This window comes from Cololabis saira, chromosome 5, assembly GCF_033807715.1.
Source record: "Cololabis saira isolate AMF1-May2022 chromosome 5, fColSai1.1, whole genome shotgun sequence".
Taxonomy (NCBI): Eukaryota; Metazoa; Chordata; class Actinopteri; order Beloniformes; family Belonidae; genus Cololabis; species Cololabis saira.
In genome coordinates this window covers 811,073-883,161 of record NC_084591.1, presented here as the reverse complement: position 1 = coordinate 883,161, position 72,089 = coordinate 811,073, and the positions used below count along the sequence as shown (strand labels likewise).

The following is a 72,089-nucleotide window of genomic DNA, read 5'->3' as shown; positions in this document are numbered from 1 at the left end:
TCGCCTTTAACGCAAACGCAGTTTTGATTTTCTTTTGCATAAAGGTGTCATTCAAATGGGATTTATGAATAAAGATGTTACTGCTGTTTCACTCATGGCTGTGCAGGTACCATCACATGCACATGCTACGCTAGCCCTGGCAGCTGTGCAGGTACCACCACATGCACATGCTACGCTAGCCCTGGCAGCTGTGCATTTACCACCGCATGCACATGCTACGCTAGCCCTGGCAGCTGTGCAGGTACCACCGCATGCACATGCTACGCTAGCCCTGGCAGCTGTGCAGGTACCACCGCATGCACATGCTACGCTAGCCCTGGCAGCTGTGCAGGTACCACCACATGCACATGCTACGCTAGCCCTGGCAGCTGTGCAGGTACCACCGCATGCACATGCTACGCTAGCCCTGGCAGCTGTGCAGGTACCACCGCATGCACATGCTACGCTAGCCCTGGCAGCTGTGCAGGTACCACCGCATGCACATGCTACGCTAGCCCTGGCAGCTGTGCAGGTACCACCGCATGCACATGCTACGCTAGCCCTGGCAGCTGTGCATTTACCACCGCATGCACATGCTACGCTAGCCCTGGCAGCTGTGCAGGTACCACCGCATGCACATGCTACGCTAGCCCTGGCAGCTGTGCAGGTACCACCGCATGCACATGCTACGCTAGCCCTGGCAGCTGTGCAGGTACCACCACATGAACATGCTACGCTAGCCCTGGCAGCTGTGCAGGTACCACCACATGCACATGCTACGCTAGCCCTGGCAGCTGTGCATTTACCACCACATGCACATGCTACGCTAGCCCTGGCAGCTGTGCAGGTACCACCACATGCACATGCTACGCTAGCCCTGGCAGCTGTGCAGGTACCACCACATGCACATGCTACGCTAGCCCTGGCAGCTGTGCAGGTACCACCACATGCACATGCTACGCTAGCCCTGTCAGCTGTGCAGGTACCACCACATGCACATGCTACGCTAGCCCTGGCAGCTGTGCAGGTACCACCACACGCACATGCTACGCTAGCCCTGGCAGCTGTGCAGGTACCACCACATGAACATGCTACGCTAGCCCTGGCAGCTGTGCAGGTACCACCACATGCACATGCTACGCTAGCCCTGGCAGCTTTGCATTTACCACCACATGCACATGCTACGCTAGCCCTGGCAGCTGTGCAGGTACCACCACATGCACATGCTACGCTAGCCCTGGCAGCTGTGCAGGTACCACCACATGCACATGCTACGCTAGCCCTGGCAGCTGTGCAGGTACCACCACATGCACATGCTACGCTAGCCCTGTCAGCTGTGCAGGTACCACCACATGCACATGCTACGCTAGCCCTGGCAGCTGTGCAGGTACCACCACATGCACATGCTACGCTAGCCCTGGCGGAGCCGTCTCCAGCAGACTGAGCAGCAGCAGGACACTTGAACCTCCAGACAGACCAGAATGCCCCAGCGCCACCAACATGGGAGGTTTCCAGATAGGAACATGATGTTTTGGATCAGGTGTCTACAAACATCCCTGCCGTCGTACGGAGCTGTGTAGCAACCTATAATGTAATAACGCCTGAAAATGTAATAAAATTTGCACTTAACTCAATCGAAAATGTAATAAAATCCAATAATGTTATACCTTATTACATTATTGGGAATTTATTACATGGAACTCAAAGTCTGCAATTTAAGCCAATAGTCATTCTGGTGTTTCAAATCCAGCGTATAAAACATTCTTAGATTCTTAAAACACAAAATGTAGAACTCCGGACTGAAAATGAACATATATAACATTATTTGTCAAGTGTTACATTATTAGTTTTGGAGAAAAAAAAAGACCCACTTGAAAATAAATTCCCAATAATGTAATAAGGTACTACATTATTGGTAAAAATGTTATTACAACATCATTCAGGATATTTTATTACATTATTGGTGAAGTTATTACATTATTGGATTTTATTACATTTTTGATTGAGTTAAGTGCAAATTTTATTACATTTTCAGGAAATTATTACATTATAGGGTGAAATTATTACATTATAGGAAATTATTACATTATAGGGTGAAATTATTACATTATAGGGTGAAATTATTACATTATAGGGTGCTACAAGCTGCTCCATCTGAGGATTCCTCCATCCTGCAGACCTCTAATCCCCAACACACTCAGTCAAAACTGTCCACGTCTGAAATGAAGAAGCAACTTCACTAATACGTGAAGCTGGGAGGAGCTCGCCGGCTCGGCTGTAGCCTCCGACTCTCCCTCACTCAACGGATGATTACTCCTCTTCCTCATTCTGTCCACAGCTGGATTCCACAGCTGGATTCCACAGCTGGATTCCACAGCTGGATCCACAGCTCCACTAGCAACATCTACAGCCACAAGGCGTCACCAGGGGCGTCAGTCGGGTATGAAGGTCCGGCAGCCGCCACACCTCGTAAATGTAAATGTTTGTTTTTTTAAATACATTTATGGAATTACTCCATTGTGTCCATTTGTATTGATTGTTCTATTACTTAATACATAACATAACTACAAATGCAAATCATAAACAACATGATCGATTTCACTAGTTATTTTACACTGCAAAAACTCAAAATCTTAACAAGAATATTTGTCTTATTTCTAGTTAAAATGTCAAATTTTTAGTCAGAAAAAATCTCATTACATTTAAGACAATACTCAAAAACAACCATTTTTGCAGCTAGAGGGCCACACTAGCTTAGCAGTGTGAACTCCAAGGAACTTCCTCTCTCCACTCTCTCCACCTCCTCTCCTCTGATGGCGAGGGTGGGGAGCACGGACTTAGATCTTCTGTAATCCACAATCAGTTCCTTGGTTTTGGATGTGTTGAGGTCCAGGTTGTTCTGAGAGAACCAGTCAGTCAAGTGCTTGACTCCTCCCTGTAGGCTGTTGAGGAATTTATCAAACCATTTCAGAAGTCCGCTTTGTGGTTTATGAGTTTTATTCAGCCGGCGGTGGGCGGATCTACACAGACCAAAGTCTGGTTGATATGCCGACCCCGAGAGATTTTACAACAGTTTTTATACAAGAAGCCTGTGATCTTCCAATTCGGGACTACCCCCTGGGTCAGGAAGTCCATATATGGTCTCGAGTCCTCGTCTCTGCAGGAGCTGGAAGTGGAAGCCACTCCCCCGGTGCCTGTCTCGGCAGGGATGCAAGACGCCGGAACTTGCGTGACAATGTCTAGAGCATTGAATGAGACTGGCGCTGCCTGCAAGTCCTCGTCCCGGCAGGGGTCCTCAGGAGCTGGAACTTGCATGTCAATGTCTTGAGGGGGTATGAGGCTGGAGCAATCTGCAAGGCGTCGTTGTCCCTGCAGGAACCACGTGCTGTTGGAATGCTTCATCAAGGCCGACTCATCGTTGATCTTAATCAGTCCTACAATGGTGGTGTCGTCGGAAAACTTGATGATGGTGTTTGTGGGATGGATGGGGGAGTAGAGTAGAGGGCTGAGGACACACCCCTGTGGAGCTCCAGTGTTCAGGGCTGAGGACACTCCCCTGTGGAGCTCCAGTGTTCAGGAGGACACACCCCTGTGGAGCTCCAGTGTTCAGGGCTGAGGACACTCCCCTGTGGAGCTCCAGTGTTCAGGAGGACACACCCCTGTGGAGCTCCAGTGTTCAGGGCTGAGGACACTCCCCTGTGGAGCTCCAGTGTTCAGGGCTGAGGACACACCCCTGTGGAGCTCCAGTGTTCAGGGCTGAGGACACACCCCTGTGGAGCTCCAGTGTTCAGGGTGGAGGACACACCCCTGTGGAGCTCCAGTGTTCAGGGTGAGTGTGGAGGAGGTGCGGTCTCCCATCCTGACGCACTGGGGTCTGTTCCTGAGAAGTCATAGATCCATGCACACATTGACCTGCCTAAACCTAAACCTGCCTAACCCCAGGTCGCCCAGCTGCTGGATCAGTCTGTGGTAGATGCTGAGCTAAAATCCACAAACAGCTTCCTCACATAGGTGTCTCTTTGGTCCAGGAGGGTGAGGACTGTGTGGATCCATCATTGGTCCAGGTGAGGACTGTGTGGATCCATCATTGGTCCAGGTGAGGACTGTGTGGATCCATCATTGATCCAGGAGGGTGAGGACTGTGTGGATCCATCATTGGTCCAGGTGAGGACTGTGTGGATCCATCATTGGTCCAGGTGAGGACTGTGTGGATCCATCATTGATCCAGGAGGGTGAGGACTGTGTGGATCCATCATTGGTCCAGGTGAGGACTGTGTGGATCCATCATTGGTCCAGGTGAGGACTGTGTGGATCCATATTGTTTCATCTTTGTAATGTTCATTATTTGATCTGAGTTACATTTTCTTGTGTTTTTTTTGTTTTTTTGTTCGTTTTTTTTACTCTCCCTTGTGTAGCTTTGTTTTGTTTTTCATTCATATAAGTAAAGGATTCTATAGAAGCCACCAGGATTCTTCCTTTCCTTCATGTTATTTCCTTGTTTTTCATTTTTTATTCATATTTGTCTTATATTGCGAAATAAATAAACTAAAACTAAACTAAAAAGTATGATTTTTGAGAATTTGTACTTTTATTGATACTTTCATTTTTCTGTACTTTTACTTCGTTACATTTTCAAGGAAAAAATCGTACTTTAAATCCGCTATATTTAAAATTGGACACGTCGTTACTCGCTACAAATTAAAGTCTTACATTAAATGAAAATGTAGGCTATTGCCGACTACACCGACGCAGAGCTACGCTGTAGCCTACGGCGTAGGGTGTGCGTTGATTTAACGCGGAACCATAAGGCAGACGTAATTGAGGCCACCATGAGAAATTAAGCGGGAAGGAAGGGGGGCGCGGGAATTGTCCGTGATTGCCCGGCGGCGGCTCCGTGACGAGACACCTGGGGCGGTCGGGGAGACTCGGCCTCCCCGAGAAGGAGACGCATCTCCCGGGGAGCTGCACCGCAGAGGCGTCCGTCCACCGTCGCGTCCAGGACCGACGAGGACGGAGCGGCAGCCGACGCGTGTCCATGGGCAGATTCTTTCATTCCACCCCTTCTAAGGTGGTTTTGGTGTTTAAGAGTTCAATCAGTTCAAGAGTCTCCTTCATCCTCCTCCAGCTGAGGTTGCTTAAATTTGTGACTTAATTTCTTTGCAATCCTTTTGAAAATAATTTTGTACTTTTTACTTTGTACTTTTTTACTTTTTACTTTTGTACTTAAGTACATTTTACACCATGTACTTTTGGTACTTTATTATATTTAATTTGAGGTACTTTTATACTTTTACTTAAGTAATGTTCTTAATGGGTACTTTTTACTTTTACTTAACGTAATTTTCAAGCATAAAGTCTGTACTTTTACTTAAGTACAATATTTTTGTACTTTTTCCACCTCTGGACAGTGATGTCTGATTTGAGGCAGGTGGGATTCGTGGGCACCACGGACCGCTGGAGGGAGAGGTTGAAGACGGTTGTGAGGAACTCAGGTCTGCACATTCCCTGAGTACCCGAGTAGTAAAGATGTAAAAGATATAATATCATTTTGTAAAGAATTTAGTGCAAGAGAGGGATCAGGAATTCCAAAAATAGCAATCAACGAGCTGCAGATTTACTAGATCAGGGGGGTCCAAAGTCCTCGAGGGCCGGTGTCCTGCAGGTTTTAGTTGTTTCCTGCATGTTTTAGTTGTTTCCTGCATGTTTTAGTTGTTTCCTGCAAGTTTTACTTGTTTCCTGCATGTTTTAGTTGTTTCTCTGCATGTTTTACTTGTTTCCTGCATGCTTTAGTTGTTTCCTGCATGTTTTAGATGTTTCCTGCATGTTTCAGTTGTTTCCTGCATGTTTTACTTGTTTCCTGCATGTTTCAGTTGTTTCCTGCAGGTTTTACTTGTTTCCTGCAGGTTTTACTTGTTTCCTGCATGTTTTAGATGTTTCCTGCATGTTTCAGTTGTTTCCTGCATGTTTTACTTGTTTCCTGCAGGTTTTAGTTGTTTCCTGCAGGTTTTAGTTGTTTCCTGCATGTTTTAGTTGTTTCCTGCATGTTTCAGTTGTTTCCCTGCATGTTTTAGTTGTTTCCCTGCATGTTTCAGTTGTTTCCTGCATGTTTTAGTTGTTTCCTGCATGTTTTAGTTGTTTCCTGCACGTTTCAGTTGTTTTCTGCATGTTTTAGTTGTTTCCTGCATGTTTTAGTTGTTTCCTGCATGTTTTAGTTGTTTCCTGCATGTTTTAGTTGTTTCCTGCATGTTTTAGTTGTTTCCTGCATGTTTTAGTTGTTTTCTGCATGTTTTAGTTGTTTCCTGCATGTTTCAGTTGTTTTCTGCATGTTTTAGTTGTTTCCTGCATGTTTTAGTTGTTTCCTGCATGTTTTAGTTGTTTCCCTGCATGTTTCAGTTGTTTTCTGCATGTTTTAGATGTTTCCTGCATGTTTTAGTTGTTTCCTGCATGTTTCAGTTGTTTCCTGCATGTTTCAGTTGTTTCCTGCATGTTTTAGTTGTTTCCCTGCATGTTTTAGTTGTTTCCTGCATGTTTTACTTGTTTCCTGCATGTTTTAGATGTTTCCTGCATGTTTTAGTTGTTTCCCTGCATGTTTCAGTTGTTTTCTGCAGGTTTTAGTTGTTTCCTGCAGGTTTTAGTTGTTTCCTGCATGTTTTAGTTGTTTCCTGCATGTTTCAGTTGTTTCCTGCATGTTTTAGTTGTTTCCTGCATGTTTTAGTTGTTTCCCTGCATGTTTCAGTTGTTTCCTGCATGTTTCAGTTGTTTCCTGCATGTTTTAGTTGTTTCCTGCATGTTTTAGTTGTTTCCCTGCATGTTTCAGTTGTTTCCTGCATGTTTCAGTTGTTTCCTGCATGTTTTAGTTGTTTCCCTGCAGGTTTCAGTTATTTCCTGCAGGTTTTAGTTGTTTCCTGCAGGTTTTAGTTGTTTCCTGCATGTTTTAGTTGTTTCCTGCATGTTTCAGTTGTTCCCTGCATCAACACACCTGATTCAAATTAACGGACTGTGGCAGGGTGGAGGAGCTGCAGCCACTCAGGCTGACGGGACACAGGTGTGGCCCGTCAGCCTCTCCACCCTGCCAGCCTTATAAGGGGGACTGGGAAGCTGCTGCTGGTCGTGGTGCTTGTGCACGTGTGTCCTGGGTGTGAGGTGACCAATAAAGGGTTCTGCACAAAACTCCGTGAGTGGCTGCAGCTCCTCCACCCTGCCACACTAAGGTTTAATTTCATCTTTATTCCATCTGGAAACGTCAGCAGGACTAACGGCTGACGTGAGACGCAGTTTCATAACCGGTAAGTTTCCTCCAGCGGGGGGGGGGGTTACTGGGCGTTACTGGCTCCACTGGTCCCGGCTGCACGTGTTCAGCAGCACCTGCAGGTTCTGGTCGGCTCATGCTGGTCCTGGTCCGGTCCCCGGGGCCGACCCGGCCCAGACAGGGCCGTCAGTCGGGTATGAATGTCCGGCAGCCGTCACCTCGGCTTCAGGGGGAAATGTAAATGTTAGTTTTTTTTAAATACATTTATGGAATTACTCTGTGTCTATTTGTATTGATTATTCTATTACTTAATACATATAGAATAACTACAAATGCAAATCAGAACAACATGATTCTGCCGTCCCCTTTTCAAACAGTGTTTTTGTTTTGTTCTAGTGTCTGTTGTTGGTATTGTTGTTTGTTCTGTTCAATGGTTCCTGTAACTTTCTGTTCTTGTTTTGTAGTACGAGAGTTGTGGTTTTGTTGGTTTGAAATAAATAAAATGATTGATTGATGTTAATCGATTTCACTAGTTATTATTCACTGCAAAAACTCAAAATCTTAACAAGAATATTTGTCTTATTTCTAGTTAAAATCTCATTACATTTAAGACAAGACTCAAAAACAACAATTTTCACCTGTTTCAAGTAGATTTTCACTTAAAATAAGTAGAAAAATCTGCCAGTGGAACAAGATTTTTTTTGCTTGTAATAAGAAGATAAATCTTGTTCCACTGGCAGATTTTTCTACTTATTTCAAGTGAAAATCTACTTGAAACAGGTGAAAATTGTCAAATAACAAGTTATTTTTCTGGTGATGACTCTTGTTTTAAGTGAAAAAAGAATAGAAAGAAAGAAAGAGAAGAAAGAAAAAAATGTCTTGTTTTAAGTGTAATGAGATTTTTGGACTAAAAATGAGACATTTTAAGTAGAAATAAGACAAATATTCCTGGTAAGATGTTGAGCTTTTGCAGTGAGCGAGACTGCATTTGAAAATGTTCCAGTTTTCTTGACCACACAGATAAACTACATAAACTTCTGTGATGAGTATTTGCTGGACGTGTTGGTTGATACTCTAGTAGAATTCTGTGACTCGTAACCTTGCCGTACCTTAGTAGGACTGAACTGACGCCACCGGGCCCAGACCCGGTCCAGACCCGGTCCAGACCCGGTCCAGGTCCGCTGCTGCGTAGCGTACGCAGGAACCCGGGGCTGTTGGGAAACGATGGGGGCGTGGCCAGATCAACCGTCAGCAGGACTGGATCAGGGTGTGACGTCATCAAGCCCGGCTGGGAGGGGGTTCTGACCCGGTTTTGGATCCACTGCCTTGAGAAAGGCCTATGACCGAAACGTTGGCCCAATAAAACAGTAGTTTGATGAGAAGAACGTGTGCGGGAGTTTTCTTTCTAAAATCGGCTGCAGCTTTCCTCCTCCTACGCACCTTTCTGCAGAACTGGTGTGCAAAAGGTTTCTACTTTGGATCAACCGGCCCTAAAATGTTAATAAAATGTCACGTAACCTTGATCCCCGCCGACCTTTGACCCCGGTGGACGCGTGAGTGGTTCTGGGGGCGGTTCTGTTCCCCGTAAGTCCCGGTTCCCCCAGAGTTCACGGCCCGGCCGGGTCCAGGAACAGATCCGCCATTGTTGCTCAATCCAGATCAGCGGTTCTGCAAAGAGGTTTACTGAACTTTACTGAGCCGCTGGTCCGATTAGCAGCTTAGTGGACCGGGGGGGGGGGACCCGGGGGGGGGGGGCAAGCTGGTTTCTGCTTTTCTTTTGTTCAGACTAGGAATGGGAGATATTTTACCGTTCACGATGTAAGAATTTGTATCTCACGGTAAAAATGATAAATTCCTGTTGATGAAGTTTTTGTGTAGAAGGAAGGAAGGAAGGAAGGAAGGAAGGAAGGAAGGAAGGAAGGAAGGAAGGAAGGAAGGAAGGAAGGAAGGAAGGAAGGAAGGAAGGAAGGAAGGAAGGAAGGAAGGAAGGAAGGAAGGAAGGAAGTATAAATTCCCGTTGATACGTGTTTGTGTAACAAACATGGCGAATCATTCCAGTTTTGCAGTACAGGTGTTACTAATTTAATTGGTTTTTATTAATTCAATGTAATTGGTGTAGTTTAGTATTTAGTATCTTTTACAGCAGTGATTTGGCTCCAAAGACTGAATGTGGTGATAGATTTATAGTTACAAAGATGGAGTTGAATTGGTATTTTTTTTATCCTAATTTTTATCGTAATTGGGATAAATGCCAGAAATTATCGTGATACATTTTTTAGTCCGTACCGCCCATCCCTAGTTCTGACCAGAGGTGTCAAGTAACTAAGTACAAATACTTTGTTACCTTACTTAAGTAGAAATTTTGGTTATCTATACTTCACTGGAGTAATTATTTTTCAGACGACTTTTTACTTTTACTCCTTACATTTTCACACAATTATCTGTACTTTTTACTCCTACCTTCCTTCCTTCCTTCCTTCCTTCCTTCCTTCCTTCCTTCCTTCCTTCCTTCCTTCCTTCCTTCCTTCCTTCCTTCCTTCCTTCCTTCCTTCCTCCCTAGCTATTTATGTATTATCAATGGATTGGTGCATGTTCCCCCGAGGGTGTAAATGACTCTATTGACCTGGTAATTAACCTGATTTAACAACACACGCTTTCTTTTACAGTCCAGTTTCACTTTAATTAATGGGTAAATATCAGGTAATTATTTCTGTACTTAATGAGGAAGTACCAGGTAATATTATGGAAACAACACACGCTTTCTTTTACAGTCCAGTTTCACTTTAATTAATGGGTAAATATCAGGTAATTATTTCTGTACTTAATGAGGAAGTACCAGGTAATATTATGGAAACAACACACGCTTTCTTTTACAGTCCAGTTTCACTTTAATTAATGGGTAAATATCAGGTAATTATTTCTGTACTTAATGAGGAAGTACCAGGTAATATTATGGAAACAACACACACTTTCTTTTACAGTCCAGTTTCACTTGAATTACTGAGTAAAACCAGGTAAAAATGTCTGTACTTATTGGGTAAATACTTAGCAAATAGAATTACTGGGCAAGTAACTACAAGGTAAGTACCTGGATAACCAGGTAAAACATGGTAACTATCAGGTTAATTAAGGTCAGTAGAGTCATTTACTCCCTCGGGGGTGTCTGGTCTGGATCTGGACCCTAGTGGTCTTTAAACGTCCAACTGTCCCTCAGAAATAAACATATCTGGTCCAGGAGACAGTTTTGGTCTCCATGGTTACGTTTCACATCCGGGACATTTTGAGTGACAGCTGCTCCGTCCGCCGTCTTTTAAGCGACCAGTTGTCGTCACTTTAACAACTTAAACTAACTTAAACATTCAGATTTTATACACGTCAAGTCTCATCGTGTTCCGGGTCGTTGCGGCTGCAGCTTCACGTCCTCCAGAAGCTTCTGATTCTGTTACAGAATAATAATATTACTGAATGAATGAATGAATGAATGAATGAATGAATGAATGAATGAATGAATGAATGAATGAATGAATGAATTGTCTTTATTTCGGTCTTGTACAAGTTATTTTACAAAACAAAATGAAAAAAGTTAAATAAACATTGCTTTTGCCGTAAAGCTGCAGCTGAAGCTTCTGCAATTTTTATCTTGTGATCAACTTAAATCTGAAACATTAGCATTAATCCATTAATCCGTGAAAACAAACTGCATAAAGAAGATAAAAAATAAATAAGACAAAATATAAAATTGATGTTTCACATTCTAGAACGTTTTTGATAATATAGTTTATAATTATAGTGTTTTATATTTATTTACAGTATTTTCTTGACACATTTTCTTGAACTTGTAGATAGAACTGCACATTTTTAGGTCGTTGTTACAACTATTCCATATTTCTCTAGCCTTAACTGACGTCCATCTCTTTTTAATATTAGTTCTTACCAGCGGCGTAGCTATGGACGGTGCAGGCAGTGCAGCCGCACTGGGGCCCGGCACGCCAGGGGGCCCGGCACGGGCCCATGATGAGTGCGAGCGGGCCCCGTAAATAACTTGTGACTAGAGTGACTAGAGTCCTCTGTCCTGAAACACTGAACGCGTTATCGGCCCCACGTTCTACCACGTTGTTTTGATTGACAGCGGAGACTCGCTTTTTAAAAGGCTGATTTATGGTTCAGCGTTACACCAACGCAGACCTACGGCGTAGGGTACGCGGCGCACTCACCGAACGGTGCGCGTCGCCGCGTACCCTACGCCGTAGGCTACGCCGTTGATTTTACGCGGAACCATAAATCTCCCTTTATTCACCCGCCCGAGACTCGCCTTTTATTCGCCCCACCAACCGCCCGTGCGCTCCCTTTGCAGCTCCCTGTCCATCTCCCTCCAGCAGCTGAACTTTATTGAGGTTTTTGTAGTGAAATGAGGAGGAATCATAGAGATAACTTCTCATTTCAACTAACTGGATCAGCCGTTCCTCATCATGACTGTTTCCTACAGCGCTTTCAACCGGCTTTCAATGCAGGCGGCAGGAAGAAAATAGAAGCAGGTCTACCGTCCGACCAAAGTGGGGAAAAAAACGAACAAAATAACGGCGTGTGGTGACGCAATCACACAGCGAACAGCTGGAGTGACCGGCGTGTTCGTGTTAAAGCAGCAAACATGTCAGCATGTCAGATCATTACTGGGATGTGGGAAAAGCAGAGGACACGAGAAATGATCAAATAGGTTCCAGATCTTGTTGGATCCGGCACAAATGAAGCCCTAGTAAGATTAAGATAAGATTCTTATTATATCTTATTATCTTATCAGAACCTTCCAGCTGCCTGATCTCCCTCCAGCAGCTGAACTTTATTGAGGTTCTTGTATTGAAATGACTGTTTCCTACAGCGCTTTACACTTTGTTTTTCAACTTTCAACCGGCTTTTAAAGCGAGCGACAGGAAGAAAATAGAAGCAGGTCATGCGACAAAAGTCCAGCTCAAAACGGCGCCGCGTCGCTGCAACCAGTATAGACAGTGCAATAAAAAATAAAGCAATGGAACTGTTTTTGACGCTGACGCTCGCTCGCGCCGCATGCAGTTAGGACACGGTGAGAGAGAGAGATGCTATTGTTTGTCTCTCTGTCTCATCATGCCATTCAAACATAAAAGCGGATCCAAAAAAAGACAGGAGAAAAGACAATATGTAAGAATCACTTCTTACAGCAGCAGAGACGCTGGTCAATACAGCACAGCTGGAGCCTATAATGTATTGAAGGTGGAGAGCCGGAGCTCCCAGCATGCAACGGGTAATTGAATGAGGTTTTATTTTATATTACTTTTTGTTTTCTACTGATTGTAAAGTGAATGTGCAGCGATGTATTAATGTTGATATAAACTTTTACTCAGCAAGGGAAGGTTTCAGTGGATAAGAGTCACTGCACGCTTATGATATTAAAGTCTAGCCACCGTGAGTGAGTAGGTCTATTCAGTTAAAGACGTTGTCCTGCAGTCAGTGCGACATACTAAAGGGCCCGTACATCGGTCTTGCACTGGGGCCCGTAGACATAACGTTCCGCCACTGGTTCTTACTGTTTGTTCTTAACGTCGTCTCAAACATGAGTTTCAGGTCAGAGTTTCTTTTATCTGGAATAAATCCTGAATGCAGTTTGGAAGCAGTTTCTGCTTTAAAGGCAAATAAAACAGTTTTCTGCTCTACTATGTCATGGAATTTCAGATTGGATGGAAACACCAAAATTAAATGTTTGTTTTGATACTCAGGTCTAGCTGCCCCCCCCCCCCCCCCCCCCCCCCGGCTCCACATTGCATCATCCATCACTTCCATCACATGACCCCCCCGTGTCACCACCGCTAACCGCTAACCCCCCGTGTCACCACCGCTAACCGCTAACCCCCCATACTTTCAGCTGATTGAATAGAAACATAAATCTGGTGTGACGCCGCTAATCCGGCCCTACAAATCCCCGGGTCCCTGCAGCGCCGCTGCACTTGGAGCCTCGGCCAGCTGCTGCTGCACACCTGCTGCTGCACACCTGCTGCACACCTGCTATACACCTGCCTCACACCTGCTGCACACCTGCTGCACACTCAGGTAGGACCTCACACCTGCTGCACACCTGCTGCACACCTGGCTCAGGTAGGACCTCAGAGCCATCTGGGAGATTTGCGAGGCCCTGTGCGAAACGGCCGGCGGGGGCCCTCGCGTGCACGAGCGGGCGCAAGCGAAATTTTTGGGTATTTTTTTTTATTTTTTTAATTTCCCTTAGAGTCCCACAATGGGGAAATTCTTTCTCTGCATTTGACCCATTTTCTAGTTGAACTAGTAGCAGTGGTCGCCATGCAAAGGGCACGGCGCCCGGGGAGCAGTATTTGAGGTCGGATCGGGTGTCTATATGCGCAATTGTAACTCTCCAATGATCAAAATACTGGATACTTCCCCTGCCTCATCATCATCTCTTGCCTGGACGGGGGGCCCCACGGCTGCTGGAGACCCGGTCGGATCGGTGATTTTTGTAACAAATGTATCAAACAAACCTTTCAGAGAGGCATTAAACTCTTCCATTTTCTTTAGTTCTTTTCTTTTTTCATCCCCTGATGGAAATTTCCTGATTCTATCTCGTTCTGGGGGAGGACCAGGTTCAAGCCCCTGGATTGCAACCAAAAGTCAACCACCTTGGGCCCCTGAGCAAGGCCCTTAACCCTTACTGCTCCCCGGGCGCCGTGCCCTTTGCATGGCGACCACTGATACTAGTTCAACTAGAAAATGGGTCAAATGCAGAGAAAAAGAATTTCCCCATTGTGGGACTCTAAGTGAAAAAATTATTATTATTATTATTCTCTCGACATTGTGTGACAGTTTGTTCTAACTCCACCGTCTGGATCAGATCTGGATCAGAGCAGCTTGTGTCTGCGCTTGGTCTGATCAGTTGTATTGAACAACAGACACATATATTTATTGATATGCACAGACTAGTACACATTTAGGTCTGGAATGGAACGTGACTGTTGATATTTATAAGGGAAAAAACGAAAAAAAAATTGAGAAAAACCCCCCAAAAAAACGGCCCTTAGCGCGAACCCCCGTGCGGTCGCACGGTTCGCACACCCCTTGCGGCGGCCCTGCTCACACCTGCCTCACACCTGCCTCAGGTAGGACCTCACTGCAGCTCTCTCAGGAGGTGGAACGGGACCTTATTCACCTCTGACACCAGGGGAACCATCGTTTATTTATTTATTTTTTAAATATTTTTATCCCGGTTTTTTCCCCCATTTTATCACCCAGTGCTCCTACCTAACAGTCCTGGGCATTGCTCCCTCTGCCAACCCCGGGAGTTCCTGCACTGAGCTCAGGTCTCCTCCTTATCCTGAGGAGTGAGCAGCAGCATCTTTCACTAGATCCTCCCCACCCCATCTGTTCCCCGGTTGGCCAGAGGGGGCAGTAGAGCCCAGGACTGTGTGTATGTTTTTGTGAGGGTAGCTCCCATTAGCTACCCAGGGGAACACGGGGAGAACATGCAAACTCCACACAGAAAGATCCTTTCACCAACCCCACCCAGGGTGTGGGTGCTGAAGTCATGGGGGAACTAACACGCACTTCAGCACCCACAGCGTCCCTTCCTTCTTGCTGTGAAGACGGCTGCACTACCTGCTGCGCCACCGTGTCCCTGTGGTAACATTTATGATGTCCTATTGATCCATTAGCTGCAGTTAATTTCATTAAAACTGTCCGACCATCGCGGAGACGCAGACGGGGAATGCGCTCTCCAAAGCATCGTTGATAATTATACTAGGCAAGTTTATTTGTGTAGCACAATTCAACACAAGGTAAATCAAAGTGCTTTGAATCAACATTCAGTTAAACAGTAAATAACTAATAAAATGATAAGAAAAGAGGTAAAATAATAAAAAGCACAAATTGTTAGAAAGTAAGGGCAGTAGAGTACAGCAGGTACATCTCATTTTTACAATGGCAAAAATTACGTTACGCTCAAAACGTACAAAGAACCTCAGGGGTCTGGGAGCTTCATAGGAACTAACAGATCCAGATGAAGCTCAGGGGTCTGAGGTCCAGAACATCATTATATATATATATATATATATATATATATATATATATATATATATATATATATATTCAAGTAGCCTCATAGTTGTATCAACATCTGCATCTGACTGTTATATTAAAAAAGTACATATTTGCCACTTAACATGTGTAACTTCAATTAAACATATTTTTTCTCTTAAAAATAAAATAGATTTTATTTTATTTTTCAAATGCTATCTTATTTTATTTCTCTACCAGCAGTTTGAATTTCCCCTTTTCTTTGTTAATTGTCTCAGCACATTTTTATAATAAATGAATATAAACATTGGTGAGCCTGAAACGATATTTAGTTTTAATTATGTTCATTGTGGAGAAAGCTGCTTCACAGCTGTATCTGGACCCAAACATGTTTAAGATGGTCAGTTTATTTTCTGTGACTTCAGTTCAGACTTGAGTGAATATGTTTGATGAAAAACTTTGTGTTTTGTTTCAGTGGCGTTTCACTTTTGCACTTTGAACGCCACGGTCTCTGAACGTATGAGACACTGGTTTTGTCCCAGTGGGAAGACTGAACAGGATGAATCTGTCCATTCCGGGTTGAACTTCCCTTTCCACCTGTTAGGCTTCTCATCTCTGTATATACAGTCAAGCTAATTACCGTATTTTTATTTTATTTTTTTAATTTTATTTATTAACATACAGTGCAAACGATGACAAAAGACAGCATCAGTATGTGTGTGTGTGTGTGTGTGTGTGTGTGTGTGTGTGTGTGTGTGTGTGTGTGTGTGTGTGTGTGTGTGTGTGTGTGTGTGTGTGTGTGTGTGTGTGTGTGTGTGTGTGTGTGTGTGTGTGTGTGTGTGTGTGTGTGTGTGTGTGTGTGTGTGTGTGTGTGTGTGTGTGTGTGTGTGTGCCGTGTTTGAGTGTAAATAAGGTGATGAAAGTAGATACATAAATTGAGAATATTGATTCGAGAGTGAACAAATAAATAATTAGCATATAGAGTGGTGTAGCATGATATCATATAAATATAGCATAATAAATATGGTAATATCCTAATATAACATAATTTGTATAAAATATTATAACATATAACCAAATTATATCACCATACTATTATATATAACAATATAATACTATAGTTTAACATCCCAAGAGATTTCATAACTTAATATAATAATATGAAACAATATATCATGATAATGCCAGAAATAATTATTAGAGTTAGAATTGGTCATTTATGTTTTGCAATGAGGGGAATTGAATGAACTACCGTATTTTGACGATCATACGGGCGCCGTGTGGAAAGACGCACCCTCAGTTTTGTGTCATTTCTGTATTTAAAACACACACACAGCGCACCGTGTGGAGAGGTCCCGTCTACACACACGGAGCACCGCCTTACAACACACACAAGCACACAAGTGTGCATATTTAAAAATAGAGCGGGAACAAAACTTAGTTTGATTGTACTTTATTTAAGATATTACATTAATCAGTTGTCAGGACTCAGCGCGTCAGGTTTCATCCGAGCCTGATCAGCTGAGACGGGCAGGAGCCCGCAGCTCTCTGGTCGCGCTGCAGCCGAGTCTTTCCGATGCTTTTGAGAAAGCCCGACCAGTCCAGTCCAGCAGACACGACAGCCCTGCATCTACATGTACAATCCTGCAGCAGTAACGACGGAGCCGCCCGAGCGGCACCGACCTCCCCGGCCGCGGGGACCATGGATGTATTATATAGAACTGGATGGTACATTGAAAATGGCCGCCCATTCATTTCAATGCATTTTGCTCAGCCAGCACATACGCCGAAAACATTTCAGACTTCCGGTGGTCCAGGACCATTCAGGTCTCTGTAGACCAGCAGTAGGATTTTAAACTCCAGTGTAGAGATTTCATGAGCGGTGGAATGTGGTCCAGTTTCCTGGTGTTTGTTTGACTCAAAGCTGCTGCTAATCAACCAAAACACTGAGCAGGTAAACCTGCTGACCCGGAACAGCCGATGCCAAATATAGAAGCTCGGGGCGGAGGGAGGATGGAGGGAGGATGGAGGGAGGATAATAATAATAATAAACTTTATTTATATAGCACCTTTCCTGTCATAGAATGCAACTCAAAGTGCTTTACATGTCAAGAGAAGATAAGCAAAGCAAGCAAATAAAAACAAAGCAGCTTTAAGACAGTGAAAAAAACAATATAGCAAACAGAATAAAACCAACAATAAAAGCAATAGCAAAGAGTAGAACAGGCATGGCAGTAAGCATAAATACGGTCACACACAGGTAAGAACAAACCTTTAAAATTCAACTAAAAGCAAAAGTAAAAAGGTGGGTCTTGAGCTTTAAATACCTGTCTAAGGTGCACTGGAAGTTTATTCCAGGCTGTCGGGCCGTAGAAGCAGAAAGCTGCCTCGCCATGTCTTTTAGTTCCATCCTCTTAGGCACTTGGAGCAAACCAGCGGTTGTGGACCTGAGACGGCCTGGGACATATCTAGGTAGGCAGTCGAGGAGGTAGGAAGGTGCTAGTCCATTTAAGGCTTTATAAACCAGTAAGAGAATTTTAAAATCAATCCTAAAAACTACTGGAAGCCAATGTAGTGAGGCTAAAACAGGGGTAATGTGTTCTCTCATTTTGGTTCTGGTTAAAATTCTTGCTGCTGCATTCTGGACTATTTGAAGCCGGTCTGACGTTTTTTTTTGGTAACCCACAAAATAGTGCATTGCAATAATCGATGCGGGAGAAAACAAATGCATGGACCAGTGTTTTTGCATCAACCAGAGACAGATATGATCTAATGCGTGCAATATTTCTAAGGTGAAAGAATGCGGTTTTGGTAATGACATTCATATGCGCATTGAAATTTAGGTCAGAGTCAATGATAACCCCCAGGTTCCTTACTGTATGGTTATTTGCTACAGTTAGGTTACCAACTCTGTTTTTAATTAATTATTTCTGCTCATTGGAGCCAACTATGAGAACTTCAGTTTTGTCCTCGTTTAATTTGAGGAAATTTTCACTCATCCAGCATGTAATGGTAGAGAGACAGGTCAACAATGGATCAAGGGCAGAGGGGTCGTCCGGAGCTACGGAGAGATAAAGCTGAGTATCGTCAGCATAAAAATGAAAGTGGAAATGGATGGAGGGATGATTAATGTGCCGTCAGTCGCTGTTTTATCAACTCAGAATAACAAGTTTCCTCTTTTGTTTCCAGACTGAAGAAAGTTGATCTGCAGAAGAGATGGCTGTAGTGGTGAGTACACACACACACACACACACACACACACACACCCCAGGTCAGATTTAGCTGCAGATCAACATTTTCTCCCGAAGCTCTTTGACGCCGTCAGCAGCTAATATCTGGCCCCCTGATCTCTGGCCCCGCCCCCTAATACATGGCCCCGCCCCTTAATTTCTGGTCCCGCCCCCTAATATCTGGCCCCGCCCCCAGGAATCTGCTTTTCCTGGACTCATGTGACGGAGATTACCGAACACTGAGGTCCATTGATCCGCCGGTGCAGCTGGTTCTGGGTCAGGCGGGTCGTAAACGGGTCATGGGACGGAATCAGGCTGGAACGGGACATTCCGATTCAGAGAAACTTTATTCATCCCCGAGGGTTAATTCAGGACAACTAAGCAGCAATACAAGACAGTAAATCTGCTCAGCTGCCGGCCGGTCGACAACGAGCAGCGAACCGAAACCGGAACAAGCAGAGAAAGGATGACATTGGGGGTGGGAGGAGGGGAAAAAAGGCATCTTCACACTAGTGTATATACACAGTGAGAAAGTGCAAAAACCACCTCAGCACAGAAAACACATGACAAATTTAACATCACCATCACAGACTTATAGCCGGGAAGGCGTTGAGATGGGGGAGGTGGTTATCGGTAAGTGTGTGTAGCGATGAGTCCATGAACTTCGCTCAGAGCTGCTCTCAGCCAATGTCCTTGATGTTATCAGACGGCTCGGTCAGTTCTGAAACAGGTCCACAGATGTTCCTGAGAGGGGAGGGTTAGTGGGGGCAGAGTCACCTTGTTTACATTCCACCAGGGAGATTGTGACCAGAGCGATCGGCCAAACCGCCCTGTCAAGGTCAGATTATAGAATCAACAATTATATTGAAAACAGGAGGAGCAGTAATTTTCCGTCTGCCTTCCCATGTTTATGATGTTTACGATGTTTCCGATGTTGCCTATGTTTATGACGTTTCCGATGCTTCCGACGTTTATGACGTTTCCGATGTTTCCGATGTTTACGACATTTCCGATGTTTCCTATGTTCATGACGTTTCCGATGCTTCCGATGTTTCCGATATTTACGACGTTTCTGATGTTTCCGATATTTACGACGTTTCTGATGTTTCTGATGTTTCCGACGTTTCCGATGTTTTACATGTCCGACGTTTCCGATGTTTCCAACGTTTCCGATGTTTACGACCTTTCCGACATGTCCGACGTTTTACGACGTTTCCGATGTTTCCGATGTTTCCGACGTTTACAACGTTTCCGATGTTTTACGACGTTTCCTATGTTTATGACATTTACGATGTTTATGATGTTTCCTACATTTCCAATGTTTCCTACATTTCCTTTTTTTTGGGCTCTAGTGGCCCTTTATTGGAGATGCAGACTGGAAAGGGGTAGAGAGAGAGAACGGGGAAGACACGCAGCAAAGGTGCGCGGGCTGGATTCGAACCCGCGACCGCTGCAGGAGGAGGACTGTAGCCTCAGTATATGAGCCGCCGCTTAACCCACCGCGCCACCGAGCGGCCCGCAATGTTTCCTACATTTCCAATGTTTCCGATGTTTCCGACATTTCCGACGTTTCCAATGTTTCCGATGTTTCTGACGTTTCCGATGTTTCTCGTCCCCAGAGTGGAACGTACCGCATGGTGTCGGAGGAGGAGCAGGCTCTCCGGGCCAAACTGGAGCGTCTGACCGTCAAGGACCACGGGCCCGTGTTCGGACCCTGCGCTAGCGTCCCGGACCACACCCTGCAGAAGGTGCTCACCGGGTTACTGTTGCATTATGGGTAGTCAGTACCGGACCACACCCTGCAGAAGGTGCTCACCGGGTTACTGGTGCATTATGGGTAGTCGGTACCGGACCACACCCTGCAGAAGGTGCTGACCGGGCTTACTGGTGCATTATGGGTAGTCAGTACCGGACCACACCCTGCAGAACGTGCTCACCGGGTTACTGGTGCATTATGGGTAGTCAGTACCGGACCACACCCTGCAGAAGGTGCTCACCGGCTTACTGGTGCATTATGGGTAGTCAGTACCGGAGCACACCCTGCAGAAGGTGCTCACCGGGTTACTGGTGCATTATGGGTAGTTAGTACCGGACCACACGCTGCAGAAGGTGCTGACCGGGCTTACTGGTGCATTATGGGTAGTCAGTACCGGACCACACCCTGCAGAACGTGCTCACCGGGTTACTGGTGCATTATGGGTAGTCAGTACCGGACCACACCCTGCAGAAGGTGCTCACCCGGCTTACTGGTGCATTATGGGTAGTCAGTACCGGACCACACCCTGCAGAAGGTGCTCATTTACTGGTGCATTATGGGTAGTCAGTACCGGACCACACCCTGCAGAAGGTGCTCACCCGGCTTACTGGTGCATTATGGGTAGTCAGTACCGGACCACACCCTGCAGAAGGTTCATCCAAATTTCAACTTTTTTCTCTAAATTTCAACTTTTTCATAAAAAATTCAACTTTTTCATCAAAATTTCAACTTTTCTCTCAAATTTTCAACTTTTTCATCAAAATTTCAACTTTTTTCTCTAAATTTCAACTTTTTCATCAAAATTTCACCTTTATCTCAAAATTTCAACTTTTTCATCAAAATTTCAACTTTTCTCTCAACTTTTTTCTCAAAATTTCACCATTTTCTCAAAATTTCAACTTTTTGATCAAAATTTCAACTTTTCTCTCAACTTTTTTCTCAAAATTTCACTTTTTTCTCTAAATTTCTACTTTTTCATCAAAATTTCAACTTTTTTCTCAAAATTTCTACTTTTTCATCAAAATTTCAACTTTTCTCTCAACTTTTTTCTCAAAATTTCACCTTTTTCTCAAAATTTCAACTTTTTCATCAAAATTTCAACTTTTTTCTCGACTTTTTTATCAAAATTTCCACTTTTTCATCAAAATTTCAACTTTTCTCTCGACTTTCTTCCACCCTTCAAGGCACCCAGAGCTTTACATAGATCATTATTCACATCATTCACCACTCACTGGTGGTGGTAGCTACGTTTGTAGCCACAGCTGCTACGTTTGTAGCCACAGCTGCTACGTTTGTAGCCACAGCTGCTACGTTTGTAGCCACAGCTGCTACGTTTGTAGCCACAGCTGCTACGTTTGTAGCCACAGCTGCTACGTCTGTAGCCACAGCTGCTACGTTTGTAGCCAAAGCTGCTACGTTTGTAGCCACGGCTGCTACGTTTGTAGCCACGGCTGCTACGTTTGCAGCCACAGCTGCTACGTTTGTAGCCACGGCTGCTACGTTTGTAGCCACGGCTGCTACGTTTGTAGCCACGGCTGCTACGTTGGTAGCCACGGCTGCTACTTTGTAGCCACGGCTGCTACGTTTGCAGCCACAGCTGCTACGTTTGTAGCCACGGCTGCTACGTTTGTAGCCACGGCTGCTACGTTGGTAGCCACAGCTGCTACGTTTGTAGCCACAGCTGCTACGTTTGTAGCCACAGCTGCTACGTTTGTAGCCACAGCTGCTACGTTTGTAGCCACAGCTGCTACGTTTGTAGCCACAGCTGCTACGTTTGTAGCCGCAGCTGCTACGTTTGTAGCCGCAGCTGCTACGTTTGTAGCCCCGGCTGCTACGTTAGTAGCCCCGGCTGCTACGTTAGTAGCCCCGGCTGCTACGTTAGTAGCCACGGCTGCTACGTTAGTAGCCGCGGCTGCTACGTTTGTAGCCGCGGCTGCTACGTTTGTAGCCGCGGCTGCTACGTTAGTAGCCCCGGCTGCTACGTTAGTAGCCACGGCTGCTACGTTAGTAGCCACGGCTGCTACGTTTGTAGCCGCGGCTGCTACGTTTGTAGCCGCGGCTGCTACGTTAGTAGCCACGGCTGCTACGTTTGTAGCCACGGCAGCTACGTTTGTAGCCACGGCAGCTACGTTTGTAGCCACGGCTGCTACGTTTGTAGCCACGGCTGCTACGTTTGTAGCCACGGCTGCTACGTTTGTAGCCACGGCAGCTACGTTTGTAGCCACGGCTGCTACGTTTGTAGCCACGGCTGCTACATTTGTAGCCACGGCTGCTACGTTTGTAGCCACGGCTGCTACGTTTGTAGCCACGGCTGCTACGTTTTGCTTCTTGGGTTAACTATAGTCAACTCACATTAACTACAGTCAACTCTGGTTAACTTGAGTCAACTTTACGAGGGCCAAACGCACGGCTACGGCCTCAGTTGAAGAAAACGGCTTCAAGTTCAGAAACGATTCAAATTCACAAACTCAAAACGAGGAACAAAAAGAGGAACGTGGTGCAAATGAAAAAACCTGCTGCAAAAGACAAAGACAGATGCAGCTTCATCAAACGCTGCAAATAGAGAAACGATGCAAAGCACAAAACGATATAAAACCAGAAACATCTTCAAAAGAAAAACGCTTCATAACCGGTTCCCAAACCTGCAGGGGGCGCTCTGGGCCGAGACGAACCGCTGACTGGACCTCCGTGTTTACGTCCATGGTTTTTTTTCTTTTTAATTTTCTTTATTATTATTATCCTCACATCTTACATTACACAGCTGATGTACAATTGGTTTACAATTTAGTCAGGGAGAAAGAAAAACGTCAGCATGTCAAAACATAGCTGTTGCCCTATAGTTGTAATGTTGAAAGAAACAAAACCTGCGTATATTTATATTTTTTAAGGTAAAACGAACAAACAGAACTAACTAAAGACAAACAAACACACACAAAAAAAAAAAAGGGGAACAATGATGAATCAAAACGGGATGTATGGGCTTGTAACAGCGACTTAATTCAGTTGCAGGGAGACCAAACTACGATATTATAAGGGTTTGGATACACACACTTAAAATGATGTACGTATAAAACACATGAAACCTGGCAGTCCATCAAACCAACAGAGAAATGACCGAGAAAGTAAGTGAGTGGAGACAAGTAATTCAGTTTCTAGATAATTGTGACTTTTGTATATAGGAAACCCATTTTGACCATGACCTTGTGAATTTATCCATTTGTAGCCGAAGTGAGAAAGTAATCCTTTCCATTTTATATATTTCATTGACAATCAGTCCATTCCTCCATTGTGGGGGGGTCAGGACGAGCCAGTGACGTGTGATGGTTTTCCTTCCAGCAGAAATCAGTGCACCAAATAGATATTTGTTGAGATGCCCTGTGAGAAAATTAGTTTCTCCCAGAATAAAAGTTTTGAAATGATATGGTATTTTCATATGAAACATGTTTTCTAATATTTTGTGCATCTCTAACCAAAAACTTACAATTACTGGACATTCCCAAAATATATGCCAATGGTATGGGGGTATTATTGTTCCAATATTATTTGTGTGTGCGTATCTCAATCTGTGTGTGCGTAAAAAGATTTGTGTGTCTGTATTCAGATTTGTGTGTGCGTAAAAAAAGATTTGTGTGTCCGTATTCACATTTGTGTGTGTGTATAAAGATTTGTGTGTCTGTATTAAGATCTGTGTGTGCGTAAAAAGATTTGTGTGTCTGTATTCAGATTTGTGTGTGCGTAAAAAGATTCGTGTGTCTGTATTCAGATTTGTGTGTGCGCAAAAATCAGCCGGGAGCTCTCGATTGGTTGTCTTTGCACACGTGGATTTTGACACACTTCTGCCGCGGCAAATCTGTAAAAAGATCCGTGTGTAAAACGATTTGTCCGTATCTTTTGCTTTGCCCTGAGCTCGGACTCACAGGCTCACGCCAGGCTACAGTAGCAATGCAGCCTTCACACCACTAGCGTTTTAATTATAAAACTTTTATAATAGATCCATGACCACTAGTCGGCGCGTAGCTGTCAGTCAGTACTTTACCTGCAGCAGTTCTATCGGGTTTCTGAACATATTATTAGACATCGTTTGGACTTTTATACTGCATGCAAACACCTGAACCCCATCTACTTCGGACCTATGTCGGACACTTAGTAATCGGGTTGCATATGGAGTAAGATAACTTCCAAAAAGATGTGTTCATGTTATAACTATTCGTATTCATAATGATAAACATTTGTATGTAAATAAAAAAGTGGTACTCAAAATGCTGCTGTCACACACATGAGTCTGATAAATTATTAGGGTAAGAGTAAGAAATTAGGTAAGAAATTGACCTTTTACGTCTCATTTATTCATTCACACACGCACTAATATATTTGGGAAACAGTTAGGCACCAAATATAATATATTTAATTTTCTCAGATGGCAAAAATAAGAACTTTATTGATCCCACATACTGTAGGAGTAATTCATGTCATATTAGAGAACAAGGTAGTGCCGAAAAACAATATATAGCCTATCCCCCCTCACAAAAATAAGAAAAATATATATTTTCTCATCAACAAAGCATATTTTACATAAACATATTAAAACATTTTCAAGTAACAAAATAACATATTTGAACAATTCTTCAATTTTTTCAGTTCTTTTATTGTCTGAAAAATGGTTCAAATGTGTTATTTTGTTATTTGAAAAAATTTAAATTTGTTTTGTTGATGAGAAAATATGTTTCTCTATTCTTATTTTTGTGAGGGAGGATAGATTATTGTTTTTTTTTCAGCACTACCTTGTTCTTTATAGCTGATATAAAATGAATTACTCCTATGTGGGCAATAAAGTTCTTATTTTTGCCCTCGGAGAAAATTAAATATATTATATTTGGTGCCTAACTGTTTCCCAAATATATTAGTGCGTGTGTGAATGAATAAATGAGACGTAAAACGTACATTTCTTACTTAATTTCTTACTCTTAACCTAATAATTTGTCAGACTCATGTGCGTGACAGCAGAATTTTGAGTACAACGTTTTTATTTACATACAAATGTTTATCATTACGAATACGAATAGTTATAACATGAACACATCTTTTTGGAAGTTATCTTACTCCATATGCAACCCGATTACTAAGTGTCCGACATAGGTCCGAAGTAGATGGGGTTCAGGTGTTTGCATGCAGTATAAAAGTCCAAACGATGTCTAATAATATGTTCAGAAACCCGATAGAACTGCTGCAGGTAAAGTACTGACTGACAGCTACGCGCCGACTAGTGGTGTGAAGGCTGTATTGCTACTGTAGCCTGGCGTGAGCCTGTGAGTCCGAGCTCAGGGCAAAGCAAAAGATACGGACAAATCGTTTTACACACAGATCTTTTTACAGATTTGCCGCGGCAGAAGTGTGTCAAAATCCACGTGTGCAAAGACAACCAATCGAGAGCTCCCGGCTGATTTTTGCGCACACACAAATCTGAATACAGACACACGAATCTTTTTACGCACACACAAATCTGAATACAGACACACAAATCTTTTTACGCACACACAGATTGAGATACGCACACACAAATAATATTGGAACAATAATACCCCCATACAATGGTTTGCATCCCGGCTCCCACACATTCTCCAACATTGTGAATCCCCTCCTGCAAAGTGAGCTTTCTGTTTAGGGGTTACAAAAAATCTGATTAAACATTTCCATGCAAATTCTCTCCATGTGTGCGAGTTGGTGCATTTCCACTGAAACTCACAACAACTTTACCACTCTTCCTTGGGAATTTCAAAATTACCTTCCTTCTCCCAGTTATCTTTAATGTAGTCTGTGGAGTAGGTCTTTTTAATTTACATCCATGGTTTAAACACAGCGGGAACGGTAATGTGATGTTTATCTGACTGTATTTATATACGACCCGGTTCTGACCCGGTTCTGACCCGGTTCTGACCCGGTTCTGATCCGGTTCTCTCCAGGCCAAGGACGAGCTGCAGGAGACGGATGAGAAGCGCGTGTCGGCGGTGAAGGAGCTGCGCGGGCTGATGAAGGAGAAGGCCGACGGGGGGGACGAGCTGGCCCAGGGGGTGAAGGACGCCTTCGGGGACAAACCCGACGCCCTGCTGGTCCGCTTCATCCGGGCCCGGAAGTACGACGTGCCCCGGGCCTTCGACCTCATGAAGGGTGAGTCCCAGCGCTCCCCCGACCCGCTCTGACCCCCCTGGTGCATCTCTGAATGCACAACACCGGATCCTGCAGCGTGGGAGTGAGAGGGGCAGGGTAACGGCCCGGACAGACGGGGGAGAGGTGCCACTGTTTGGCTTAAGGTTTTTCTCCCACTAGGGGAGTTTTTACCTCCATTGTTTATGTAATAACTGCTCGGAGGTTTATGTTTATGTTCATGTTCTGGATCTCTGGAAAGCCTCTAGTCCAGAGGTCGGCAACCCAACATGTTTTAGAGCCATATTGGACCAAAAACACAAAAGAACAAATATGTCTGGAGCCGCAAAAAATGAAAAGTCTTAGAATGAAGGGAAATGGCGAAATGGCGAGAAAAAAGTCGAATGTCGAGAAAAAAGTCAAACTTTAGAGAAAAAAATTGCAATGTTGAGATTAATGTTGAAGTACAATCTCAAGAAAAAAGTTGCAATGTCGAGAAAAAAGTCAAAATATCGAGATTAAAAAGGGAAGGAAAAGGAGGAGCCACTAGGGCGGCGCTAAAGAGCCACATGCGGCTCTAGAGCCGCGGGTTGCTGATCCCTGTTCTAGAGACAACTTTTGTTGTATTAGACGCTATATAAATAGAATTGAATTGAATTCCCCCCCCCCCCCCCCCCCCCTCCCTGCAGGGTACGTGCGGTTCCGGAGAGACTACCCGGAGCTGTTTGAGAACCTGACCCCGGAGGCGGTACGCAGCACCATCGAGGCCGGATACCCGGGAATCCTACACAGCCGGGACAAGTACGGCCGCGTGGTGCTGCTGTTCAACATCGAGAACTGGGACTACGAGGAGATCACCTTCGACGAGGTGGGGGGGCCGCCGGGGCCGCCGGGGAGGCCGGGGGGGCCGGGGGGGCCGGTCTGGAGCCCCAGAACTGGTCCCTGTGGGACTACGGTTGTCCTGGAGCCCCAGAACTGGTCCCTGTGGGACTACGGTTGTCCTGGAGCCCCAGAACTGGTCCCTGTGGGACTACGGTTGTCCTGGAGCCCCAGAGCTGGTCCCTGTGGGACTACGGTTGTCCTGGAGCCCCAGAACTGGTCCCTGTGGGACTACGGTTGTCCTGGAGCCCCAGAACTGGTCCCTGTGGATTCCAAATATTATAAAATGGTCATTGGACCCTCTTAATAATAATAATAACTAGAAAATTTCATGAAATTTTGATATGGGCATGCCCTACCGCCCATTCGTCCCCTCTCGCTGCTTTGGTTTGGGGCTGTAGTGGTTGTGTTTAGGGCGGTTCTATGTCAGTTTGAGGTGTTTACGGTTGTATTGCATTCATTCCTGTGCTCCCAATAGCTATTAATGGGGCGCGCTTTTTGGTATCCAGCATCGCCACGGTAACGCTTTTGACTGAGAAAAGTAATGCCCATCGAGGCACGATGGAGACGCATCCAACGATATGTGCCATGCATGGGTGCACGTTCCGGTTCAGGCTACGTTAACGGATAGGTTTTTTTTCACCATGGTAAAAAACCCCATCCGAATGAATGGGGCCATTTGGCCTGGATTTTGACAAAAAAATTCCTTAAATCCCAGCTTCATGAAATTTGAATATGTTGAAGTCCACAGCGTGCTGAGTCGGGGAACATTTGTACGATGTCTCTACAAGAAAGCAACAAGAAAGTTCTTAAGTGAAATTCCTCAATATTTTCTTAAGAACCGTCTTAAGAACTGTCATTTCTTACGAATTTCTTATTTTTCCTACTTAAGAACTTCTTAAAATATGTCTGTATCCGAAATGGCATTAAGTACTACATGCTACATACTGCATCAGTATGTACTGTATACTGCATACTGCATACTACATACTGCATCAGTATGTACTGTATACTGCATACTGCATACTACATACTACATGCTGCATCAGTATGTACTACATACTGCATACTACATGCTACATACTGCACCAGTATGTACTGCATACTACATACTACATGCTGCATACTGCCTCAGTATGTACTGTATACTGCATCAGTATGTACTACATACTGCATACTACATGCTACATACTGCACCAGTATGTACTGCATACTACATGCTACATACTGCATACTGCACCAGTATGTACTGCATACTGCATACTACATGCTGCATACTGCCTCAGTATGTACTGTATACTGCATCAGTATGTACTACATACTGCATACTACATGCTACATACTGCACCAGTATGTACTGCATACTACATGCTACATACTGCATACTGCACCAGTATGTACTGTATACTGCATACTACATGCTACATACTACATGCTACATACTGCATCAGTATGTACTGTATACTGCATCAGTATGTACTGCATACTGCATCAGTATGTACTGCATACTGCACCAGTATGTACTGTATACTGCATACTACATACTGCATACTGCATCAGTATGTACTGTATACTGCATACTAAGTACTACATGCTACATACTGCATCAGTATGTACTGTATACTGCATCAGTATGTACTGTATACTGCATACTACATGCTGCATACTGCACCAGTATGTACTGCATACTACATGCTACATACTGCATCAGTATGTACTGCATACTGCACCAGTATGTACTGTATACTGCATACTACATGCTACATACTACATGCTACATACTGCATCAGTATGTACTGTATACTGCATCAGTATGTACTGCATACTGCACCAGTATGTACTGCATACTGCATACTACATACTGCATACTGCATCAGTATGTACTGTATACTGCATCAGTATATACTGCATACTGCATACTACATACTGTATACTGCATCAGTATATACTGCATACTGCATACTACATACTGTATACTGCATCAGTATGTACTGCATACTGCATACTACATACTACATACTGCATCAGTATGTACTGCATACTGCATACTACATGCTACATACTGCATCAGTATGTACTGTATACTGCATACTACATGCTACATACTGCATCAGTATGTACTGCATACTGCATACTACATACTACATACTGCATCAGTATGTACTGCATACTGCATCAGTATATACTGCATACTGCATACTACATACTACATACTGCATCAGTATGTACTGTATACTGCATCAGTATATACTGCATACTGCATACTACATACTACATACTGCATCAGTATGTACTGCATACTGCATCAGTATATACTGCATACTGCATACTACATGCTACATACTGCATCAGTATGTACTGTATACTGCATACTGCATACTACATACTGCATCAGTATGTACTGTATACTGCATACTACATGCTACATACTGCATCAGTATATACTGTATACTACATACTACATGAAGGATTCAGTAGCCGCTCCAGCAGACCGTTCACACAGCTGTAGCAGCCAAGTATCCCAGAATTATATTATATTATATTTATATTATTATTATTATTCATTTCATTCTATTCAGTCATGCACCTGCAGCGAGACTTCACTACACCAATGCTCCACAATACTGCCGGTCTTTGTTTGTTCAAATGTGTTGAAAAAGGTGATATTAGAGTTTTACCTTTTCACAGAAGAAACTTTAAGACAGGTCAAGTTGGTCTTAAAGTTAAGAAAAAAGTTAATAACAAATTTGAGAACTTTTATTTCAAGAATACCATTTATTCTTGAGTTTTTTCTTAAGAAGAAACCTAAGAAGAAAGTTGAGAAAATACTTAAGAACTTTTTTGGAGAATACGACTTCTTGTCTTTTTTCTTCTTAAGACTGAACTTAAGAAAAAAATGACACTTTTTTATTAAGAATGTTTTGTGACTCCGGCCCAGATCCTGAGGGCGTACTGCGTGATCCTGGAGAAGCTGCTGGAGAACGAGGAGACGCAGATCAACGGCTTCTGCATCATCGAGAACTTCAAGGGCTTCACCATGCAGCAGGCGTCGGGAATCAAACCCACGGAGCTGAAGAAGATGGTGGACATGCTGCAGGTGGGGGGGGGTTTCTGGTGGGTGGGGTGGGTGGGGTTACCAGGACCACTCAGGACATACACATATATAAAGGCTAGATGACTCATCCGCGCTGCTGCCAATGGAGAGCGACGTCGTCACACGGCGGCCATCTTGCCACAGGAGAGCTCGCTCACTTTAACATCGTGTTTAATGGAGCATGTACTGCAAAACAACCATAACTTACTCAATTCTCAACAGATTTTCAAACAGTTTGGTTTATTGTGTATATATTATGACATTATAACATGTGTGTATATAAATACACACGTTATAATGTCATGATATAAATACATCATAATGTAATAATATATAAACATGTTATAATGTCATATGAATACATGTTATAATGTATATATATATATATATATATATATATATATATATATATATATATATATATATATATATATATATACATACATACATACATGTTATATGGTAATAATATATATATGTATATATGTTATAATGTAAATATAAGTATTACTAAGAATACTATAGAAATATTCATTTAATATTTAATATAAATACCATGTCATGGCTATCTGTTTCTTGTTATTTTCATATAAAAGTAGGTTGTTCAATGTTTATAATTATTCACAAGTATGCAGTATCATAACTACATCTCTGACGTTCATAACAAACCAAACTGTTTGAAAATCTGTTGAGAATTGAGCAAGTTAAGGTTGTTTAAGCAGAACAGGCTCCATTAAACACAATGTTATGAGTGAGCGAGCTCTCCTGTGGCAAGATGGCCGCCGTGTGACGACGTCGCTCTGCATCATGGATCTATTATAAAACTGGATGGGACGTCAAAAATGGCCGCCCATTCATTTCAATGCATTCTGCTCAGCCAGCGCATCCGCTGAAAAAATCTCTGACTTCCGGGTTTACTTCCGCCTTATGCGGCCCAAAGAGCATGCTCAGTTGAGTCACCTCCCATGATGCTCTGGGGCCTCCCATCATGCCCCGGGGCAATGACGCGAATATTAATATAATATGTATTAATATAATATCTTAATTAATGTATATTATTACATGTATAGTATTACATATATTATTAATGTATTAATATAATATAATTACATAATATATATTAATATAATACATGTATAGTATTACATATATTATTAATGTATTATATAATATAATTACATAATATATATCAATATAATACATGTATAGTATTACATATATTATTAATGTATTAATATAATATAATTACATAATATGTATTAATATAATATCTTAATTAATGTATATTATTACATGTATAGTATTACATATATTATTAATGTATTAATATAATATAATTACATAATATATATTAATATAAAACATCCGTGGAATGCACGGACACGGCTGTGACGTCAGCCGTGACGTCACGCCCAGAAAGAGACTTTTCTTTGACTTTTCTGGCCGTTATAAAACATTTTTGACGGATATAAAGTCCATGACTTAAAAATATAGAATACAAAGATTAGTAATGTGCGGTGATTACAGCTGGAGGTTCCTGTGAACAGTTTTAGAGGACGATCTTTTACTATTGCGGTCTATGGGAAAAAAGCTTTCTGGGCCCCATGGGATTTTTGGTTGCAGTACCGCGGCTGGACACTGGGGGGAACCGGCGCTGCTGAGTGGGAGACCCGGGGGCTGCTCTGCAATGGCAGCAGCGCGGACGAGTCATCTAGCCTTTATATATGTCTATGGTCAGAACCACTCAGGACCTGCTCTCTCTCTGTCCCCCCAGGACTCGTTCCCGGCCCGGTTCAAGGCGGTCCACTTCATCCACCAGCCCTGGTACTTCACCACCACCTACAACGTGGTGAAACCCCTGATGAAGGGCAAGCTGCTGGAGAGGGTGAGACCTCCCTCTCCCCTTTATAGACCTCCCTCTCCCCACTCTAGACCTTCCTCTCCCCACTCTAGACCTCCCTCTCCCCACTCTAGACCTCCCTCTCCTCACTCTAGACCTCCCTCTCCCCACTCTAGACCTCCCTCTCCTCACTCTAGACCTCCCTCTCACTCTAGACCTCTCTCTCCCCACTCTAGACCTCCCTCTCCCCTTTATAGACCTCCCTCTCCCCACTCTAGACCTCCCTCTCCCCTTTATAGACCTCCCTCTCCCCACTCTAGACCTCCCTCTCCCCTTTATAGACCTCCCTCTCCCCACTCTAGACCTCCCTCTCCCCACTCTAGACCTCCCTCTCCTCACTCTAGACCTCCCTCTCCCCACTCTAGACCTCCCTCTCCCCACTCTAGACCTCCCTCTCCCCTTTATAGACCTCCCTCTCCCCACTCTAGACCTCCCTCTCTCCACCCTAGACCTCCCTCTCCCCACTCTAGACCTCCCTCTCCCCACTCTAGACCTCCCTCTCCTCACTCTAGACCTCCCTCTCCCCACTCTAGACCTCCCTCTCCCCACTCTAGACCTCCCTCTCCCCACTCTAGACCTCCCTCTCACTCTAGACCTCCCTCTCCCCACTCTAGACATCCCTCTCCCCACTCTAGACCTCCCTCTCCCCTTTATAGACCTCCCTCTCCCCACTCTAGACCTCCCTCTCCCCACTCTAGACCTCCCTCTCACTCTAGACCTCCCTCTCCCCACTCTAGACCTCCCTCTCTCCCTCTAGACCTCCCTCTCACTCTAGACCTCCCTCTCACTCTAGACCTCCCTCTCCCCACTCTAGACCTCCCTCTCCTCACTCTAGACCTCCCTCTCCTCACTCTAGACCTCCCTCTCCTCACTCTAGACCTCTCTCTCCCCTTTATAGACCTCCCTCTCCCCACTCTAGACCTCCCTCTCCCCACTCTAGACCTCCCTCTCCCCTTTATAGACCTCCCTCTCCCCACTCTAGACCTCCCTCTCCCCACTCTAGACCTCCCTCTCCCCACTCTAGACCTCCCTCTCCCCACTCTAGACCTCCCTCTCCTCACTCTAGACCTCCCTCTCCCCACTCTAGACCTCCCTCTCCCCACTCTAGACCTCCCTCTCACTCTAGACCTCCCTCTCCCCACTCTAGACCTCCTTCTCCCCACTCTAGACCTCCCTCTCTCCCTCTAGACCTCCCTCTCACTCTAGACCTCCCTCTCACTCTAGACCTCCCTCTCCCCACTCTAGACCTCCCTCTCCTCACTCTAGACCTCCCTCTCCCCACTCTAGACCTCCCTCTCCCCTTTATAGACCTCCCTCTCCCCACTCTAGACCTCCCTCTCCCCACTCTAGACCTCCCTCTCCCCACTCTAGACCTCCCTCTCCCCACTCTAGACCTCCCTCTCCTCACTCTAGACCTCCCTCTCCCCACTCTAGACCTCCCTCTCCCCACTCTAGACCTCCCTCTCACTCTAGACCTCCCTCTCCCCACTCTAGACCTCCCTCTCCCCACTCTAGACCTCCCTCTCCCCACTCTAGACCTCCCTCTCCCCACTCTAGACCTCCCTCTCACTCTAGACCTCCCTCTCCCCACTCTAGACCTCCCTCTCCTCACTCTAGACCTCCCTCTCACTCTAGACCTCTCTCTCCCCACTCTAGACCTCCCTCTCCCCACTCTAGACCTCCCTCTCCCCACTCTAGACCTCCCTCTCCCCACTCTAGACCTCCCTCTCTCCACTCTAGACCTCCCTCTCCCCACTCTAGACCTCCCTCTCCCCACTCTAGACCTCCCTCTCTCTCTAGACCTCTCTCTCCCCACTCTAGACCTCCCTCTCCCCACTCTAGACATCCCTCTCTCTCTAGACCTCTCTCTCCCCACTCTAGACCTCCCTCTCCCCACTCTAGACATCCCTCTCTCTCTAGACCTCTCTCTCCCCACTCTAGACATCCCTCTCCCCACTCTAGACCTCCCTCTCCCCTTTATAGACCTCCCTCTCCCCACTCTAGACCTCCCTCTCCCCACTCTAGACCTCCCTCTCCCCTTTATAGACCTCCCTCTCCCCACTCTAGACCTCCCTCTCCCCACTCTAGACCTCCCTCTCCCCACTCTAGACCTCCCTCTCCCCACTCTAGACCTCCCTCTCCCCACTCTAGACCTCCCTCTCCCCACTCTAGACCTCCCTCTCCCCACTCTAGACCTCCCTCTCCCCACTCTAGACCTCCCTCTCCCCACTCTAGACCTCCCTCTCCCCACTCTAGACCTCCCTCTCCCTCTAGACCTCCCTCTCCCCACTCTAGACCTCCCTCTCCCCACTCTAGACCTCCCTCTCCCCACTCTAGACCTCCCTCTCCCCACTCTAGACCTCCCTCTCCCCACTCTAGACCTCCCTCTCCCCACTCTAGACCTCCCTCTCCCCACTCTAGACCTCCCTCTCTCCACTCTAGACCTCCCTCTCCCCACTCTAGACCTCCCTCTCCCCACTCTAGACCTCCCTCTCCCCACTCTAGACCTCCCTCTCCCCACTCTAGACCTCCCTCTCCCCACTCTAGACCTCCCTCTCCCCACTCTAGACCTCCCTCTCCCCACTCTAGACCTCCCTCTCCCCACTCTAGACCTCCCTCTCCCCACTCTAGACCTCCCTCTCCCCACTCTAGACCTCCCTCTCCCCACTCTAGACCTCCCTCTCCCCACTCTAGACCTCTCTCTCCCCACTCTAGACCTCCCTCTCCCCACTCTAGACCTCCCTCTCCCCACTCTAGACCTCCCTCTCCCCACTCTAGACCTCCCTCTCCTCACTCTAGACCTCCCTCTCCTCACTCTAGACCTCCCTCTCCCCACTCTAGACCTCCCTCTCCTCACTCTAGACCTCTCTCTCCCCACTCTAGACCTCCCTCTCCCCACTCTAGACCTCCCTCTCCCCACTCTAGACCTCCCTCTCCCCACTCTAGACCTCTCTCTCCCCACTCTAGACCTCCCTCTCCCCACTCTAGACCTCCCTCTCCCCACTCTAGACCTCCCTCTCCCCACTCTAGACCTCCCTCTCCCCACTCTAGACCTCCCTCTCCCCACTCTAGACCTCCCTCTCCCCACTCTAGACCTCCATCTCCCCACCCTTCTCAAAATCTGGACTTTTTTCTCGACTTTTTCTCAAAATTCCGACTTTGTTTTCAAAATTTCGACTTTTTTCTCAAAATTTTGACTTTTTTCTCGACTTTTTCTTAAAATTTTGACTTTTTTCTCAAAATTTTGACCTTTTTCTCGACTTTTTCTCAAAATTTTGACTTTTTTCTCGACTTTTTCTCAAAATGTTGACTTTTTCTCAAAATGTTGACTTTTTTCTCAAAATTTTGACTTTTTTCTCGACTTTCTCTCAAACTTTTTTACTTTTATCTCAAAATTTTGACTTTTTTCTCGACTTTTTCTCAAAATTTTGACTTTTTTCTCAAAATTTTGACTTTTTTTCGACTGTTTCTCAAAATTCGGACTTTTTTCTCAAAATTTAGACTTTTTTCTCAAAGTTTTGACTTTTTTCTCGACTTTCTCTCAAACTTTTTTACTTTTATCTCAAAATTTTGACTTTTTTCTCGACTTTTTCTCAAAATTCCGACTTTTTTCTCAAAATTTTGACTTTTTTCTCAAAATTTTGACTTTCGCCACTCTAGACCTCCCTCTCCCCACTCTAGACCTCCCTCTCCCCACTCTAGACCTCCCTCTCCCCACTCTAGACCTCCCTCTCCCCACTCTAGACCTCCCTCTCCCCACTCTAGACCTCCCTCTCCCCACTCTAGACCTCCCTCTCCCCACCCTTCTCAAAATCTGGACTTTTTTCTCGACTTTTTCTCAAAATTCCGACTTTGTTTTCAAAATTTCGACTTTTTTCTCAAAATTTTGACTTTTTTCTCGACTTTTTCTTAAAATTTTGACTTTTTTCTCAAAATTTTGACCTTTTTCTCGACTTTTTCTCAAAATTTTGACTTTTTTCTCGACTTTTTCTCAAAATGTTGACTTTTTCTCAAAATGTTGACTTTTTTCTCAAAATTTTGACTTTTTTCTCGACTTTCTCTCAAACTTTTTTACTTTTATCTCAAAATTTTGACTTTTTTCTCGACTTTTTCTCAAAATTTTGACTTTTTTCTCAAAATTTTGACTTTTTTTCGACTGTTTCTCAAAATTCGGACTTTTTTCTCAAAATTTAGACTTTTTTCTCAAAGTTTTGACTTTTTTCTCGACTTTCTCTCAAACTTTTTTACTTTTATCTCAAAATTTTGACTTTTTTCTCGACTTTTTCTCAAAATTCCGACTTTTTTCTCAAAATTTTGACTTTTTTCTCAAAATTTTGACTTTCCCCACTCTAGACCTCCCTCTCCCCACTCTAGACCTCCCTCTCCCCACTCTAGACCTCCCTCTCCCCACTCTAGACCTCCCTCTCCCCACTCTAGACCTCCCTCTCCCCACTCTAGACCTCCCTCTCTCCACTCTAGACCTCCCTCTCCCCACTCTAGACCTCCCTCTCCCCACTCTAGACCTCCCTCTCCCCACTCTAGACCTCCCTCTCCCCACTCTAGACCTCTCTCTCCCCACTCTAGACCTCCCTCTCCCCACTCTAGACCTCCCTCTCCCCACTCTAGACCTCCCTCTCCCCACTCTAGACCTCCCTCTCCCCACTCTAGACCTCCCTCTCCCCACTCTAGACCTCCCTCTCACTCTAGACCTCCCTCTCCTCACTCTAGACATCCCTCTCCCCTTTATAGACCTCCCTCTCCCCTTTATAGACCTCCCTCTCCCCACTCTAGACCTCCCTCTCCCCACTCTAGACCTCCCTCTCACTCTAGACCTCCCTCTCACTCTAGACCTCCCTCTCCCCACTCTAGACCTCCCTCTCACTCTAGACCTCCCTCTCCCCACTCTAGACCTCCCTCTCCCCACTCTAGACCTCCCTCTCCCCACTCTAGACCTCCCTCTCACTCTAGACCTCCCTCTCCCCACTCTAGACCTCCCTCTCACTCTAGACCTCCCTCTCCCCACTCTAGACCTCCCTCTCCCACTCTAGACCTCCCTCTCCCCACTCTAGACCTCCCTCTCCCCACTCTAGACCTCCCTCTCCCCACTCTAGACCTCCCTCTCCCCACTCTAGACCTCCCTCTCCCCTTTATAGACCTCCCTCTCCCCACTCTAGACCTCCCTCTCCCCACTCTAGACCTCTCTCTCCCCACTCTAGACCTCCCTCTCCCCACTCTAGACCTCCCTCTCCCCTTTATAGACCTCCCTTTCCCCACTCTAGACCTCCCTCTCACTCTAGACCTCCCTCTCCCCACTCTAGACCTCCCTCTCCCCACTCTAGACCTCCCTCTCCCCTTTATAGACCTCCCTTTCCCCACTCTAGACCTCCCTCTCACTCTAGACCTCCCTCTCCTCACTCTAGACCTCCCTCTCACTCTAGACCTCCCTCTCCTCACTCTAGACCTCCCTCTCCCCACTCTAGACCTCCCTCTCCCCACTCTAGACCTCCCTCTCCCCACTCTAGACCTGCCTCTCACTCTAGACCTCCCTCTCCCCACTCTAGACCTCCCTCTCCCCACTCTAGACCTCCCTCTCACTCTAGACCTCCCTCTCCCCACTCTAGACCTCCCTCTCCCCACTCTAGACCTCCCTCTCACTCTAGACCTCTCTCTACCCACTCTAGACCTCCCTCTCCCCACTCTAGACCTCCCTCTCCCCACTCTAGACCTCCCTCTCCCCACTCTAGACCTCCCTCTCCCCACTCTAGACCTCCCTCTCCCCACTCTAGACCTCCCTCTCCCCACTCTAGACCTCCCTCTCCCCACTCTAGACCTCCCTCTCCTCACTCTAGACCTCCCTCTCCCCACTCTAGACCTCCCTCTCCTCACTCTAGACCTCCCTCTCTCCACTCTAGACCTCCCTCTCCCCACTCTAGACCTCCCTCTCCTCACTCTAGACCTCCCTCTCCCCACTCTAGACCTCCCTCTCCCCACTCTAGACCTCCCTCTCCTCACTCTAGACCTCCCTCTCCCCACTCTAGACCTCCCTCTCCCCACTCTAGACCTCCCTCTCACTCTAGACCTCCCTCTCCCCACTCTAGACCTCCCTCTCTCCACTCTAGACCTCCCTCTCCCCACTCTAGACCTCCCTCTCCTCACTCTAGACCTCCCTCTCCCCACTCTAGACCTCCCTCTCCCCACTCTAGACCTCCCTCTCACTCTAGACCTCCCTCTCCCCACTCTAGACCTCCCTCTCCTCACTCTAGACCTCCCTCTCCCCACTCTAGACCTCCCTCTCCTCACTCTAGACCTCCCTCTCCCCACTCTAGACCTCCCTCTCCCCACTCTAGACCTCCCTCTCACTCTAGACCTCCCTCTCCCCACTCTAGACCTCCCTCTCCCCACTCTAGACCTCCCTCTCCCCACTCTAGACCTCCCTCTCTCCACTCTAGACCTCCCTCTCACTCTAGACCTCCCTCTCCCCACTCTAGACCTCCCTCTCCCCACTCTAGACCTCCCTCTCCCCACTCTAGACCTCCCTCTCCACTCTAGACCTCCCTCTCCCCACTCTAGACCTCCCTCTCCCCACTCTAGACCTCCCTCTCCCCACTCTAGACCTCCCTCTCTCCACTCTAGACCTCCCTCTCCCCACTCTAGACCTCCCTCTCACTCTAGACCTCCCTCTCCCCACTCTAGACCTCTCTCTCCTCACTCTAGACCTCCCTCTCCCCACTCTAGACCTCCCTCTCCCCTTTATAGACCTCCCTCTCCCCACTCTAGACCTCCCTCTCCCCACTCTAGACCTCCCTCTCCCCACTCTAGACCTCTCTCTCCTCACTCTAGACCTCCCTCTCCCCACTCTAGACCTCCCTCTCCCCACTCTAGACCTCCCTCTCCCCACTCTAGACCTCCCTCTCCCCACTCTAGACCTCCCTCTCCCCACTCTAGACCTCCCTCTCCCCACTCTAGACCTCCCTCTCCCCACTCTAGACCTCCCTCTCACTCTAGACCTCCCTCTCCCCACTCTAGACCTCCCTCTCCCACTCTAGACCTCCCTCTCCCCACTCTAGACCTCCCTCTCCCCTTTATAGACCTCCCTCTCCCCACTCTAGACCTCCCTCTCACTCTAGACCTCCCTCTCCCCACTCTAGACCTCCCTCTCCCCACTCTAGACCTCCCTCTCCTCACTCTAGACCTCCCTCTCCCCACTCTAGACCTCCCTCTCACCACTCTAGACCTCCCTCTCCCCACTCTAGACCTCCCTCTCCCCACTCTAGACCTCCCTCTCCCCACTCTAGACCTCCCTCTCCCCACTCTAGACCTCCCTCTCCCCACTCTAGACCTCCCTCTCCCCACTCTAGACCTCCCTCTCCCCACTCTAGACCTCCCTCTCCCCACTCTAGACCTCCCTCTCCCCACTCTAGACCTCCCTCTCCCCACTCTTTGACTCGAAAATTTTGACTTTTTTCTCGACTTTTTCTCAAAATTTTGACTTTTTCCTCAAAATTTTGACTTTTTCTCGACTTTTTCTCAAAATTCCGACTTTTTTCTCAAAATTTTGACTTATTTCTCGACTTTTTCTCAAAATCTTGACTTTTTTCTCAAAATTTGGACTTTTTTCTCAAATTTCCGTCTTTTTTCTCGACTTTATTCTCAAAATTCCGACTTTTTTCTCAAAATTTCGACTTTTTTCTCAAATTTCCGACTTTTTTCTCGACTTTTTCTCAAAATTTCAACTTTTTTTTTCAAAATTTCAACTTTTTTCTCGACTTTTTCGCAAAATTTTGACTTCTTTCTCAAAATTTTGACCTTTTTCTCGACTTTTCTCAAAATTTTGACTTTCTCCTCAAAATTTTGACTTTTTTTCGACTTTTTCTCAAAATTCCGACTTTTTTCTCAAAATTTTGACTTTTTTCTCGACTTTTTCTCAAAATCTTGACTTTTTTTCTCATAATTTTGACTTTTTTCTCGACTTTTTCTCAAAATTTTGACTTTTTTCTCAATATTTTGACTTTTTTCTCAACTTTTTCTCAAAATTCCGACTTTTTTCTCAAAATTTTGACTTTTCTCTCAAAATTTTGACTTTTTTCTCAAATTTCCGTCTTTTTTCTCGACCTTTTCTCAAAATTGCAACTTTTTTTTCAAAATTTTGACTTTCTTCTCAACTTTTTCGCAAATGTTTTACTTTTTCTCAGAATTTTGACTTTTTTCTCTACTTTTTCTCAAAATTGTGACTTTTTTCTCAAAATTTCGACTTTTTTCTCGACTTTTTCTCAAAATTCCGACTTTTTTTCAAAATTTTGACTTTTTTTCTCAAAATTTTTACTTTCCCCACTCTAGACCTCCCTCTCCCTCTCGCAGGATGATTGACAGCCGCTGTCTTTGCTTTTCAGGTGTTTGTTCACGGAGACGAGATGGAAAGTTATTACAAGGAGTTCGACGCTGAAATCCTTCCCTCCGAGTTCGACGGAAAAGGTTCCAAGTACGACGGCAAAGCCACGGCGGCCAAGCTGTTCGATTAGACGTCCTGTTTCCCTGGCAACGAGGCTACACCTCCGTGTAATCAGACCCTTTAGAGCGGTGTAGCTGTGTGGGTGTAGCTGTGTGGGTGTAGGTTTGAATGAACGAGTGTGTGAGGAGTTCACAGATGACGCGTCATCAATAATAATGTCCAGAATGTACGATAAATGTACAATAAACTGTAAATAAACACAAGTTCTGGTCGTGTTCTTGATCTACATCCTACAAGAGCTTTACCTTCATCACTCAGTTCCGTTTTTAATTTATTTGAATGGAAATTCACAGCAAAGTCATCTCAGACTCCACATAAATGTAGTCCAGTTATAATCCAGTCATAGTCCAGTTATATTCCAGTTATAATCTTGTTATATTCCAGTTATAATCTGGTTATATTCCTATAATGTAATAATTTCACCCTATAATGTAATAATTTCCTATAATGTAATAATTTCACCCTATAATGTAATCATTTCCTATAATGTAATCATTTCCTATAATGTAATAATTTCACCCTATAATGTAATAATTTCCTATAAAGTAATAATTTCACCCTATAATGTAATAATTTCACCCTATAATGTAATAATTTCACCCTATAATGTAATAATTTCCTATAATGTAATAATTTCACCCTATAATGTAATAATTTCACCCTATAATGTAATAATTTCCTATAATGTAATAGTTTCACCCTATAATGTAATAATTTCCTATAATGTAATAATTTCACCCTATAATGTAATAATTTCCTATAATGTAATAATTTCACCCTATAATGTAATAATTTCACCCTATAATGTAATAATTTCACCCTATAATGTAATAATTTCCTATAATGTAATAATTTCACCCTATAATGTAATAATTTCACCCTATAATGTAATAATTTCCTATAATTTCACCCTATAATGTAATAATTTCCTATAATGTTATAATTTCACCCTATAATGTAATAATTTCCTATAATGTAATGATTTCACCCTATAATGTAATAATTTCCTATAATGTAATAATTTCACCCTATAATGTAATAATTTCCTATAATGTAATAATTTCACCCTATAATGTAATAATTTCCTATAATGTAATAATTTCACCCTATAATGTAATCATTTCCTATAATGTAATAATTTCACCCTATAATGTAATAATTTCACCCTATAATGTAATCATTTCCTATAATGTAACAATTTCACCCTATAATGTAATAATTTCACCCTATAATGTAATAATTTCCTATAATGTAATAATTTCACCCTATAATGTAATAATTTCACCCTATAATGTAATAATTTCATATAATGTAATAATTTCACCCTATAATGAAATAATTTCCTATAATGTAATAATTTCACCCTATAATGTAATAATTTCACCCTATAATGTAATAATTTTCTATAATGTAATAATTTCACCGTATAATGTAATAATTTCCTATAATGTAATAATTTCACCCTATAATGTAATAATTTCACCCTATAATGTAATAATTTCACCCTATAATGTAATAATTTCCTATAATGTAATAATCTCCTATAATGTAATAATTTCACCCTATAATGTAATAATTTCCTATAATGTAATAAGTTCACCCTATAATGTAATAATTTCCTATAATGTAATAGTTTCACCCTATAATGTAATAATTTCCTATAATGTAATAATTTCACCCTATAATGTAATAATTTCCTATAATGTAATAATTTCACCCTATAATGTAATAATTTCACCCTATAATGTAATAATTTCCTATAATGTAATAATTTCACCCTATAATGTAATAATTTCCTATAATGTAATAATTTCACCCTATAATGTAATAATTTCCTATAATGTAATAATTTCACCCTATAATGTAATAATTTCACCCTATAATGTAATAATTTCCTATAATGTAATAATTTCACCCTATAATGTAATAATTTCCTATAATGTAATAATTTCACCCTATAATGTAATAATTTCACCCTATAATGTAATAATTTCCTATAATGAAATAATTTCACCCTATAATGTAATAATTTCCTATAATGTAATAATTTCACCCTACAATGTAATAATTTCCTATAATGTAATAATTTCACCCTATAATGTAATAATTTCCTATAATGTAATAATTTCACCCTACAATGTAATAATTTCCTATAATGTAATAATTTCACCCTATAATGTAATAATTTCCTATAATGTAATAATTTCACCCTATAATGTAATAATTTCCTATAATGTAATAATTTCACCCTATAATGTAATAATTTCCTATAATGTAATAATTTCACCCTATAATGTAATAATTTCACCCTATAATGTAATAATTTTCTATAATGTAATAATTTCACCGTATAATGTAATAATTTCCTATAATGTAATAATTTCCTATAATGTAATAATTTCACCCTATAATGTAATAATTTCACCCTATAATGTAATAATTTCCTATAATGTAATAATTTCACCCTATAATGTAATAATTTCCTATAATGTAATATTTTCACCCTATAATGTAATAATTTCACCCTATAATGTAATAATTTCACCCTATAATGTAATAATTTCCTATAATGTAATAATTTCCTATAATGTAATAATTTCACCCTATAATGTAATAATTTCACCCTATAATGTAATAATTTCCTATAATGTAATAATTTCACCCTATAATGTAATAATTTCACCCTATAATATAATAATTTCCTATAATGTAATAATTTCACCCTATAATGTAATAATTTCCTATAATGTAATAATTTCACCCTATAATGTAATAATTTCCTATAATGTAATAATTTCACCCTATAATGTAATAATTTCACCCTATAATGTAATAATTTCCTATAATGTAATAATTTCACCCTATAATGTAATAATTTCACCCTATAATGTAATAATTTCCTATAATGTAATAATTTCACCCTATAATGTAATAATTTCCTATAATGTAATAATTTCCTATAATGTAATAATTTCCTGAAAATGTAATAACGCCTGAAAATGTAATAAGATTTGCACTTAACTCAATCAAAAATGTAATAAAATCCAATGATGTAATAACTTCACCAATAATTAATAAAATATCCTGAATGATGTTGTAATAACAATTTTACCAATAATGTAATACCTTATTACATTATTGCAAATGTATTTTCAAGTGGGTCTTTTTTTTCTCCAAAACTAATAATGTAACACTTGACAAATAATGTTATATATGTTCATTTTCAGTCCAGAGTTCTACATTTTGTGTTTTAAGAATCTAAGAATGTTATATACACTGGATTTGAAACATCAGAATGACTATTGGCTTAAATTGCAGACTTTGAGTACCATGTAATAAATTCCCAATAATGTAATAAGGTATTACATTATTGGGTTTTATTACATTTTCGATTGAGTTAAGTGCAAATTTTATTACTTTTTCAGGCGTAATTACATTTTCAGGACATTATTACATTATAGGACATTATTACATTATTGGGTTTTATTACATTTGTAATAAATCTGCCGTCGTACGGAGCTACACAGCTCCGTACGACGGCAGGGATGTTTGTAGACACCTGATCCAAAACATCATGTTCCTATCTGGAAACCTCCCATGTTGGTGGCGCTGGGGCATCATGGTCTGTCTGGAGGTTCAAGTGTCCTGCTGCTGCTCAGTCTGCTGGAGACGGCTCTTCCAGGGCTAGCGTAGCATGTGCATGTGGGGGTACCTGCACAGCTGCCTGGGCTAACGTAGCATGTGCATGTGGTGGTACCTGCACAGCTGCCAGGGCTAGCGTAGCATGTGCATGTGGTGGTACCTGCACAGCTACCAGGGCTAGCGTAGCATGTGCATGTGGTGGTACCTGCACAGCTGCCAGGGCTAGCGTAGCATATGCATGTGGTGGTACCTGCACAGCTGCCAGGGCTAGCGTAGCATATGCATGTGGTGGTACCTGCACAGCTGCCAGGGCTAGCGTAGCATGTGTGTGTGGTGGTACCTGCACAGCTGTGAGTGAAACAGCAGTAACGTTCGACAGCAATCTTTATTCATAAATCCCATTTGAATGACACCTTTACGCAAAAGAAAATCAAAACTGAGTTTGCGGTAAAGGCGGTTGTTGGAATAATTCTGTAGATAAATGTTGATAAATGTTATCATTTGTCATGATTGTGCCATAACTTTGAATATTGATCAGAATCAGCTTTAATGACTGTTAGGTTCATACACTTAACATTTGTATCATCAAACTTTCTGGAGACAAAAAGAGACACAACACGGTTAATTACTTGCAGCAAGGAGAGCAGTCGGGGACGTGTAAGATCTTCAACATACTCTGATTTGTCTCTGCTGCTTCCTTGGCTTTTATTCACTCTGTATGTGTACCCTAGGTCACAGAGCTGACTGCTAACCCTAACCCTAAACCTAACCCTAACCCACTCTGGGTGTTCCCTAGTTTACAGAGCTGACTGCTAACCCTAACCCTAAACCTAACCCTAACCCACTCTGGGTGTTCCCTAGTTTACAGAGCTGACTGCTAACCCTAACCCTAAACCTAACCCTAACCCACTCTGGGTGTTCCCTAGGTTACAGAGCTGACTGCGCCCTAAAGGGAGGGGGAAAGGGAGTGGTCGCAGTCAGTGGACAGGTATAGATTGTTCTTGTTTAGCAACAAGAAGTTTCCTCTTCTCTGCAGATTTCTGCTTTATGCTGACAATCAGGAAACTTCTTGTGCAGCACTTTTTAATCACTTAACACAGCATTGTTTTATCAGTGTCTCACAGGCGTAAGCAAATTATCATACGTTCTGTTAATAGCGAGCATGATAACTTACTACAATAATTCCAACAATGACGACGTTTGAACATATAAAACAGGGAATTTGCCTTTGGCTAACACAGTTGGAGCCATAGTTGGTATAAGGCGCAATTTTTTCCAAAAGAGGACGACACTGGGATGGAGGAGGAAAAAAAGGCACCTTGACTCTGTATATAAATACACAGAGTCTTTTTATCATTTTTCAGGATGTCTGGGTTGTTCCATATGGGTGTACGGTCACATGGAAAAAGTGAAATTTTAGCTACTTTAAGGAATTCCCACAGGCTGTCAGAGTTGTGCTAATATTAATGCTTTTGAAACATTTATGCTGTTTGATGCTTTGACTAATAAATGGTAACTCTGAGATTTCTAGCTCATTGCAAAACACTTGCTCTGAGTCCATTGACTATCTAAAGGATGATCTTTTGACCATTTTACAATATACTGTAGTTTATTGGCTATGAAGTAATACTGAAAATTAGGTAACTCTAAACCTCCATATTCTTTGGATTTCTGCAATGTCTTTAAACTAATACGTGGTGATTTATTTTTCCACAGAAATTTTGATACATATGAGTCCAACGATTTAAACCAGGAAAGAGGGGGTTTGGATGGTATCATTGAGAAAAAATAATTTACTTTTGGTAAAACCATCATTTTAATGGTGGCTATTCTACCCATGAGTGAAATGGGAGAGAGCTCCATCTGGAAAGATCATCTTCTATTTTCTTTATAAGCTGAACATGATTTAATTTTATTAACTCTGACAGCCTAGGGGAGATGTTTATACCTAAATATCTAAAGTTCCCTGATAGTAATTGAGTATTGGTTATATTCCTAAAATTGCAGTTAACACACAAAACAGTGGATTTAGACCAATTAATAGAATTAATAGAATAATTAATCAGACAGAGATGAAAATCCCTCTATAAGTGCAATTGTCTGTGATAGTGAAGATCGTGAGTTCTGGAGGAAGAGGAGTACGTCATCCGCATAAAGACTTATTTTGTGCTCTAATATTTTGCATTGTATACCTTTAATATTTTGATTTTGTCTAATAGCTGCTGCTAAAGGTTCAATAAATATAGCAAATAATGAGGGAGAGAGAGGGCAACCCTGTCTAGTGCCTCTTTGCAAGTTAAAACTTGTAGAGATTTGCTCATTTGTCCTTACACGTGCCTTGGGAGAGCTGTATAATATGTTTATCCAGTCAATGAAAGATTCGCCAAATCCAAATTTATGTAAGGTTGCCAATAGAAACTTCCACTTTACCCGATCTAATGCTTTTTCAGCATCTAAAGATATAATAGTAGTTTCCTGTTTGTTGATATTTGAATAATCTATAATATTAAGTAATCTACAAATATTAGTAGAGGAATGTCTACCTTTAATGAAGCCTGTTTGATCCGGATGTATAATAGAAGGGGTGACTCTTTTCAGACGTTCAGTAAGGGCCTTGCTGATTATTTTAAGGTCCACATTTATCAATGAAATTGGGCGGTAGCTCGATGGGAGCAAGGGATCTTTGTCCGGTTTTAATAAAAGACTAATATTAGCAGAGTTCATATTTAAGGGTAAGCTTTTATTCTCCCCAGCATTTAGGATCATTTTATAAAATGTTGGTGCTAATATGCTCCAGAATTCCTTATAAAATTCAGCTGGGAAGCCATCTGGGCCCGGAGCTTTATTATTGGGCATATGTTGAAGAGCTTCATGAAGTTCTCCTATTGAGAGTGGTGAGTCTAAGTTCAACTGCTAGTATTCTTCTACTATTGTGAGCTAATGATTTCCCACTGAGCATGAGCAGCCTTAACCCCCACCCTGATGCTGCTGGTGCTCGTGTAACCAGGGCCTTCCCAAAGTAATAAAAAGAGGAGACGAAGCAGAGACGGACAGAGACGTTTGCAGGATTGGGACTGCTCGTCCTCTGACTTCTCTCCTCGCCAGTATTTAACCCGAACCGATGTCTCTGTCTCTTGTTAATATCCAGCAGACAGCGGAGCTGCCGGGGGTCGGAGTGGAAATGTGTGTTTGGAATAAGAGGAATTCTTGTAATTCTCCGTAACTCCTCATATCTCTACAAAACAACAAAAAAGAAGATCTCAATGTTTTTTTTTAGAACATCAGACGTTTTATTTCTTACTAAATATTCAGATTGTTAAACATGAAACACACAATCACAATCACAATCAGAATCAGAAGAAGTTTATTTCCAAGTAGTTTAAGACACACAAGGAATTCTTTGTGGTGATTGGTGCAATAAAAAAGAACAAATAATATGAAAGAAGTGGAAGAAAAGAGAAATACAACATAAAAACCACAAATCAAAACTAACAGTTAACAATTACAACACAGGCTTATTTTCTATGTTTTTATATTAATATACAGCCACGGCTGCTACGTTTGTAGCCACGGCTGCTACGTTTGTAGCCACAGCTGCTACGTTTGTAGCCACAGCTGCTACGTTTGTAGCCACAGCTGCTCTGCAGACTGACAGAAGCGTGGCTGCCATATTGACCAAACGGCCCCTCCGACCACCACCAACATTCATACACATTCACACGGGGCAAGGTGGGTAAGGTGTCTTGCCCAAGGACACTACGACAGCAAACTGGGATTCGAACCGCCGACCTTCGGATCATTGGACGACCCGCTCTACCACCTGAGCTACTGCTGCCCCTGAAACTACAAAAGAACAACTTCCACCTCCAAAAGAGGAAATAACAATAATCAATCTTATAGAACAAAAACGTCCCTCCATCCGTCAGAGTTTGAGACGATCGTCTCTGAGAAGAAAATCAATAAAAACATGAAGAGGAAACTCGTTGATCTTATTTGAGTTTACAGAACTCAGCTGAGTTTCCAGAACCGTAAATCCAGACTCCAGCGTGGAGCGGCTGAGTGAAGGAGGTCTGGACTCTGTGGAGGAGGGTCATGGTTCCAGAGACGCTGTAGAAGGACAGAACTCCTGCTCTGTGATCCAGGTAAACTCCTATTCTGGAGCTCCGAGGACCTGAGACGGAGGTTAGGATGCTGTTGTACCTGAAGTCATAACTGCCAAAGATAGAACGTACTAGTGACCAAGATTTATCATTATATCCAAATGCACTTTCCCTCTCTGATCTGCTGATATTCTTGTATGAAACTGCTACATAAACTCCACCTGCTGCTGTCGTCTCCACCTCCCAGTAATGACGTCCAGTCAGACTCTCTCTACTCAGAACCTGAGGATATTTACTGAATCTGTCTGGATGATCAGAATAAGACTGACGTTGGTCCATCCAAGTCACCTTTCTGTTCTGCTCTGACAGTAACAGATCTGTGTTTACTGTGTTTGGATCCAGAGTGATTTCACATGAATACTTCAGGAATCCAGCTCTGCTCGTTGGTTCTGGTTCTGGTTCTGGTTCTGGTTCTGGTTCTGGTCGTGACAGTAAAACATCCACGTCAGCGACGGCCAGTGAGACGTTTGTCCACGTGTCTCTCAGGATGTCCTGTAGTCGACCTCTGACCTCTGACACGGCTGCTGCCACGTCCTGAAAGTACCTGTTGAGGCCAAAGTTCATCTTGGTTAGTCTAAATAAACTTTATTTACTTTATTTACTTAATCCTTTATTTGAAAGAAGGTGAATATGAATTGGTTTGTGGGGCATGGTGTTGTTTGTGTTGTTATTATGGACAGATACGTTCAGAAGGAATCATTTTTTGTTGGTTTGTTGCCTTGTCTTCACCCCTCCTTTCTGATGTCAGAGCGTCTGCAGTGATTTAACTAGTGATTAATGATTTAATTAATGATTCATGATTTAATAATGATTTAATTAGTGATTAATGATTTAACTAGTGATTAATGGGCATATGTTGAAGAGCTTCATGAAGTTCTCCTATTGACTTGCTGATTGGGTAAGGGCTTGCTGATTGGGTAACGTATTGCGTCACGCATCGCGTCACTTCCTGGTGTTTGCGGTCTGTGTTGCTGCCGTCTCACGGCGTTTGCAGGCTCAGATCTCTCCCGACTTTTTATCTAAAACTTAGACTGTTTTCTGGTAAAATAGCACTATATCTGGTACATTACTGTCTTTATTTCAACACTCGCTCATTTTCTCTTCCGTAACTTTCACTGTCACCAATCACCGATACATTTTCTGTCCGTTAGCCTCCGTTAGCATCTTAGCATGGCCGCTCCGGCTCCCACCGCTTCACCTCTTTCCTGCTCAGTGTGTGAAATGTTTAGTTATTCCTCTGCCTCCTTTAGTGAAGACGGTAAGTGCTTAAAGTGTAGTTTATTTGCAGGGCTGGAGGCGAGGCTCAGTCAGTTAGAGGTCCGGTTCGGCCAACTAAACCATAGTCCGAGAGCCTCCTCAGCTAACCAGGCTAAGCTAGCGGCGGACCGGCCCGTAGCAGCTGAGCGTAGCCGCTCCCCTGCAGCTCCCGAGCAGCCGGCCAGGCAGGGCAGCTGGGTGACGGTTCGGAGGAAGACTAGTCTTAAAGGGCTCACGGAACACCACCACCCGCTTCATGTGTCTAACAGATTTTCCCCACTTAGCGACACATCTGTTGAGAAACCGACCCTGGTGATTGGAGACTCCATAGTCAGACATGTGAAGCCGACTCCAGAGACCTTAGTTAGGTGCATCCCGGGGGCCAGAGCGGGCGACATAGAAGCAAATTTGAAGCTACTGGCAAAGGGTAATCGTAAATATGGTAAAGTTATCATCAATGTCGGAGCTAATGACTCCCGTCTTCGCCAGTCGGAAGTAACCAGAATGAATATTGTCTCGGTGTGTAACTTCGCCAAGACCATGTCGGACTCTGTAGGTTTTTCTGGCCCCCTCCCCAATCTGGCCAGCGATGACATGTTTAGTCGCATGCTCTCGCTCCGCCGCTGGTTGTCTCAGTGGTGTTCAGAAAACGACGTGGACTTTATTGACAACTGGGAGACATTCTGGGGAAAGCCCGGTCTGATTAGAAGGGACGGCATTCATCCCACCCGGGATGGTGCAGCTCTTATGTCTAGAAATCTGGCCAATGTTATTAGACACTCCCCCTGACAATGCAGGGTCCAGGCCAGGATGCAGAGCTGTAGTTTAACAGGGCTGGAGGCGAGGCTTAGTCAGTTAGAGGTCCGGTTTGGCCAACTAGACCATAGTCCGATAGAATCCTCTGCGGACCGGCCCGTAGCAGCTGAGCGTAACCGCTCCCCTGCAGCTCCCCGGCAGCTGGCCAGGCAGGGCAGCTGGGTGACGGTTCGGAGGAAGGGTAGTCTTAAAGGGCTCAGCGACACATCTGTCGCTTCTCAAGGACCAACGCCTGCCAACAAAACTGTAGGATTGCATTATGTAATTAGCAACTCTAAAACTGTAGGATTACATGATATTGGCGACTCTGGCCAGGTGCCTAGCAAAATAGAAGTGGTTGCAGTTCCCCGCCCTCCAAAAGTTCACCAGGTGCAGCGTTATAGAGGCGTTAACCAAGATAACCTTGTAAAAATTAAAACCAATGCACATTTGGTACCAATTACAGACCGAAAAATTAGATGCGGACTACTAAATATACGATCATTAAGCTCTAAGTCTCTGTTAGTAAATGATATAATTACAGAGAGCAGGAGTGATATTTTCTGCTTAACAGAAACATGGTTACAGGAGGAAGAGTATGTTAGTTTGAATGAATCAACTCCGCCCGGCTACTTTAATCATCACATTCCTAGAAGCACGGGCCGAGGCGGAGGAGTCGCAGCAATTTATAACTCCAGTCTCCAAATAAAAACTGAACCTAAGTGCAACTATAATACATTTGAAAGCCTCATGCTTGGTCTGAAATTTCCGAGCCGGAAATCAGAGAAGCCAGTTGTGTTAGTGGTAGTGTACCGGCCCCCTGCTGGTGCGTATCTGGAGTTTTTGTCTGAATTTTCAGATTTCCTTTCTGGATTATTGATCAGCACAGATAAATTCATCATAGTGGGTGATTTTAACATTCATATGGATGTTGAAAGCGATAATCTTAAATTAGCCTTCGATTCTCTTCTAGAATCAATGGGTATCTCACAAAAAGTGGATAAACCGACGCACTGTTTTAATCATACTCTCGATCTCGTTCTCACCTACGGTGTTGAAACTGATGGTCTGTTGGTGTCACCTGTAAACTCCCTTTTATCCGACCATTACTTAATAACGTTTGAATTTAATTTTGTTGATGTTGAAGTGCAAAATAGGAGGTATTATTTTAGCAGATGTTTGTCTGATGAAGTTATTGTTAAATTTAGGGAGGCCATTGCTTATCTTACGACAGTGCGAAATAGTGATGTAGTCGAGGCCAGTGACCTGGGTTCTACCTCTGCAGATGTTGATTTCCTTGCTAGTAACACTGCTGATTTGTTGCATTCAGCTTTAGATGAAGTTGCTCCTTTGAAAAGGAGGGTTTCTAGCCACAGGAGCTTAACTCCCTGGTATAATTCAGATATCCACATGTTGAAACAAAACGTGCGTAAAATGGAAAGGAAGTGGTACTCTTGTAGGTCTGTAGACTCTTATCGTGAATGGAAAGATATTTTAATAGTATATAAAAAAGCCATTCGCAAAGCCAGAACAGCTTATTATTCAACGTTGATAGAGGATAACAAAAGTAACCCACGTTTTCTGTTCAGCACTGTAGCCAGGCTGACAAAGAGTCACAACTCTGTTGAGCCGTGCATTCCTGCAGCTCTCAGTAGTGAGGACTTTATGGGCTTCTTCAACAGTAAAATCGCGAGAATTAGAGAAGAAATCAACCAGCCGGTTGTAGGTGTTTCTTCAGCTTTAGCGACTTCCCTAGGCTCTGACTTGTCTCTAGACTGTTTTGATCCTATAGACCTCCCTGAGCTGACTTCACTCGTTAATAGAGCTAAGTCAACCACATGTATGTTAGACCCCATCCCGACTCGACTATTCAAGCATATTTTTTCTCTTATTGGTACGACAATACTGGACCAAATTAACTTATCCCTAAGTTTAGGATATGTACCACAGGTTTTCAAAGTCGCAGTAATTAAACCTTTACTTAAAAAACCTTCTCTTGACCCAGACACCTTAGCTAATTATAGACCAATTTCCAACCTTCCATTTGTGTCTAAAATTCTGGAAAAGGCAGTTTCAAGCCAGTTATGTGACTATTTGTATAGAAATGATCTGTTTGAAGTCTTTCAGTCAGGGTTCAGAATGCATCATAGCACAGAGACAGCACTTGTTCGAGTCACGAATGACCTCCTTATGGCCTCAGATAAGGGATTAGTGTCCATACTGGTTCTACTGGACCTCAGTGCTGCTTTTGACACTATAGATCATGGCATTTTACTGCACAGGTTAGAGCATGTTGTTGGGATTAAAGGGACAGCTCTATGTTGGTTTAAATCATACCTATCTGACAGGTTCCAGTTTGTTCATGTACATGAGGTTTCTTCAGAACAGTCAAGGGTCTGTTATGGTGTTCCGCAGGGTTCAGTGCTAGGGCCAATCTTGTTCAGTTTATACATGCAGCCGTTGGGAAGTATAATCCAGAATCACGGCATACACTTTCATTGTTATGCTGATGATACGCAGCTCTATTTGTCTATGAAGCCGGATGAAACAGAACCGTTAGTTAAACTTCAGGCATGTCTTAGGGACATCAAGGACTGGATGTCCAGAAATTTCCTGCTTCTAAATTCAGATAAAACAGAGGTTATCATTCTTGGTCCAGAGCATCTTAGGAAGGGATTAGATGGTGTTGCGATGGCTTCCAGTGCAACTGTGAGAAATCTTGGTGTTATTTTCGATCAGGATTTGTCGTTTAAACCATATGTCAATCAGGTTTGTAAAATAGCCTTTTTCCATCTCCGTAATATTGCAAAGATTAGGAAAATCCTCTCACAGAGTGATGCAGAAAAACTAGTTCATGCGTTTGTATCTTCTAGACTAGATTACTGTAATGTGTTGTTAGCAGGATGTCCAAGTAATTTGCTGAATAGGCTCCAGCTGATCCAAAATGCAGCAGCACGAGTACTGACAGGAATTAGCAGGAGAGACCACGTCTCTCCAGTATTAGCGTCGCTCCATTGGTTACCCGTAAAATTCAGAATCCAATTTAAAATTTTATTACTTGCGTATAAAGCCCAAAACGGCTTAGCTCCGCATTATTTGCAAGACCTGATAGTGCCTTATGTTCCTGTCAGAGCTCTCCGTTCTCAGAGTGCAGGTTTACTTGTAGTTCCTAGAGTATCTAAATGTAGATTTGGAGGGCGGGCGTTCTGCTATCAGGCGCCACTACTATGGAACCAACTTCCAATCTGGGTTAAGGGGGCTGACACCACCTCCACCTTTAAAACTAAACTTAAAACATTTCTGTTTAGTAAAGCCTATAGTTAGTGTTTAGTAAACCTCTAGCTGGTGTTGGTAAATCTCTAGGTAGTGTAAACTTTAGTGTATCAGAGTCGCTCCTGTGGTTTCTTGTGCTGGCCCCCCCTTCTCCTCCCTTTTCTCTCTTTTGTCCATGTTGCAGCATCCTTTGCCGGACACCGGAACCTGCAGGTGGTCGTGGGTGGCTTGTAGCTTGCATTACGGAGCACAAGTCTTTCCCCGACCCTGCACCCCAGCCTGGGACTTGCTGATTGGGCCGGAGCTTCGGGAGCTGCGTGCTGGCCTGCGGTCCCCACCCCTGGTCATCCCGTTGCTGGCCCCCCCTTCTCCTCCCTTTTCTCTCTTTTGTCCTGCAGGTGGCCATGGGTGGCTTGTAGCTTGCATTACGGAGCACAAGTCTTTTCCTGACCCTGCACCCCAACCTGGGACTTTCTGATTGGGCCGGAGCTTCGGGAGCTGTGTGCTGGCCTGCGGTCCCCACCCCCGGTCATCCCGTTGCTGCTTCCACCTGCCTGCTGTGCTGTTGCCGTCCCTGACCCACCAGTCTGGCCCTCGGCAGGAGGGTCCCCCCTGATGAGCCTGGTCCTGCTCAAGGTTTCTTCCCTCCTAAAGGGGAGTTTTTCCTTGCCACTGTTTGGCTTAAGGTTTTTCTCCCACTAGGGGAGTTTTTACCTGCCATTGTTTATGTAATAACTGCTCGGGGGTCATGTTCTGGGTATGGGTCTCTGTAAAGCGTCTAGAGACAACTCTGTTGTATTAGACGCTATATAAATAAAATTGAATTGAAAAATTAATGATTTAATTAGAGATTAATGATTGAATTAGTGATTAATGATTTAATAATGATTTAATTAGAGATTAATGATTTAATGAGTGATTAATGATTTAATGAGTGATTAATGAACCTGCAGCTGGAGGGAAGAGAGTGAGAGTGGGAAGCGGGACAGTTCTTTGATGCAAACGGCAGATCGCAGAAATGATAATAAGATGCTTTTTCTCTTTTTATGGATACTTCTTGTAACAGAATAATCTGCTGAATTATTATTAAATTGCATCAACTTGGAGGTGACGCTGGATCCGCGTCTGTCTTTTGTTTTTGACTGTGTTGACCCGCTCAGTAGCGGCTCACTAAAGTTTGAAAGAGAAGCCGCAACATTAAGTCAAAAAACTCTGCTATGATCAAGAAGAATCAAGGACGGACACGCTGCATGGACACGCCGGAGGGCAGAACCTGGACCGGTCGTGAGTAAATCAAATGAATGAACAGCGCTGGTTTACGGATACGGATTGATACGGATACGGTTTACGGATTGCTGGAAAAGTTATGGAATGAAAGTGATGACGTGAACTAAACGGAAGAGTGGAAGGAGTGTCTGTGACATAAACTGAGGTTGGATGTGTCTGCAGACGCCGCACATGATGAAAGATAATTAAAGGAGCGTCGCACGAGCACGGTGCTGCTCCCTAAACAAACGGATAAAATACAACACCATCAAACGACAGTGAAAAAAAATAAAAAATGGACGTCCCAGAAAACGCACAGGAGGCAGAAACCATGTTAAAAACACTTAAAGCGTCCCGCAAGGGAAGACTGGGCGCGTGCACGAGAAAATGAATGAAATCAAAGCATTTCTACAGGATGGTGGAAGTGTTGATCATGTTAATGGGTGTTTGAGATCATTTCATGAAGCCATGGAGGAATTTTGTGCTGTTCATAAGTCTGTGCAAATGCTCTTATCAGAGGAGGAGAGAGAGGAGGATAATGTGGACTGGTATGAGCCTAGGATGACTAACTTTAGTTAAAGCTGCAAGCAGCGATGAACGTTCCTCCACCCTTGTTCACGTTCAGGCTGCAGTGGAAGCTTGTATGACTTGATGTAGATTCTTCAGACCTGGACATTTAGTGGATGAAACCACCCACGACTCTCTATATCAAACCATTCAAAAGTTATGGCAGAAAGTAGGAACTATCAAATATGGACCAATCAGGTGAAGGGGGGTCGCGCTTTTTGGCATCTATTGTCGCCATGGTAACACTTTTGACTGAGAAAAGTAATGGGTGTTGTCGCAGGATGGAGACGCACATTTTGATGTATAACACACCTGGGTGCACGTTACCGTTCGGGCGAAGAAATGGCATAAATTGCGGCAAAATTACACAATTAATTCAAAATGGCCGACTTCCTGTTCGGTTTTGGCCATGGCGCCAAGAGACTTTTCTTTAAGTTGCAACATGATTCAGGTGTGTACCGATTTTCGTGCATGTACATCAAACCGTATTGTGGGGCTTGAGGCACAAAGTTTTCCGGGGGGCGCTGTTGAGCCATTTTGCCACGCCCATTAATGTAAACCATTAAATATCAAATTTATCACCAGGACTGGCTTGTGTGCAAAATGTGGTGACTTTTGGGGAATTATCAAATATGGACCAATCAGATGAAGGGGGGGCGCGCTTTTTGGCGTCTAGCGTCGCCACAGTAACACTTTTGAAAGAGAAAAGTAATGTGCATCGTCGCAGGATTGCAACCCAGTCTCACATAAAAATGTACCCTGCCTACGTTGGTCCAAAGTGCAAAAACGTAGAGGAGTTACAATAATAGCTCTTGAATTGTTACATTTTTTCTGCCTATTAGTTTTGCGTCCAAGTCATGTGACTTTCAAGATTCTGGCCGTGACACCAAAAAACATGGCGGACATTTCTCATTTTTTAGTGAACAAAATCAATATTTTGAGTTAGTTTCTGCATAAAAATGCATTTTGATTACATTTCTAGCGAGAAATATATATTTTACTTTCATAATATTCACTCAGTGAATGTACATAATCACTTGCTTGCTCGTTGTTGCAAAGTTTTTTCAGATCTCGCCAAAATAAAGGCTGATTTATGGTTCCGTGTTACACCAACGCAGAGCCTACAGCGTAGGGTATGCAGCGATGCACACCGTACGGCGCACGTCGCTGCGTTCCCTACGCCGTAGGCTCTGCGTCGATTTAACGCAGAACCATAATTCAGGCTTAATGTGAAGCTGCAACGTTTCCAACCTGTTCTCAAAAAATCCGTGAAATGCCCACGACCTCTCACCATTATTTTCCGTGGTACCAGCACCGAAAGTGGTAAATTCCGTGTGAGCACCACGGATATTGTACCTATGCGAAGTCAATTGGGATCTGTTGTCAACCGTTTCCTACTTCTAACCAATCATAAGTGGTGCAATAACCTAACCAGACCTTAACCAGAGCGCCGTCCAGCCACAAAAAATATTTTTAATGGCTTTTGAACCAGGGATTGGAAACAGACGATATTTAAATTCATTGTTTTAACCATTCTCCCATTTCGTCAACCACAGGGAATTCCCTGGACGTCCCCTCTATGTCATAGAGTGACGAGCAGAGATCCTGATCACTTGACGAGTGCCACGACGTGGACGAGGAAGTAAACGGTTAAATATGTTGTAAATATGCAGTACCTGAGAGGACGGATGCTGATGCCGGAGGAGTGTGTGGACTGACTGAGTGGTGGCAGTGAGGGGTAGCTGTGGAGGAACTGGTTGTGGTCCTCGGTGTCTGAGAGCTGCTTCATCTCAGCGTCTCTCCTCTTCAGGTCACTGATCTCCTGCTGCAGCTTCTCCTCCAGCTCTCTGACTCTCCTCACTTCAGTTTCCTGCTGGGATCTGACCTGCTGCTTCACCTCAGAGCTTCTCTTCTGGAGGAGAGAGATCAGCTCAGTGAACATCTCCTCACTGTCCTCCACTGTTTTATCAGCAGACTGATCGATGGCCTCCACCTCCTGCTTAAGCAGCTTCACATCTTTCTCTCTGTCCTGGATCTGCTGCTGGATTTGTTGTCGTCTCACCTCCATCTCTCTCTGCCTCTCCGTCCTTTCTGCTGCAGCCGAGACCGTGTCGTGGCCTTTATGTTCATCCACAGAGCAGAGATAACAGATACACTTCTGATCAGTACGACAGAACATCTTCCTCACCTCCCCGTGACGGGGGCAGATGTTGTCCTGCAGGTTCTTGGAGGGATCCACCAGCTGGTGTGTCTTGAATGTAGATGAATCGCGGTGAGGTTGGAGGTGTTTCTGGCAGTAAGAGGCCAGACAGAACAAACAGGACTTGACAGCTTTCAGTTTCCTCCCAGAGCAGACATCACAGGCCACATCTTCAGGTCCAGCATAGCAGTGATCAGCAGGAGCAGCTTGGAGTCCCGTCTTCTTCAGTTCCTCCATTAAATCAGCTAACATGGTGTTTTTCAGCAGCTCAGGCTTCGGAATAAACGTGCGTCGACACTGAGGACAGCTGGGGAGTTTCTTCTCTCCTTCATCCCAGAAGTCCTTAATGCACTTCATACAGTAACTGTGTCCACAGGGAATAGTCACCGGATCCTTTAAAAGATCCAAACAGATGGAACAAGAGAATTTAACCGGGTCGAGCTGGTTTTCCTGCTGCGCCATCGTCCTCTTCGTAGCAACTGTCAGACAGTTTAACCTTCCCCTGAACAAAAACTCTGAGTAATGAAGGATTTCTTCACTCAGGGGCGGGGCTGAACACGATAAGGTCAGATATCTCAACACCTGGCTGCACCACGTGACTGATTCAGCCATTAAACCCTCAGGCTCCGTTCAAAGTTCAAGTTCAAGTTTATCTATATAGCACTTTAAAAACAACAACCGCTGACCAAAGTGCTGGACAAGTGAAGAAAAATAAAAACTAAACAGGACAATGTAACATAAAACAGATAAATGAAATACAACACTCATGGCGAGTTAAAAGCTAGAGAGTAAAAATGAGTTTTAAGATGATATTTAAAAACAGCCATAGAAGGAGCGGGTGTAGGTGCAGCGGCAGCTCGGTCCAGAGTTCGGGGCCAGTTACTGCAGAGGCCCGGCCTCCCTGCTCTTAATGGGGGGGGGGCTGTTAGAGCTGGTCAGCTGACCTAAGAGCCCCAGAAGGTCTATGGACCGTTAAAAGACCTCAGATATAAGAAGGTGCAAGACCATGTAAAGATTTCAGAACAAGTAAAATCATTTTATAATAGATCCTATAACGCCGTGATTCCCAACCCCCGGTCCCCGGACCGGTACCGGGCCGTAGAGCCGTTACTACTGGGCCGTGAAATGGCTTGTGTTCCGATCATAATTAGGGCTGCAACGATTCGTCGACGTTGTCGACAAAAAGCGATAATCAAAATTGTCGGCAATTGTCACCAGACGTTTTTTTCCAATGGAGTGAGGCATCTCACTTCACTTCACCTCATACAATCTCTGCCCAGAGCCGCGCTGCACCACAGCGTCTCAGCGCAGCTGCGGGTAACAAAACTTCAAAAGTTCGGGAGCATTTTAGCCTGGATACGGTGAATAAAGAGAAGACTTGCAAGGTTTGCAAAGGAGACCTTGCTTATCACGGGAGCACGTTGGTAATGCACGAGCATTTGAAGAGAAAAAGCACCTCGGAGTGTTGAATGAAACGGACTGGCCTTGGTAAGATATTAAGTGTATTTTGGCTTTAAAAGAGAGCTTTAACGTTATGCCTGACTGAGCCTGACAAAAGTATTTTAAATTAAATGCACGCAGACCGATGAAGAGCCACCATGGACCCCTTTCTGCAAAAGAAGCAGACGTGTTCCTGCACCAGACGACTGCCCTCACTGATCAATAACTGATCAATAACTGATCAATACTGCAGCTGATCAGTGATATGAGCAGCTCTCATGGTTGATGGTGACGGGTTTCACGGATGATGCACCAGTTCAACCCAGAGAACGTCCTGCCATCCAGAACCCATTTACCCACTTGATGGAGAAAAAATACGAGACGTTTTATTTTATTTTATCATTTATTTTTTATATAACACAATTGCCTGTCCTTAAAAAATGAAAAATAATGGACAGAGGTTTATTTATTTATGGATTTATTCAATTCAATTCAATTCAATTTTATTTATATAGCGTCTAATACAACAGATGTTGTCTCTAGACGCTTTCCAGAGATCCAGAACATAAACATAAACATAAACATAAACATAAACATAAACATAAACCCCCGAGCAATTATTATATAAACAATGGCAGGTAAAAACTCCCTTAGTGGGAGAAAAGCCTTAAGCCAAACAGTGGCAAGAAAAACTCCTCTTTAGGAGGAAGAAACCTTGAGCAGGACCAGGCTCATATTCACATTTATATCTATACTGACTGATCACTGTGCCTGTCCTTGGTTTTTTTTATTTACATTTGTATGAACAGCAGCAAAGTTGAATAAAATATCTATTTTTCATTGAAGTTCCATCTTTCTCCTGTTTATTATCATTTGCCACATAATTAAAGCAACCTCATACTAAATTTAAGAAAACAATTTTTGCATTTTTTTGTCATATAATTTCATCCAAAACTTGTATAAATGGAAATGTGTTTCTTTGAGTGGCAGCCCTGTCATGGCTTGGTGGACAATAAGTTCTGGTACTGGACTGAACAGCGCCATGCACAGGTGCTGTATGCAGGTTAGGTACAGTCAGCTGCAGAGATGAGCGGACCTCAGCAAACCTCCATGAGCCGTTTCTTTACTGGTTAAAAGAAATGGTGATGAACAAGTGGAAAATCCTGCCAAAAAGAAAAGCAAAAGCTTTAATCGCAAGTACGACATTATGTATATAAAATACGGATTTGTTGCAACGGGCGATTTGGAGGCGCCAAACCCACTATGGGCCCGATTTACTAAGATCCTAAATAAAGAGTACTAAATTGCGTGTGCACTGAAAAAGTTTGCACGTGCTGTTGTTGTGTGTTTTGCGGGTGATCAACTAAGATTGCGTGCGCAATTGATAACAGGTGCAAACCTCAGTATTTAAATGAGGTGTTGCGCGTCTTACGGTGGAGAGTCTGGATGGAAAGCAGGATAGTTACAAGCGCAAAATGAAATTTGACGAGTTGGAGTTAGAGATATTAGTGGAAGAGGCAGATTGTTGTGCCGTATTCAGCACCCCTGCCGTGAAAAGCACCCCCTCGTATATTCAATGATAAGTAGACCAAGAAAAAAAACAATATATTTATATATACACACTCACACAAACACATACTTAGGAGTTTATATTATATATATTGACAAATATTATGGAAGACAACACAGTAAGCAGGCTATTAATTAATGACATCAATAACCATTTACCCGATTTTCGTTATCTGTGACTGTGATTGTGGGAAAGTATGACTATTGTGGAATCCATGAGCGCATTTAAACATGAATCATTAACACAAAACTGGACGCTAAACAGAACGTGACACGGAATGAGAATATCATTTTTGTCAGACGAGGGGGTGCTTTTCACGGCAGGGGTGCTGAATACGGCACAACACCGGGGTATGACAACTGCAGAACAGGCACACAATAAGAAAAACTTTTTTCTCCATGAAAACACGTGATTTATTTATTATCACAAATAAAAAATGAATGTGCCTCCTGTGGCAACCTTTTGCTGAATAATACTCGATTTAACATTCAAATAAAATATTTCTCCTGTGGAGATTAGCACCTTCCTTTCAAACGTATTAAATACAGACGCAATCACAATCCTCGCAATAACTTTCAGGCTTGGTAAATCTCATTGCGTGTGGTAAATGAACCTATTTGCATTTTCCCCTCCCAGTATTTAGGATTTCTGGCGGGTACGCCCCATATAGATTATTCATCAGGGCAAAAGTACTAAATGAATAGCGTGTGATATTTTCCTCATTTGAGAGGCGCAGTCGTCTTTGCACGCTGTTAGTAGATCAGCTGGCACTTTGGTTTGCGGGTGATGTCAAGTTTGCACACGTTTTTACACACGCAAACCTTTAGTAAATCAGGCCCTATGTATTTTATGTGGAGAAACGCTCGCCAACGAAGCAATGAAGCCATCCAAGCTCCAAAGACACTTAAATACAAAACATCCTTCTCTCAAAGACAAACCAGTGGATTTTTTCGAAAGGAAAAAACGTGAGTTAGATTTGCAGAAGCAAGTTTTAAAGGCCACAACATCAGCTAACGTCGCTGCAACGAGGGCTTCATATCTCGTTGCTCACCGGATTGCAAAAGCTACAAAGCCCTTTACAATTGGAGAGGAGCTAATACTGCCCGCTGCAAAAGACATCTGCCTCCAACTTTTGGGGGAAAAAGCAGCTGGCAAAGTGGGAAAGGTTCCACTTTCCAACAATACTGTTGCCAGGAGAATTGATGATATTGCCGAGGATATTGAGGGACAATTGCTGGACAGAATAAAAGCATCTCCGTGGTATGCAATACAAGTGGACGAATCTACTGATGTGGACAATTCTATTTCTAAAATGTTTATTCAAATTGACATAAATTGTCCACCGGTCCCTGAGCTTTTTGTTTCTACTTCTGCTGGTCCTCGGCACAAAAAAGGTTGGGAACCCCTGCTCTAACGGACGAGGAGTGAATGAATATCTGGGCGGGGCTGAACACGATAAGGTCAGATATCTCAACACCTGGCTGCACCACGTGACTGATTCAGCCATTAAACCCTCAGGCTCCGTTCAAAGTTCAAGTTCAAGTTTATCTATATAGCACTTTAAAAACAACAACCTGCAGAGGCCCGGCCTCCCTGCTCTTAAGCCATGGGGGGGGGCTGTTAGAGCTGGTCAGCTGACCTAAGAGCCCCAGAAGGTCTATGGACCGTTAAAAGACCTCAGATATAAGAAGGTGCAAGACCATGTAAAGATTTCAGAACAAATAAAATTATTTTATAATGGATCCTATAACGGACGAGGAGCGAATGAATATCTGCGAGCTACAGGTGTAATCCGGTCCCACCGTGGCGTTCTGGTTTATTTTTTATTTTATTTATTTTGCCTTTATCTAACCAGGTCGGTCCCGTTGAGACAAAAATGACCTCTTTTCCAAGGGAAGCCTGGCCAAGACAGCAGCATAAAAGAAGTTACAATTGCAGACACACAAGTCACACAACAAAAACAACAATTACAAGCATAGAAATGACAACACACAGATAAAATACATTTCAAGGGGGAACAGGGCTAAGGCTCTGGATTCACATTAAAAACAGAAACAAGTACGATAAGAAGCTGCTCCAATTCCTCTAACACGAGTTTTCAGAGCTCCAAGATTGATGATCCTTTAGCTTTAGAGTTTTTACAGTGCATTCCAGGCAACAGGTGCAGCTACTTAAAGCAGTGCTTACCAAGTTCTGAGTTAACTTTAGGCACATTTAGTAAATAAAACTCGTTGGAACGTAGGTGGTAGTTGCTCTGGGATTTGGAGAAATAGTTACATAAATAGTAGTCCGGGGGCAAACCCTAAGATTGGTAACTGCTCACGCTTCTGGGTAAAGTTTGACAACCTTATTTTTTAGTTAGTTCAGTCAAGCGCAGAAAGTGAAGCCCTAAAAAGCATGGTGCAGAGCTCTAGCTAGCTTGCCTTGCTAGCTTGCCTAGCTACCTAGCTGCTTCAATTAGCATAACATCCCATTACTAGTTAGAATGCAAAAAAAAGGTGCTTATTATGTGTGTGTTAAAAACGCCTATAAAAAAGTCATATTTTTTAACCAATATTGGACAAAATATAGCAATAGTTAAAAAAAATGTTCAATTGATGTTTTATCCATTTCCCTAAATATAAAATGTTGAACATTGAAGATTTTGCATATAAACTGTACATTTGGACCATTATTGTGACCATATGCATGAATGGAGTATTTGAATGTTACAGCGCCTCCAGTGGTCACCAGCAAAACAATCCAAGATGAAACACCCTATTATTCCTCCTAGGGGTTCCTGCTAACTAAAACATAAGGTTGTCAAACTTTACCCAGAAGCGTGAGCAGAGTTATCAATCTTAAGAGTTTGCCCCTGACTATCTATAAAAAAAGTGATATTTAGTATCCAATATTGGACAAAATATTACAAAATGATTCATAAAGGCTTTTTTACTATTGTTTTATCTATTTCCTTAGATATACAATGTTTTAATCTTGACAATTATGCATATAAATTGTACAGGTTGACCAAAACTGACCATATGCCTGAATGGAGAACTTGAATATTCTAGCGCCTCTAGTGGTCACCAGATAAAACATTCAAGATGACAACAGCCCTAAAATTCCTTCTAGAGATTTGTTCTAACAAAAAAATAGGTTGTCAAACTTTACCCAGACATGTGAGCAAAAGTCTTAACGGAGGCTTTTTATAAAGTTGCCCCTTGACTATAGTGTGGGAGCAGGCCCAGGATAGCTTTGTAAATAAACGTATGCCAATGAATAAAGCGCCGTGCTGCTAATGATGCCATTCAACTGGGGCATAGAGTGTTCTTGGCGTTCTGGTGAAGAGGCGGCTGCAGACGGGACGGAGGGGACCGGCTGCAGACGGGACGGAGGGGACCGGCTGCAGACGGGACGGAGGGGACCGGCTGCAGACGGGACGGAGGGGACCGGCTGCAGACGGGACGGAGGGGACCGGCTGCAGACGGGACGGAGGGGACCGGCTGCAGACGGGACGGAGGGGACCGGCTGCAGACGGGACGGAGGGGACCGGCTGCAGACGGGACGGAGGGGACCGGCTGCAGACGGGACGGAGGGGACCGGCTGCAGACGGGACGGGGGGGACCAGCTGCAGACGGGACGGAGGGGACCGGCTGCAGACGGGACGGAGGGGACCGGCTGCAGACGGGACAGAGGGGAGCGGCTGCAGACGGGACGGAGGGGACCGGCTGCAGACGGGACGGAGGGCACCAGCTGCAGACGGGACGGAGGGGACCGGCTGCACACGGGACGGAGGGGACCGGCTGCAGACGGGACGGAGGGGACCGGCTGCAGGCGGGACGGAGGGGACCGGCTGCAGACGGGACGGAGGGGACCGGCTGCAGACGGGACGGAGGGGACCGGCTGCACACGGGACGGAGGGGACCGGCTGCAGACGGGACGGAGGGGACCGGCTGCAGGCGGGACGGAGGGGACCGGCTGCAGACGGGACGGAGGGGACCGGCTGCAGACGGGACGGAGGGGACCGGCTGCAGACGGGACGGAGGGGACCGGCTGCAGACGGGACGGAGGGCACCAGCTGCAGACGGGACGGAGGGGACCAGCTGCAGACGGGACGGAGGGGACCGGCTGCAGACGGGACGGAGGGGACCGGCTGCACACGGGACGGAGGGGACCGGCTGCAGACGGGACGGAGGGGACCGGCTGCAGGCGGGACGGAGGGGACCGGCTGCAGACGGGACGGAGGGGACCGGCTGCAGACGGGACGGAGGGGACCGGCTGCAGACGGGACGGAGGGGACCGGCTGCAGACGGGACGGAGGGCACCAGCTGCAGACGGGACGGAGGGGACCAGCTGCAGACGGGACGGAGGGGACCAGCTGACGCCTGCAGGGCTTTGCAGTAGTCTTGGTGGGATGACACAAAGGCGTGTATAACTTTCTCAAAGTTTGTGAAAGATAAAAAGGGTTTAAACTCGGACAAAAGCCTCAACTGGAAGAAACTAGATTTTACAAACATTAATTTGTTTCTCCATTTTAAAAGTTAGTGTCCAAAACTACCACCACTAAAACCACTGAAGGAAGATTTTCTGCAGCTCCTTCACAGCTCCAGCTGAATCAGATGGTTGCCATGGAAACCTGTGATTGACACGAGGTGGGCGTGTCCCAGTCTTCTCAAAGCTGGGGGGGGTGTCACTGATGAGTTGGGCTGACCCCCTGCATGCTCACGACAACACGTCTGGACAAGTTTAGGAGGTTCAGAGTTTATTAGTTAGTTTATTTAAAAGGGCACAATGCGATTTAATACTTTTACACGTAGGTCATAAAGTTTCTTATTGCCGTTATCGGTCGGCTTTTGTCCCCGCAGCTTATCTCTGAGTTTACGTGGCGTTATTACGTCTCCCAGAATAACCTACAGGTTAATGATTCAGGAAAATGATGTGAATCATAAATCCTGTTTACTTTGTGTTTACGTCTCCCAGAACAACCGACGGGTTAATGGTTCAGGAAAATGACGTAAATAAATCGTGTCATAAATTATGTTTATTTCTTTTTTTCTTTTTTCTTTTCTTTTATGCTTTTCTTTTTGAAGTTGTGTGAAAGGAAGAAATGGTAAAAACAGAACGTTAAAGGGGTAGGACTAGAAACGTTTTTTGAAACTTCATCCTACACACTTTCAAACAGGAAATATTTATTTACATATAGATTTGTCTCTTTAATTTGCTTTGTTTTGCTTATGGTTTTCTTTGTTGTTTTGTTTTTTTTTCGGTATATACATTTTATGCATTCTGATTATTTAGTTTTTGTTTTAACCTGTTTGAATAAATAAATAAATGAAATGAAAATGAAAATATTTCCATCAGCGAGAGACACGATTACTGAAAACAAAGTAAGAAGCTCTGAATCAGCAGCAGTAACAAAAAACAGAAAACGTATCTCACTATTAGCACTATTAGCACTATTAGCACTAGTAGCACTAGTAGCACTATTAGCACTAGTAGCACTAGTAGCACTAGTAGCACTAGCAGCACTATTAGCACTATTAGCACTAGTAGCACTAGTAGAACTAGTAGCACTATTACCACTAGTAGCACTATTAGCACTAGTAGCACTATTAGCACTAGTAGCACTATTAGCACTATTAGCACTAGTAGCACTATTAGCACTAGTAGCACTAGTAGCACTAGTAGCACTATTAGAACTAGTAGCACTATTAGCACTAGTAGCACTAGTAGCACTATTAGCACTAGTAGCACTAGTAGCACTAGTAGCACTATTACCACTAGTAGCACTATTAGAACTAGTAGCACTATTAGCACTAGTAGCACTATTAGCACTATTAGCACTAGTAGCACTATTAGCACTAGTAGCACTAGTAGCACTAGTAGCACTATTAGCACTATTAGCACTAGTAGCACTATTAGCACTAGTAGCACTATTAGCACTAGCAGCACTATTAGCACTATTAGCACTAGTAGAACTAGTAGCACTATTAGCACTAGTAGCACTATTAGCACTAGTAGCACTATTAGCACTAGTAGCACTAGTAGCACTATTAGCACTAGTAGCACTATTAGCACTAGTAGCACTAGTAGAACTAGTAGCACTATTAGCACTAGTAGCACTATTAGCACTAGTAGCACTAGTAGCACTATTAGCACTAGTAGCACTATTAGCACTATTAGCACTAGAAGCACTAGTAGCACTATTAGCACTAGTAGCACTAGTAGAACTAGTAGCACTATTAGCACTATTAGCACTAGTAGCACTATTAGCACTAGTAGCACTAGTAGCACTATTAGCACTAGTAGCACTATTAGCACTAGTAGCACTAGTAGCACTATTAGCACTATTAGCACTAGTAGCACTATTAGCACTAGTAGCACTAGTAGCACTATTAGCACTAGTAGCACTATTAGCACTATTAGCACTAGAAGCACTAGTAGCACTATTAGCACTAGTAGCACTAGTAGAACTAGTAGCACTATTAGCACTAGTAGCACTATTAGCACTAGTAGCACTAGTAGCACTAGTAGCACTATTAGCACTAGTAGCACTATTAGCACTAGTAGCACTATTAGCACTAGTAGCACTATTAGCACTATTAGCACTAGAAGCACTAGTAGCACTATTAGCACTAGTAGCACTAGTAGAACTAGTAGCACTATTAGCACTAGTAGCACTAGTAGCACTATTAGCACTAGTAGCACTAGTAGCACTATTAGCACTAGTAGCACAAGTGGCACTATTAGCACTAGTAGCACTAGTAGCACTATTAGCACTAGTAGCACTATTAGCACTATTAGCACTAGAAGCACTAGTAGCACTAGTAGCACTAGTAGCACTATTAGCACTAGTAGCACTATTAGCACTAGTAGCACTAGTAGAACTAGTAGCACTATTAGCACTAGTAGCACTATTAGCACTAGTAGCACTATTAGCACTAGTAGCACTAGTAGCACTATTAGCACTAGTAGCACAAGTGGCACTATTAGCACTAGTAGCACTAGTAGCACTATTAGCACTAGTAGCACTATTAGCACTAGAAGCACTAGTAGCACTAGTAGCACTAGTAGCACTATTAGCACTAGTAGCACTATTAGCACTAGTAGCACTAGTAGCACTATTAGCACTAGTAGCACTAGTAGCACTATTAGCACTAGTAGCACTATTAGCACTATTAGCACTAGAAGCACTAGTAGCACTAGTAGCACTAGTAGCACTATTAGCACTAGTAGCACTATTAGCACTAGTAGCACTAGTAGCACTATTAGCACTAGTAGCACTAGTAGCACTATTAGCACTAGTAGCACTATTAGCACTATTAGCACTAGAAGCACTAGTAGCACTAGTAGCACTAGTAGAACTAGTAGCACTATTAGCACTAGTAGCACTATTAGCACTAGTAGCACTATTAGCACTATTAGCACTATTAGCACAACATTCACGTATGAAACATCCGGTGCTTCCAGACCTGGAGTTATGGTCTGTTCTAAAGATTCAACCTGTTAAACCAGTTAAACCAGTTAAACCAGTTAAACCAGTATCTACCAGTTAAACCAATTAAACCAGTATCTACCAGTTAAACCAGTTAAACCAGTATCTACCAGTTAAACCAGTTAAACCAGTATCTACCAGTTAAACCAGTTAAACCAGTTAAACGGGCGGGCGTGCAAGCGTTCTTTCGTGCGTTTTGGACATTTCGACTTTTTCATCAAAATTTCAACCTTTTTTTTTTTCAACCTTTTTCTGAAAATTTCAACTTTTTTCTCGACTTTTTTCTCAAAATTTCAACTTTTTCATCAAAATGTCTACTTTTTCATCAAAATTTCTACTTTTTTCTTGATTTTTTTCTCTACATTTCCACTTTTTTGCTGGATCTCTGCAGTAAATCAGAATGAAAACAGAAACATTTTTCAAGAGCTTTTATCGTCTGAAACAACACCAACATGGTCTCCATCAGAACCAGCTCCTCCACTGTCCTGCAGGGGGACGGACCGGCTCAGAACCTGCTCCAGACTCTGGGGGTCCACAGAGTCCAGCTCAGTCCTGCAGACCCGGGACCTTTGACCCTGAATCAGAGGAGAAAAAATCTGGAAACTCAAAATCAAAGACGGAAAACACAGAAAAAAACAGGATTTTACAGGATTTAGAGCAGAAATGTGAGGATGAAGGAGTCATGGTGGTGAGGATGAAGGAGTCATGGTGGTGAGGATGAAGGAGTCATGGTGGTGAGGATGAAGGAGTCATGGTGGTGAGGATGAAGGAGTCATGGTGGTGGTGAGGATGAAGGAGTCATGGTGGTGAGGATGAAGGAGTCATGGTGGTGGTGAGGATGAAGGAGTCATGGTGGTGAGGATGAAGGAGTCATGGTGGTGGTGAGGATGAAGGAGTCATGGTGGTGAGGATGAAGGAGTCATGGTGGTGGTGAGGATGAAGGAGTCATGGTGGTGAGGATGAAGGAGTCATGGTGGTGAGGATGAAGGAGTCATGGTGGTGGTGAGGATGAAGGAGTCATGGTGGTGGTGAGGATGAAGGAGTCATGGTGGTGGTGAGGATGAAGGAGTCATGGTGGTGAGGATGAAGGAGTCATGGTGGTGGTGAGGATGAAGGAGTCATGGTGGTGAGGATGAAGGAGTCATGGTGGTGAGGATGAAGGAGTCATGGTGGTGGTGAGGATGAAGGAGTCATGGTGGTGAGGATGAAGGAGTCATGGTGGTGGTGAGGATGAAGGAGTCATGGTGGTGAGGATGAAGGAGTCATGGTGGTGAGGATGAAGGAGTCATGGTGGTGGTGAGGATGAAGGAGTCATGGTGGTGAGGATGAAGGAGTCATGGTGGTGAGGATGAAGGAGTCATGGTGGTGGTGAGGATGAAGGAGTCATGGTGGTGAGGATGAAGGAGTCATGGTGGTGGTGAGGATGAAGGAGTCATGGTGGTGAGGATGAAGGAGTCATGGTGGTGGTGAGGATGAAGGAGTCATGGTGGTGGTGAGGATGAAGGAGTCATGGTGGTGGTGAGGATGAAGGAGTCATGGTGGTGAGGATGAAGGAGTCATGGTGGTGAGGATGAAGGAGTCATGGTGGTGAGGATGAAGGAGTCATGGTGGTGAGGATGAAGGAGTCATGGTGGTGAGGATGAAGGAGTCATGGTGGTGAGGATGAAGGAGTCATGGTGGTGGTGAGGATGAAGGAGTCATGGTGGTGGTGAGGATGAAGGAGTCATGGTGGTGAGGATGAAGGAGTCATGGTGGTGAGGATGAAGGAGTCATGGTGGTGAGGATGAAGGAGTCATGGTGGTGGTGAGGATGAAGGAGTCATGGTGGTGAGGATGAAGGAGTCATGGTGGTGAGGATGAAGGAGTCATGGTGGTGAGGATGAAGGAGTCATGGTGGTGGTGAGGATGAAGGAGTCATGGTGGTGAGGATGAAGGAGTCATGGTGGTGAGGATGAAGGAGTCATGGTGGTGGTGAGGATGAAGGAGTCATGGTGGTGGTGAGGATGAAGGAGTCATGGTGGTGAGGATGAAGGAGTCATGGTGGTGGTGAAGATGAAGGAGTCATGGTGGTGGTGAGGATGAAGGAGTCATGGTGGTGAGGATGAAGGAGTCATGGTGGTGAGGATGAAGGAGTCATGGTGGTGAGGATGAAGGAGTCATGGTGGTGAGGATGAAGGAGTCATGGTGGTGGTGAGGATGAAGGAGTCATGGTGGTGAGGATGAAGGAGTCATGGTGGTGAGGATGAAGGAGTCATGGTGGTGAGGATGAAGGAGTCATGGTGGTGGTGAGGATGAAGGAGTCATGGTGGTGAGGATGAAGGAGTCATGGTGGTGGTGAGGATGAAGGAGTCATGGTGGTGAGGATGAAGGAGTCATGGTGGTGAGGATGAAGGAGTCATGGTGGTGGTGAGGATGTAATAAATTCTAATAGATTCTAATAAATTTTGCTGCATTTTGTAATAAGTTATTACATTTTGAGAAGATTATTACAAAATGCACTTGCAACTTTTTTATTCTCTAGAAAATGTAATAACACGGTGCATTATGTAATAACACTTCTAAACATAGTTTATTTGTTTGTTATTGGCCGATATAATTCCAAACTTTAAATAGGCAACTAAAGTTATATTTGGAGTCTTATACATAGATGTATAGGGCTACATAGCTCTGAGGGAAATTGCATAAAAAACATTAAAAGTCACTTTTGTATAAATTCATTGTTAAACAAACAATAATAATAATAATAATAATAATAATAATAATAATAATAGGTATTATTACATAATGCACCATGTTATTACATTTCCTAGAAAATAATAAAGTTGCAAGTGCATTTTATAATAATCTTCTCAAAATGCAATAACTTATTACATAATGTGGCAAAATTTATTACAAAATGTACCGTGATTAAGGGGCGTGGTTAAGAGATTAGGACCAGGACCAGGACCAGGACCAGAACCAGGACCTGGACCAGAACCAGAACCAGGTCCAGCTCTGGTCCAAACTCGACTACCGTCCCTTTAATCCCAACAGCCAATCACACTTCAGTAAAAATAAAGACACGAGTTGATGAAAATCTTTTATTAAGTGATTGGTTCCGTCAGCTCATTCTGAGATAATTACATTAAACATGTTTAAAAACGTTTAAGTCAAATAAAAAGGCTTAACCAGTAAAGTGCAGGTAAAACATTATTGCACATAAAACATTGATGATGTCACAGGTTTATTTACACCTAAACATCAACTAAACGTTGATAAAGTTGCTCAGAAACATCAATAAACAGCTCAATCAGAACATTCTCAGATAAACAGAAACAGGAAGTGAATATTTCCCTGATTCATGTTTAATAAATGTTTCATTCAGTAAACTCAGGTCTGTATGAACCGGATCATGTAATTCTGCTCCAGAACACCGGGGGGCGGCGTTGCTGCTGCTGCTGCTTATTTAACCGGGGAAACCAACTCTGATGGAGAATCAGTTCTGACTGGTCTGTGTTTGTGTTTGGAGCAATTCGGTTTGTTGTTTTATGAGTTAAAGTTAAGAAAAATAAACCTGCGAAGCTACTTTGAGTCTGACATGTTCGGAGCTAAGCTAAGCTAATCCTCACGGCTAAGCTAATCCTCACGGCTAAGCTAATCCTCACGGCTAAGCTATAG

At 43.7% G+C, this 72,089-nt stretch overlaps 4 protein-coding genes across 7 annotated transcripts in view; 2 read left to right on the top strand and 2 right to left on the bottom strand.

Annotated features, from left to right (window-relative positions):
- Positions 1 to 13,207: 13,207 nt before the first annotated feature.
- rlbp1b (retinaldehyde binding protein 1b) lies at positions 13,208 to 40,989 on the top strand. The gene is made up of 8 exons (XM_061722391.1): positions 13,208 to 13,306; positions 18,467 to 18,505; positions 20,127 to 20,255; positions 26,224 to 26,428; positions 27,094 to 27,272; positions 30,222 to 30,380; positions 32,152 to 32,262; positions 40,668 to 40,989. The coding sequence occupies exons 2-8, from the start codon at positions 18,494 to 18,496 to the stop codon at positions 40,794 to 40,796; spliced, it is 924 nt and encodes a 307-aa protein (XP_061578375.1). The 5' UTR covers positions 13,208 to 13,306; positions 18,467 to 18,493; the 3' UTR covers positions 40,797 to 40,989.
- A 6,730-nt stretch (positions 40,990 to 47,719) lies between these two features.
- Positions 47,720 to 58,436, bottom strand: LOC133443628 (tripartite motif-containing protein 16-like). Its single transcript, XM_061720709.1, has 2 exons — positions 57,423 to 58,436; positions 47,720 to 49,132 (listed from the first exon to the last, which is right to left on the bottom strand). Exons 1-2 carry the CDS (start codon positions 58,406 to 58,408, stop codon positions 48,418 to 48,420), a joined length of 1,701 nt encoding a protein of 566 aa, XP_061576693.1. The 5' UTR covers positions 58,409 to 58,436; the 3' UTR covers positions 47,720 to 48,417.
- Positions 49,550 to 51,301, top strand: LOC133443631 (uncharacterized). The gene is made up of 2 exons (XM_061720715.1): positions 49,550 to 50,706; positions 50,977 to 51,301. The coding sequence occupies exon 1, from the start codon at positions 49,759 to 49,761 to the stop codon at positions 50,632 to 50,634; it is 876 nt and encodes a 291-aa protein (XP_061576699.1). The 5' UTR covers positions 49,550 to 49,758; the 3' UTR covers positions 50,635 to 50,706; positions 50,977 to 51,301.
- A 13,078-nt stretch (positions 58,437 to 71,514) lies between the features above and the next one.
- Positions 71,515 to 72,089, bottom strand: part of LOC133443629 (monoacylglycerol lipase ABHD2-like) — a 35,664-nt gene continuing 35,089 nt past the window's right edge. For all 4 annotated transcript variants that reach the window (XM_061720710.1, XM_061720712.1, XM_061720713.1 and 1 more), the window contains exon 9: positions 71,515 to 72,089. This exon is cut by the window's right edge and continues 2,533 nt beyond it. The gene's annotated coding sequence lies outside the window, so the exon portion shown is untranslated.

Coding starts and splice junctions, on each gene's coding strand:
- rlbp1b (XM_061722391.1), top strand. Junction 27,273..30,221: donor AGGAGATCACCTTCGACGAG/GTGGGGGGGCCG, acceptor ACTCCGGCCCAG/ATCCTGAGGGCGTACTGCGT. Junction 30,381..32,151: donor AGATGGTGGACATGCTGCAG/GTGGGGGGGGGT, acceptor CTGTCCCCCCAG/GACTCGTTCCCGGCCCGGTT.
- LOC133443631 (XM_061720715.1), top strand. CDS start 49,759: ATGGCCGCTCCGGCTCCCACCGCTTCACCTCTTTCCTGCTCAGTGTGT.
- LOC133443628 (XM_061720709.1), bottom strand. CDS start 58,408: ATGGCGCAGCAGGAAAACCAGCTCGACCCGGTTAAATTCTCTTGTTCC. Junction 49,133..57,422: donor ATCAGCATCCGTCCTCTCAG/GTACTGCATATT, acceptor TGGCCTCAACAG/GTACTTTCAGGACGTGGCAG.